Source organism: Anolis sagrei, chromosome 7 (genome assembly GCF_037176765.1).
Source record: "Anolis sagrei isolate rAnoSag1 chromosome 7, rAnoSag1.mat, whole genome shotgun sequence".
Lineage (NCBI taxonomy): Eukaryota > Metazoa > Chordata > Lepidosauria > Squamata > Dactyloidae > Anolis > Anolis sagrei.
The window spans coordinates 20,737,112-20,807,636 of record NC_090027.1 but is presented as its reverse complement, the minus strand read 5'-3'; the positions used below and the strand labels follow the sequence as shown (position 1 = coordinate 20,807,636).

At 44.4% G+C, this 70,525-nt stretch overlaps 5 protein-coding genes and 1 non-coding gene across 11 annotated transcripts in view; 2 read left to right on the top strand and 4 right to left on the bottom strand.

Annotated features, from left to right (window-relative positions):
• Nucleotides 1–3,486, bottom strand: part of TIA1 (TIA1 cytotoxic granule associated RNA binding protein) — a 22,541-nt gene extending 19,055 nt beyond the window's left edge. For 4 of the 6 annotated variants that reach the window (XM_060787163.2, XM_060787164.2, XM_060787165.2 and 1 more), the window contains exon 1: nucleotides 3,214–3,484. In XM_060787163.2, the coding sequence (XP_060643146.1) occupies nucleotides 3,214–3,239 (26 nt within the window). In that variant the 5' untranslated portion in view covers nucleotides 3,240–3,484. Of the gene's footprint in view, nucleotides 1–3,213 lie in introns of all 6 variants that reach the window. The other 2 variants (XM_060787169.2, XM_060787168.2) reach the window with 1 other exon arrangement.
• A 288-nt stretch (nucleotides 3,487–3,774) lies between these two features.
• On the bottom strand, nucleotides 3,775–3,845 carry TRNAG-CCC (transfer RNA glycine (anticodon CCC)). The gene has a single exon. It is a non-coding gene; the product is annotated as a tRNA-Gly (tRNA).
• A 7,297-nt stretch (nucleotides 3,846–11,142) lies between these two features.
• Nucleotides 11,143–27,835, top strand: LOC137094720 (prenylcysteine oxidase 1-like). The gene is made up of 6 exons (XM_067470715.1): nucleotides 11,143–11,315; nucleotides 15,834–16,040; nucleotides 18,508–18,682; nucleotides 20,257–20,468; nucleotides 24,104–24,259; nucleotides 26,737–27,835. Exons 1-6 carry the CDS (start codon nucleotides 11,204–11,206, stop codon nucleotides 27,387–27,389), a joined length of 1,515 nt encoding a protein of 504 aa, XP_067326816.1. The 5' UTR covers nucleotides 11,143–11,203; the 3' UTR covers nucleotides 27,390–27,835.
• Nucleotides 27,836–31,763: 3,928 nt separating this feature from the next.
• On the top strand, nucleotides 31,764–49,080 carry LOC132782690 (prenylcysteine oxidase 1). The gene is made up of 6 exons (XM_060787571.2): nucleotides 31,764–31,936; nucleotides 37,900–38,106; nucleotides 42,869–43,043; nucleotides 45,639–45,850; nucleotides 46,532–46,687; nucleotides 48,300–49,080. The coding sequence occupies exons 1-6, from the start codon at nucleotides 31,813–31,815 to the stop codon at nucleotides 48,947–48,949; spliced, it is 1,524 nt and encodes a 507-aa protein (XP_060643554.2). The 5' UTR covers nucleotides 31,764–31,812; the 3' UTR covers nucleotides 48,950–49,080.
• Nucleotides 49,081–49,586: 506 nt separating this feature from the next.
• SNRPG (small nuclear ribonucleoprotein polypeptide G) lies at nucleotides 49,587–55,385 on the bottom strand. The gene is made up of 4 exons (XM_060787573.2): nucleotides 55,256–55,385; nucleotides 51,549–51,571; nucleotides 50,856–50,980; nucleotides 49,587–49,774 (listed from the first exon to the last, which is right to left on the bottom strand). The coding sequence occupies exons 1-4, from the start codon at nucleotides 55,285–55,287 to the stop codon at nucleotides 49,724–49,726; spliced, it is 231 nt and encodes a 76-aa protein (XP_060643556.1). The 5' UTR covers nucleotides 55,288–55,385; the 3' UTR covers nucleotides 49,587–49,723.
• A 2,412-nt stretch (nucleotides 55,386–57,797) lies between these two features.
• Nucleotides 57,798–63,842, bottom strand: FAM136A (family with sequence similarity 136 member A). The gene is made up of 3 exons (XM_060787572.2): nucleotides 63,698–63,842; nucleotides 60,916–61,056; nucleotides 57,798–58,726 (listed from the first exon to the last, which is right to left on the bottom strand). The coding sequence occupies exons 1-3, from the start codon at nucleotides 63,797–63,799 to the stop codon at nucleotides 58,538–58,540; spliced, it is 432 nt and encodes a 143-aa protein (XP_060643555.2). The 5' UTR covers nucleotides 63,800–63,842; the 3' UTR covers nucleotides 57,798–58,537.
• Nucleotides 63,843–70,525: the final 6,683 nt, after the last annotated feature.

The following is a 70,525-nucleotide window of genomic DNA, read 5'->3' as shown; positions in this document are numbered from 1 at the left end:
ATGTGTTTTGGTGTACGTATTTTATATTGGTGTTTTGATATATGTATTTCATTGTAGGTATTTCATGTTGAGGTGTTCTGACTGTTGTATGCTGCCTCGAGCCATTATGACGGGCAGATAACAAATACAAATATTATTATGATAATAAATGTGAGAGGAAGTTGAAGTGGCTTTAAAAGCTTTCTACAACATAACAGGCAAAGGTGGTATCAGGGGGAAAAAGAGATAACACATTGCCAACAGCCTGCTTAGGTAATTCAGGCAGGCTTCACCCTTGACCTTGCCTGGTAGTTCCTATGAAAAGTGGCCGAAGGAGATGGGGATGTTTAGCTTGGAGAAAAGAAGACTAAGAGGGTATGAAAGTCATGTCCAAACAGAATTATATCCCATTGAGGACAAGCTTGTTTCCTACTGCTCCAGAGACTGAGACACAACAGAGCAGTGGATTCAAATTGCAGAAGAGATTCCACCTAAATGTTAGGAAGAACATCCTGAAAGTAAGAGCCATTCAACAGTGGAGTATGTGGCCTGGAAGTCCAACAGAGCCCCCTTCTCTGGACGTCTTTACACAGAAGCTGGATGGCCACCTGTCAGGAGGGTTTAATTTGTATTTCCTGCTTCTCAGAAGGGAGCTGGACTGTATGGCCTTTGGGGTCTCTCTATTCCAACTCGCTGATTCTATGACTTTTGAATCAAAGCAAGTCAAAGCATTTGGATCCCATTCAGTCTTTGGGGGAGGAAGCTTTCCCTGGTTGCCCAGCAACACTCCATTAAGGTCTTCTGAGGCAAAGACGTATTATTAAAAACATTTCTATACAGCTCCAGCAGAGAGAACCTCAGTTAAAAGCAATGGATACTGAAGAAAAAGAGAAAACACATTGGAATAAATATGTCCACATTCCTTCTGAAGGACTGACAGCGAAGATGAGGACAGATGGGATCCAAAAATGTGGGGCCACCACAGAAAAGAGCTGATGCATCACTGGTAAACCTGACTGGAGTGGGAATACAATGGGAATTTGAGGGGAAACAATGGGCTTTTTTGTGGAAATAGGAGGAGAAGGGGGTCATTATAAGAGTTTTAAGGAGAATATGACAGGGTTTTGAAAGGAATCTGAGAATATGAGGGGAACACAACAGAATTGGGGGCATAAAGGGATTATTGTGGGGGTCATGAGAGGAATATGAAGGGAATATGAGGTAAATATGAGGGGGTTTGAGAGGAATTTGTGGAACATGAAGGGGACCTCAGAAACTATGAGAGGATTTTGAGGGTCAATGAAGGGAATGCAAAAGAAATCAGGGAACAGGCAAGTTATTATGGCAGTTATGAGGGGAATATAATGGGGTTTGGAGGGGGAATATGAGGGGAAATGAGAATATGAGCATTTGAGAGAAGCAAGAAAGAATGTGAGGGGATTTTGAGGGAACAGGGAGGAATTTCGGGGGGGAAATGTAATTTTTGAGGGAATATGATGTTAGAGGGAAGTCTGCAAACTAGACAAAGAGAAAGGGGATCTTTATGAGGGGAATGTGGTGGGCTTTTGAGGGGAATCTGAGGGGATTGGGGGGATCTGATGGAATTTGAGGTGATATGGGGGTCTTGAGAGGTATCTAAGGCAAAAAGGGGGTTATGGTGAGGGGAATTTCAGAGGAACATAAAATAAAGGCTTTTGAGGTGAATGTGAAGGAATATGTCAGGTTGTTGCGGGGATATGGGGTCCTGAGAGGTATCAATAATAATAATAATAATAATAATAATAATAATAATAATAATAATAATATAATTATAATAATAATAATACTTTATTTATATACCGCTCCATCTCCCCAAGGGAACTCAGAGCAGTTCCCAGGTAACATCACAAAGCATACAAAGTAAAAAACATGACCATAAGATTAACAAAACAAAATATAAGCATAAAAATTGTCGCTATAATCTAGGGAGAAAGGGGGATATTTTGAAGGTAATTTCAGAGGAATGTGGCTGGATTTTTTTGGGGGGGGGGGGGGAATTTTGGAAGGATCTTACATATTGGTTTTTGAGGGGAATGTGAAGGGGTATGGTGGGCAATTTGGGGGGATTTTGAGGGAATATGGCAGTCTTTTGATGGGATATGAGGTTCCTGAGAGGTATCTGGGGAGAAAGGTTATTATGAGGGGAATTTCAGAGGAATATGGCTGGATTTTGGAGGGAAATTTGAAAGGATATTCCATATGGGCTTTTGAGGGGAATGTGATGGAATATGGTGGGCAATTGAGGAGAATATGAGGGAATCTGGGGGGATTGTGAGGGAATATGGTAGGCTTTTGAGGGGATATGAGGGCCCTGGGGAGAAAGGGGGTTATTATGAGGGGAATTTCAGAGGAATATGGCTGGATTTTGGGGGGAAATTTGGAAGAATATTCCATTTGGGCTTTTGAGGGGAATGTGATGGGATATGGTGGGCAATTGAGGAGGATGTGAGGGAGTTTGGGGGGATTCTGAGGGAATATGGTAGGCTTTTGGGGCGATATGAGGGTCCTGAGAGGTATCTGGGGAGAAAGGGGGTTATTATGAGGGAAATTTCAGAGGAATATGACTCGATTTTGGGGGGAAATTTGGAAGGATATTCCATATGGGCTTTTGAGGGGGATATGAGGGGACTTGTGGGAATTTTGAGGGAATATGGCAGACTTTTAAGGAGATATGAGGGTCCTGAGAGGTATCTGGGGAGAAAGGAGATTATTATGAGGTTAATTTCTGATGAATATGATTCGATTTGGGGGGGGGGGGATTTGGAAGGATATTCCATATGGGCTTTTGAGGGGAATGTGATGGAATATGGTGGGCAATTTAGGACAATATGAGGGAGATTGGGGGGATTTTGAGGGAATATGGCGGGCTTTTGTGGCGATATGAGGGCCCTGAGAGGTATCTGGGGAGAAAGGAGGTTATTATGAGGGGAATTTCAGAGGAATATGGCTGGATTTCGGGGGGAATTTTAGAAGAATATTCCATATGGGCTTTTGAGGGGGATGTGATGGGACTTGTGGGGATTTTGAGGGAATATGGCGGGCTTTTGATGGGATATGGGGGACCCGAGAGGTATCTAAGGAGAAAGGGGGCTGTTATGAGGGGCTTTGGGGGGGGAGTTTCAGAGGAAGATGAAAACAGGGGCTTTTGAGTGGAACCTGGGGGGGCCTGGCCTGGTTCTGAGGGGCGGGACTCACAGGGTTTTGGGCATTTCGTCCTCCATGGTGAGGCGAGGCGAGGGCAATGGCGGGCCGAGTCCTCCCTCCCTTCCTCCGTCCGCCCGATCCGGGAGGCCTTCCTCCCTCGGGCCTCCTTCCTTCCTGCCTTCCTTCGCTGCCTTCCTTCCCCCGGGCGCCTTCCTTTTCCTCCTCCTCTTCCTCTCCTCCTTCCCCGCTCGCTCTTCCCAAGATGGCGCTGGCGGCAGAAAGGCCCCGGGCCGGCCGACGGAGAGGAAGGCCAAGGCGCATGCGCGGCGGCGGCAGCGTCGCGCGGGCGCCCGCCGACCCGGTCTGCGCATGCGCCTCGCGCGCCGAACCCGCCAATCAGAAACCGCTCCATAAAAATATCAAGAGGAAAGCCTCTCCTCGCGGGACTTCCAACTCTGCGCATGCGCTCTTGGGTATTTTATTATTTTATTTCATTGTATTATTTCGAGAGATATATTTGGTGTGGAATAATAATAATATCACAAACGAGCGCCTCCCCCATAATAATAAATAATAAAATTAAATAAACAATAAGTAAAAATAAAAAGCTTGTGCGCCGCCCGGGAATCGAACCCGGGTCGCAAGAATGGGAATCTTGCATGATACCACTACACCAGCGGCGCAGGCGTGGAACTCAGCCCAAAAACAGCTCCAAGAAGGATACCCCAAACCAGCCTCTAGATCAGGCATGGGCAAATTACCACCTGCTGCAATGCAACCCGAGCCCTGCCACATGCACAATGGAGGATCTCCTTGCAGCAACACCAGAGGCACTCCAAGTGGCCAGATACTGGTCAAAGGACATTTAATCAACTACCAAGATTGCACACTTTGTGTTTTGTTTGTTATAAAAATGCAATGCAACTGTTTGGTCTACTCCTGACACAATAGATAGATAAATAAATATGGGCAAATTTCTGGTGGAATGTGGCTTGTTGTGGAGACATGGCTTGGGGATCAAACTCCATTGGAGACCCCTTTCCCCATTATTATGCTACTATCAACTTTAGAGGGAGAAAATGTGGAGGCCGTGACAGGCTTTGTATTTCTAGGCGCAAAGATTACTGCAGACGCAGACTGTGGCCAGGAAATCAGAAGACTCTTACTTCTTGGGAGGAGAGCAATGTCCAGTCTCGATAAAGTAGTGAAGAGCAGAGACATCAGACTGGCAACAAAGATCCGCCTAGTCAAAGCCATGGTATTCCCTGTAGTCACCTACGGATGTGAGAGCTGGACCTTAGGGAAGGCTGAGCGAAGGAAGATCGATGCTTTTGAGCTGTGGTGTTGGAGGAAAGTGCTGAGAGTGCCTTGGACTGCGAGAAGATCCAACCAGTCCATCCTCCAGGAAATAAAGCCCGGCTGCTCACTGGAGGGAAGGATACTAGAGACAAAGTTGAAGTACTTTGGCCACATCATGAGGAGACAGGAAAGCTTAGATGCTGGGAAAAATGGAAGGAAAAAGGAAGTGGGGCCGACCAAGGACATGATGGATGGGATCCTTGAAGTGACTGGGTTGGCCCTGAAGGAGCTGGGGGAGGTGACGGCTGACAGGGCACTTTGGCGTTGGATGGTCCATGAGATCACGAAGAGTCAGAAGAGACTGAACAAGTGAACAACAACAACAATCTTGTGCTTAATCATGGTATATTATTTTGGGCTTGGTCTTATGATAGCCACCCCGAGTTCTCTTTGGGGAGATGGTGGCGGTTATAAATAAATATTATTATTATTATTATTATTATTATTTGAAACACAACAAGATGAGTCCACAGCAAACACTCTGCTGGCTGTTGAATTGGATCACACGTCAGACACTTCCCAAGTGTCTACGACTGTGTGATGTATTGGCGAATAATGCGTGCAGATCCCAGTAAGGTGGCCTTTTGCAGCTGGCAGATGGTAATTTTGTCAGCGCCGATTGTGTTTAAGTGCAGGCCAAGGTCTTTAGACACTGCAACCCGTGTGCCGATCGCCACTGGGACCACCTTGACTGGCTTGTGCCAGAGTCTTTGCAGTTTGATCTTTAAATCCTCATATCATGTCAGCTTTTCCAGTTGCTTCTCTTCAATCCTGCTGTCACCTGAGATTGGGACATCGACAATCCATACTTTGTTTTTTAACATGATTGAGAGGTCAGGAGTATTGTGCTCCAGAATTCTGTGTCTGAATTTGGAAGTTCCAGAGTAGCTTGACGTGTTCATTCTCTGTAACTTTTTCCGGCTTGTGATCCCATCGCAGGTATTTGTGGCACAAGTTCCAATGGATCATCTGAGCAATGGTGTTATGCCTCTGCTTGTAGTCTGTCTGCCTGATCTTCTTGCAGCAGCTGAGGATGTGATCTATTGTTTCATCTGCTTCTTTGCAGAGTCTACATTTGGGATCTGTGGTTGACTTTTCAGTTCTGTCTTTGATGGCATTGGTTCGAACGGCTTGTTCTTGGGCTGCCAGAATCAGGCCCTCCTTTGTCTACTTTTTCAGAGTTCTATTTGTGAGCCACAGCCATGATGATGATGATTTATTTATTTGTCGTGTCAGGGCAACCAGTCAATTGTATTACATTTCTAACAGAACAAAACAAACAAACAAACAGACAAAACACAAAATTTGCAAGTTTGGTAGTTGATTAAATGTCCTTTGAATAATGATGATAATTATTATTATTGTATTGTCGAAGGCTTTCCCGAACAAGCCATGAGAATAAAGATGAAGATCCACCCAGAGGAAAAGTGTTCTTGCCATACATCAAGGGAACCACTGATAAGGAAACACAGCATACAAACTATCTACAGATCCACCAAGAAAATCCAACAAATGCTACATTCAGCAAAGGACAAGAGGGATCTTCTCACTTCTGCAGGAGTCTACCATGTATCATGCAGCTGTGGACAAGTCTACATAGGGACCACCAAACGCATCATTGCCCAGACACGAATCAAGGAACATGAAAGGCACTACAGAATACTTCAACCAGAGAAGTCAGCCATAGCAGAGCACCTGAGGAACCAGCCTGGATACAGCATATTATTTGAGGACACAGAAATGCTGGACCACTCTCACAACCACCATGTCAGACTACACAGAGAAGCCATTGAAATAAACAAGCATGTGGACAATTTCAACAGAAAGGAGGAAACCATGAAAATGAACAAAATCTGGCTACCAGTATTAAAAAACTCTAAAATTGCAACAGCACAACAACAGAGAGGAAGCAGGCAGGGACATCTAATTACCTCTCAACAAAAGTTTGCTCCAGGCACAGTCAGGCCATTGTATGCTAATCAAGGTGGTCAGTTGAAACATTCACACCTAGCTCCAGCAGACAAAGAGTCCTTTGTCTCACCCTGGTCATTCCACAGATATATAAACCCATTTTCCTAGTTCCAACAGACCTCACTACCTCACAACAGACCCCTGCTCTAGACCATGGCCATACAGCCAGGGGCGGCTCATCCATTACGCGAAGTAAGCGGTCGCAGAACACTTTTTTTTCCAGGGGCGCAGAGGTGCCTCTGTAAATGTCCCTCGTTCGCCACTTGAGGAGCACCCCCTCAGCTCACAACAGCCCTAGCAGTCCGGGGGGAGCCTCGGCTTTCTTGCCTCGCTGCCGGGCGATCCTCTTCCCAAAGGGGCCGGGCCCTTGAGCCTCGCCTAGCCCCTCTCGTTCCTGCTCCACCCGGCCCCCGGGTGTGCGAGCAGAGCCGGCGCTCAATCGTTCTCCACGTTCGATCCCTTCCCCATGACCAGCTCCCTTTCTAAATCCCCCAGCACTCCACCCGCCTCCTCTCCTCTCCCCAATCTGCGGGTGAGCCAAGGGGCGGAGCCACCACGCCTAGCCCGCTTTGGGTCCAGAGGCGTGTCTGAAGACCCCAGCGTGCACACCAAAAGTCGCCTCTTCTCCTGACTTTCTCTTCAGCCATTGGGACCAAGAGAGAGAGAGAGAGAGAGAGAGCCCCTCCGGCTGGAGGTATCTCCCACCTCTGCTCCCTCCTTTGTTTTTGTACCTATCTTCAGGAAAGGTGGGCATCTCAACCTCTCTCTCTCTCTTGGTCCCAATGGCTGAGGAGAAAGTCAGGAGAAGAGGTGACTTGGGTGCACATGCCGGGGTCTTCAGGCACGGCTCCGGACCCAAAGCGGGCCAGGCAAGGGAGCAAGTGCGGCAAGTGTAGTTACTGGGATGTATAGTTCACCTACAATCAAAGAGCATTCTGAACTCCACCAATGATGGAATTGAACCAAATATGGCACACAGAACTCCCACGATGAACAGAAAATATATAGCAATGATTGGTTGGGGGGGAGGGGGGCGCCAAAATACTGTTTGCTTACCTTTGAAAATTACCTAGGGCCACCTCTGCATACAGCCTGAAAAAATCCTTCAACAACCCAGTGATTCCGGCCATGAAAGCCTTCGATATATTATTATTATTATTATTATTATTATTATTATTATTATTATTATTATGTGTGGGTCACATTATTGCTTTGCTTGGCTATCGGAAGATCTGTGCACAATGAATTGTGGAAACAGAGTGTCGACTTCTTCCGTGACAGCTTCAGAAAACTTGTTCATCATTGGCAGAAATGTAGCCAATTGTCTGGTGATTCTGTGAAAAACTGAATAGTGGTAGGTTCTTGTGGGTTTTTTCGGGCTATAGGGCCATGTTCTAGAGGCATTTTTCCTGACGTTTCGCCTGCATCTATGGCAAGCATCCTCAGAATTAGTGAGGTCTGTTGGAAAGAGGACAATGGGTTTATATATCTGTGGAATGGCTGGGGTGGGGCAAAGAGCTCTCCTCTGCTGGAGCTAGGTGTGAATGTTTCAGCTGACCACCTTCATTAGCATTTGAAGGCCTGGCTGAGCCTGGGAAAATCATTTGTTGAGAGGTGTTAAGATGTGCCTGGTTGTTTCCTCTCTGTTGTTTTGCTGTTGTAATTTTAGAGTTTTTTAATACTGGTAGCCAGATTTTGTTCATTTTCATGGTCTCTTCCTTTCTGTTGAAATTGTCCACATGCTTGTGGATTTCAGTGGCTTCTCTGTGTAGTCTGACATGAAAGGCACTGCAGACTACTTCAACCAGAGAAGTCAGCCATAGCAGAGCACCTGATGAACCAGCCTGGACACAGCATATTATTTGAGAACACAGAAATGCTGGACCACACCAACAACCACCATGTCAGACTACACAGAGAAGCCATTGAAATCCACAAGCATGTGGACAACAACCAGGCACATCTGTGACGGTCTGGATGAGGGCGAACAAATTGAAATTGAATCCAGACAAGAAGAGGTACTCCTGGTTAGTCGCAAGGCCGAACAGGGCATAGGGTTACAGCCTGTGTTGGATGGGGCCGCACTCCCCCTGAAGACGTGGGTTCGCAGCTTGGGTGTGACCCTGGACTCATCGCTGAGCCTGGAATCCCAGGTTTCGGCGGTGACCAAGGGAGCATTTGCACAGCTAAAGCTTGTGCGCCAGCTGCGCCCGTACCTTGGGAAGTCTGACTTGGCCACTGTAGTCCACGCTCTGGTTACATCCTGTTTAGACTACTGCAACACTCTCTAAGTGGGGTTGCCTTTGAAGACAGCTCGGAAGCTCCAACTAGTCCAACGCTCGGCAGCCATGATTTTAACAGGAGCGGAGCGCAGGGAGCATACAACCCCCCTGTTGCGCCAACTCCACTGGCTACCGATCTGCTACCGGGCTGAATTCAAAGTGCTGCCGTTGGCCTTTAAAGCTCTAAACGGTTCCGGCCCAAGTTACCTATCCGACCGCATCTCTGCCTATGAACCCACCAGGACTTTGAGATCTTCCGGGGAGACCCTGCTCTCGATCCCGCCTGCTTCTCAAGCTCGGCTGGCGGGGACGAGATATAGGGCCTTCTCGGTGGTGGCTCCTCAGCTGTGGAACGCCCTTCCTACCGACATTAGACTAGCACCATCTCTAATGGTATTCCGCAAAAAGGTGAAGACCTGGCTGTTTGAGCAGGCGTTCGAATAATTAGTGCAATGATTAATGAACACTGGAATGGAACAATGGATGACGAATCTGGAACATGTTTTTGATGACGAGACGACAGTGAATGGGTCGTGTAATGTGTAATGTGTTAGGTTGTTAACTGTTTCTATACTGTAGCACTGAATTTTTGCTGTTCGTATTTTTTGTGAACCGCTGTGAGTCGCCTTCGGGCTGAGAACAGCGGTATATAAGTAAGGTAAATAAATAAATAAATAATGGTAGTTAAAGAGCACATTCTAAGTTTATTTCTGCGTTTAATTTATTAAAATATCATTCAACCCTCGTATAATACCAAGTTTTTTCAACTTTGTGGTTTTAAATGCTTCTGACACGATAAACTAACTAACTCGGGGTGTATTGTCGAAAGCTTTCATGGCTGGAATCACTAGGTTCTTGTGGGTTTTTTCGGGCTATAGAGCCATGTTCTAGAGGCATTTCTCCTGACGTTTCGCCTGCATCTATGGCAAACATCCTCAGAGGTTGTGAGGTCTGTTGGAAGTAGGAAAAATGGGTTTATATATCTGTGGAATGGCTGGGGTGGGGCAAGGAGCTCTTCCCTGCTGCAGTTAGGTGGGAATGTTTAGCTGATCACCTTCATTAGCATTTGAAGGCCTGCCTGAGCCTGGGAAAATGTGTTGCTGGGAGGTGTTAATCTGTGCCTGGTTTTTTCTCTCTGTTTAGCTGTTATAATTTTAGAGTTTTTTAATACTGGTAGCCAGAATTTGTTCATTTTCATGGTCTCTTCCTTTCTGTTGAAATTGTCCACATGCTTGTGGATTTCAAGCCTTGGCAGACCGTGCAAAAAGAATCTGCGAAGCCCACCTCCTCCAAGATGAACTGAACCACCTCAACTGGGCTCTCCAGGCCAATGGATACTCCACCTCAGACGTCAGAAGAGCTGCAAGACCAAGAACAACCCACGAGAGTCAAGATGAAGATCCACCCAGAGAAAAAGTGTTCCTGCCATACATCAAGGGAACCACTGATCGCATAGGGAAGCTGATGAGGAAACACAACATACAAACTATCTACAAACCCACCAAGAAAATCCAACAAATGCTACGTTCAGCAAAGGACATGAGGGATCCTCTCACCTCTGCAGGAGTCTACCGTATACCATGCAGCTGTGGACAAGTCTACATAGGGACCACCAAACGCAGCATTGCCCAGACACGCATCAAGGAACATGAAAGGCACTGCAAACTACTCCAACCAGAGAAGTCAGCCATAGCAGAGCACCTGATGAACCAACCTGGACACAGCATATTATTTGAGAACACAGAAATGCTGGACCACACCAACAACCACCATGTCAGACTACACAGAGAAGCCATTGAAATCCACAAGCATGTGGACAATTTCAACAGAAAGGAAGAGACCATGAAAATGAACAAATTCTGGCTACCAGTATTAAAAAACTCTAAAATTATAACAGCTAAACAGAGAGAAAAAACCAGGCACAGATTAACACCTCCCAGCAACACATTTTCCCAGGCTCAGGCAGGCCTTCAAATGCTAATGAAGGTGATCAGCTAAACATTCCCACCTAACTGCAGCAGGGAAGAGCTCCTTGCCCCACCCCAGCCATTCCACAGATATATAAACCCATTTTTCCTACTTCCAACAGACCTCACAACCTCTGAGGATGCTTGCCATAGATGCAGGCGAAACGTCAGGAGAAATGCCTCTAGAACATGGCTCTATAGCCCGAAAAAACCCACAAGAACCTAACTCGGGGTGGCTCTGTGTTGTGCCAAACCAAGCAGACAGGCGCTCCAGGTGCCCAAAGCTCTCCAAAGGCGTGTGCGTAAAGGCGCACAGGGAGGGCGCAGGGCTTGGCTCCTCTCCCGGGCCTTTTCTCCGCCCTTTCCCGGGACTTGGACGCCGGGAGGAGCCAGGCCAGGCCCCTCCTCGCTCCCCAGCCCCTTCTCCCCTCCCTTCTTTCCCCTTTTCCCCGAGCCTTCGCCATGGTTTTGCAAGCGAGCGCTTCCCTCCTGGCCGCCTTCCTCCTCCTCTTCTCTTCCCTTCTGCTCCAAACTTCAGCCACGCAAGACCTGCGCCGCCCACCTTCCAGGATAGGTAACTTCTTTAGGGGAGAGAAAAAAAAAATGCTAATGGGGGGGCAGTTAAAGAGGCAATTGCTTCCCCCCCCCCCCACCACCACCACCACCTTCCTGTGTCCCTCTCTGCAAGGTTGTTGTTTGCTCCAAAAGTCTTTGGAGAGGGAGGTCTTTGCATCTTCTCCCCTTCCCTTCCTTTTGAAGGCTCATCTATACTGTAAGGCAGGCCTGGGCCAATTTTGGTCATCCCTCCAGTATTTTGGACGTCCACTCCCACAATTCCTAACAACCATATGCTGTTAATAGAATATAGGTAGGTAGTCACCTGACATTAAGTCTAGTCATGTCTGACTCTGGGGTGTGGTGCTCATCTTCATTTCTAAGCCGAAGAGCCAGCGTTGTCCATAGACACCTCCAAGGTCATGTGACCGGCATGACTGCATGGAGCGCCCTTACCTTCCCTATTGATCTACTCACATTTGCATGTTTTCAAACTGCTAGGTTGGCAGAAGCTAGGGCTGACAGCGGAAGCTCACACTGCTCCCCGGAATCGAACCTGCAACCTTTCGATCAACAAGCTCAGCAGCTCAGTGCTTTAACCCACTGTGCCACCGGGGGCTCTTAATAGAATATAATCTTATATATATACTAGCCGTCCCCTGCCAGGCATTGCTGTGGCCCAGTCTGGTGATCTGGAAAATAAAGTAATGAGAAAGGGTGGGCAGAGGCGGCCCTAGGTAATTTTCAACGGTAAGCAAACAGTATTTTGGCACCCCCCCCCCCCAACCAATCATTGATATATATTTTCTGTTCGTCATGGGAGTTCTGTGTGCCATATTTGGTTCAATTCCATCATTGGTGGAGTTCAGAATGCTCTTTGATTGTAGGTGAACATACATCCCAGTAACTACACTTGCCACACTTGCTCCCTTGCCTGGCCTGCTTTGGGTCCGGAGCCGTGCCTGAAGACCCCGGCGTGTGCACCAAAAGTCACCTCTTCTCCTGACTTTCTCCTCAGCCATTGGGACCAAGAGAGAGAGAGAGAGGTGGAGATGCTCACCTTTCTTGAAGGTAGGCGCAAAAACAAAGGAGGGAGCGGAGGTGGGAGATACCTCCAGCCAGAGGGGCTCTCTCTCTCTCTCTCTCTCTTGGTCCCAATGGCTGAAGAGAAAGTCAGGACAAGAGGCGACTTTTGGTGCGCACGCTGGGGTTTTCAAACACGCCTCCAGACCTGAAGCGGGCCAGGTGCGGCGGCTCCACCCCTTGGCCCACCTGCGGATTGGGAAGAGGAGAGGAGGCGGGTGGAGCACCGGGGGATCGGGAAAGGGAGCCGGTCATGGGGAAGGGAGTTGGCTCATGTTGGCTCATGTATCTGCCTTGATATTCTGGGTTATATGGCTGTGTGGAAGGACCCTTACATGAGGCAGGCCATAGTGGATGAGCATACAGATACGGAGTTGGCTGTACATGAGGCAGGGCATAGTGGACAAGCATACAGATGCAGAGTTGTCTGTACATGAGGCAGAGCATAGTGGACACGGAGTTGTCTGTACATGAGGCAGGGCATAGTGGACAAGCATATAGATTTCGGAGTTGTCTGTACATGAGGCACGGCATAGTGGATGAGCATACAGATACGGAGTTGTCTGTACATGAGGCAGGGCATAGTGGACAAGCATACAGATGCGGAGTTGTCTGTACATGAGGCAAGGCATAGTGGACACAGAGTTGTCTGTACATGAGGCAGGGCATAGTGGACAAGCATACAGATACGGAGTTGTCTGTACATGAGGCAGGACATAGTGGATGAGCATACAGATACGGAGTTGGCTGTACATGAGGCAGGGCATAGTGGACGAGCATACAGATGCGGAGTTGTCTGTTCTGCTCCACAGTCACACAAGGTGTGGGATTCTTTTAGGTCGTGCCATTTGGCCAGGTTGTCTTTTGATCTGCCCACTCCGCTTCTGAGTCTGTTCAGGGACTTCCAAGTTGCCCATTCTTGGTTTGCCCTTGGAGGAAGACCCTCGTGGGGGGGGGGGTGCATCCAGTTGGGATTTCCTGGTCTAGCTGCCCAGAGGGATAACTTTCTTGTTGCTGGGGGGGGGGGGATGCCAAGAGGAGTGGTAGTTCTCATAAAGCTTTTCCTTGATTTGAGTCTACTGGGAGGAGGCTGGGAGCCATGTAGTGGGTGGCTTTCCCAGTGTTCAACCTTATTTCTCCCACATTTAGCAGCAACTTCCTGTCACACATTAGGGGGGGCTAGCTTATAGAGTTTATCAACAGGTGTAGGTTTAAGACATCCTGTGATTATTCTGCATGTTTCATTCAATGCTATGTTCACCTGCTTTGCATGGGCAGACTTATGCCAAACAGGCCAGGCACACTTGGCAGTTGAGTAAGACAATTCCCAATATTCCATGGCATTGAGCCATGGCAATTTAAGTGGGGCCAAGCTGCAGCCATTATCTATACAGTAGATTAGGAATCATGGATTATCTATACAGTAAATTAGGAATCATGTTTAGTTCCAAGGGGCATGTGTGTCTATTACATTGTGACATAACGTTTACTCTTTCAAAGTCCACCTGAAACAATTACCTGCAGTCCCCAAGTTATGAACAAGAATGTTTATATAAGCCTGAATAGAGGCATTCTTTAATTGTAACTCCAGCCAAATATATATGTGTGTGTATGCGTGTGTGTGTTTTAGCTTTGGATCGCATAGGGAAAGGTTAACGTCCTGTTGGCCTTGCCTTTGCTGTCTGTGTCCCTGTTAAGAAGATTCCATTTCACTTTCTGTCTTGGTGAGAATGTGATTTTGGAAAATTTGGCTTGTTGTGGAAACAAGAATTTGGCGATACAGCTTCATTGGAGACACATAGATGTGGGCAAAATGTCAGGAGAGAATGCTTCTGGAACTTGGCCAGCCAGCCCAGAAAACTAACAGCAACCCAGTGATTGCAGCCATGGAAGCTTTCGACAACATCTTTATTTTTAACCCATCCTCCCTCCTCAAAGAGACTCAGGGAGGCTTCCAAAGGCCAAAAATGGCAAATATTCAATGCCATGTTCATATTCAATGCCATGTTCAGTCTATATAAATAAAAATGTAATGTTAGTTTGTGGGATTAACTTAACTCAAAAACCATTGGACAAAATGACACCAAATTTGGACACAAGACACCTAACAACCCAATGTATGTCCTTCACTCAAAAAATTGATTTTGTCATTTGGGAGTTGTAGTTACTGGGATTTATAGTTCACCTACAATCAAAGAGCATTTTGAACTCCACCAATGATGGAATTGAACCAAGCTTGGCAGATAGGAACCCCATGACCAACAGAAAACACAAGAAGGGTTTGCTGAGCATTGTTCTTGAGTTTGGGTGTTGTAGTTCACCTACATCCAGAGAGCACTGTGGACTCAAACAATGATGGATCTGAACCAAACTCTACACGAATATTCCATATGCCCAAATATGAACACAGATGGAATTTGAGGGAAATAGACCTTGACATTTGGGAGTTGTAGTTACTAGGAGTTACAGTTCACCTCCAATCAAAGAGCATTCTGAACTCCACCAATGATGGAATTGAACCAAATGTGGCACACCGGACTCCCATGACCAACAGAAAACATTAGAGGGATTTGGTGGGTGTTGACTTTGAGTTTGGAAGTTGTAATTCACCTACATCCAGAGAGCACTGTGGACTCAAACAATGATGGATCTTGACCAAACTTGCCAGGAATACTCAATATGCCCAAATATGAACACAGATGGAGTTTAGGAGAAATAGACCTTGACATTTGGGAGATGTAGTTACTAGGATTTATAATTCACCTACAATCAAAGAACATTCTGAACCCCACCAACGATAGAATTGGGCCAAACTTCCCATACAGAACCCCCATGACCAACAGAAAATACTCAAGGCCATCCAGTCCAATTCTCTTCACCAGGGCAAGAAAATGTAATCAGAGCTCTCCTGATGAAGAGCCATCCAATCATAAATATAGATAGATATGATTCACACACACACACAGATATAGTATCATAGATTTGAAAGGGACCCCTAAAGAAGGACTATGATATGTTGCATATTCCAGAGTAGGCAAACCAGACAATCTCTGCATTAACACTGACAAAGAAATAACAAGAAATACTGTTTACCCACAAGCAGAAAGAAATTACATATATTAGAAACCAACACTTTCTCATTACTTTATTTTCCAGATCATCAGACTGGGCCACAGTAACGCGTGGCAGGGGATGCCTAGTGTTCAGTATTAAAAGGAATTTCAGTAGAGCTTTGAGCATTGTTAGAGAATGTCTGTTGGAGTCTTTTTGTGTGCAGAGGCTAACCTACATAACCTAAAGGACTGGAAGGAACTTGGGTTGGGATTAGAGTAGGATGAAATGCGCCATCCTTCCTAGCCAAGGCCGGCTGTGAAAGGGAATTAATACAAGGCAGCTGTATTCCAGGTAACGTTTCTCCGTGAAAGGGGATTAATGAAGGATGACTTGTTTTCAGGGGTGATTGGAGCAGGAATCGGGGGCACTTCTGCTGCCTATTTCCTGCGCCAGAAGTTCGGCAAAGATGTCCCCATCGACGTCTTTGAGCGAGGCGAGGTGGGCGGCCGCTTGGCAACCATCGACTTGGAAGGAAAAGGCTACGAAGCTGGAGGAACCGTCATCCACCCGCTCAACCTGCACATGAAGCATTTTGTTAAGGAACTAGGTAAGGCCTTTTTGTATCCTAAAGCAGGGCCGGGCTATAGCACAGCTGGTAAATCACTACCAGCAAAGCAGTAAGATCTCCCTATGAACCATCTAGGTCTCTAAGATAGTTTGGGGAGGCCCTGCTCTTGGTCCCACCTCCTTCGGAGATGCGACTGTTGAGAATGAGAGACAGGGCCTTCTCAGCGGTGGCCCCTCGGTTATGGAACGCCCTCTCTAGGGACATTCGATCGGCCCCCTCCCTCCTAACATTTTGAGAGTCAGAACAGATGCAGTGTAATAGGCTATTTTAGATCCATGGAATGATTAGACGATGCGACTGGAAAATGATTTTAGTAATGAGACGTTGAGGACTTATGTTTTATTGTTTTTATATGGTTTATATTCTATGTTAATATTTTAATTACATTTTATGTTATTGGGGGCATAGAATTTTGCCGTTTGTAAACCGCCCTGAGTTGCCTCCGGGCTGAGAAAGTTGGTATATAAATATGGTAAACAAATACGTATATAAATAAAGGTTTCCAGTTCGAAGTCCGGGTCGGGTTGAGCACCCGACTATCAGCCCAGCTCACTGTTTAGCTAAGCAGTTCGAAAACAGCTTAGAGCTGTAAGTAGAGAAATTCGGTACCTCTAAAAAGCAGGGGACGTATTTTACGACACCATAAAAGAAATAAAACAGAAAATGCCAGAGACCAAACGGAAGGAGGAAGTCCTGATGGCTCTTTGTCATAGTGCAAAATTAGCTCCACAAGCACTGCAGGGTCTTGTGCTCCTCCGCAAACCTTCTGCTATAGCCTTTCTCATACTGCTTTAAGGTCTTTCATACTCGCCTTGGCTTGAGTCTCATGCGCCATTGGATCCCATGCGCATTAACAAAACCCTGAAACCAACAAAAAGTATTTGCTACCAAATGTGATGCATAAAAAGTGCCCATTTGGCCCAGAAAAGTGTGCCTTGCATTTGCTGCCTGCTTAGGATTCCTTTAAAAACAAAACGTTAGGACACCAAAGCTTCCAGCAACTGAAAAGAAAACCTTTGGATGCATCTGTGTTGCAGAATGAAGGCACTTTAATTGCCTTGGTTCAATGCTATGGAGTCAGCGAGCCGTTGTTTTACTATGGTGTGGTGTTGGAAGTCTTGGGTGGTGGTTACACAAGTGGGAACAGGAGGTTGGTGAGGTTGGGAAAATAATATTTGTACTTTTCTGAATTTCGTTGATTTGATGCTTTTTTCTACATAACACAATTGTTGTACACCAGAGCAAGAACACATCTGACCTTAAACAATACACGAGCTTGGTAAAATCAGAAAGCAGTTTATTGAAAAATATATGTAGCTAAAGCAGTATTACATAGCAAAACAGTAAAAATCCAAAATAGTCCATAAGCTTTAAACGGAAACAAGATCCAGGAGTTCATAGAAATCCATGAAACAAGGCACTTGAAAAACCATGAACCAAAACAGCATGAAAATCCCATTGGCAAAACTTCAGCTTGGCAAAAACTTAGTACATGAAACTCAGAGCACTTGAAAACAAGACCGTGATAAAATAACAGTGTTGCCTCAACTGATGCAACCCACTCCCATGATTCATTATAAACCTTTTCCAGAACCCAAAACTGGAAGGAAAGCATTTTTCTTGACTTTCCCACAAGATAACGGTTTGTTATCTTTCTTTTGCTGTAGACGAAGTGATAGCCTCAATCTCTGAAAGCTCTGCCTCTGTTTGCTGAAACTTTGCTTTCTGTCCAAGGTTTCACTGTCCTCTCCCTCATTAACTCCTGCACCTTGCAAATCAATCTCAGCATCATTTTCAGGCAGTTGCCCTGAGAAAAGCAGTGAAAGGTCGCTCCCAGGAATGTGGCCTTGTGACTCTTCCTGAAACAGCTCAGGCCTCTCATCGAATCATAGAATCAAAGAGTTGGAAGAGACCTCATGGGCCATCCAGTCCAACCCCCTGCCAAGAAGCAGGAATATTGCATTCAAATCACCCCTGACAGATGGCCATCCAGCCTCTGTTGAAAAGCTTCCAAAGAAGGAGCCTCCATCACACTCCGGGGCAGAGAGTTCCAGTGCTGAACGGCTCTCACAGTCAGGAAGTTCTTCCTCATGTTCAGATGGAATCTCTTTCTTGTAGTTTGAAGCCATTGTTTTGCGTCCTAGTCTCCAGGGAATCTGAACTTAACTAAGATCTCTTCTGAACTTAACTAAGACCCAAGTAATCCGTCATCCCCAGGCCCATCATCAGGAACACCATCCCCATCATGAACATCACCATGAACATCATTCCCATCATGCACATCAACATGAACATCAGACACAATCACAGGCTGAACAGGCTGACATGCAACAACAATTGGAGCGCTTCCTCTTAGATGCCAGGGAGATGCATCTCAAAAGATGATCCTGCCTCTTTTTTTGGCCATCCTTTCTAAATCAGCCATGTTTTCTTCTCATCTTGCCAGGACTTTCTGTTGTCCAGGGTCATGGTGGGCTTTTAGGCATCTACAACGGAGATGAGTTAGTCTTTGAGGAGAGCGGTTGGACCATCTGGAACTTCCTGAAACTGCTCTGGCATTACGGGCTGAATGCTATACGGAAGTCCATGTGGGTGGAGGAGACCCTGGACAAATTTATGAGGTAATTGGTCCCTAAATTGGGAATTATGAGTGGGAGGGAAATCAGTGTAAGAGTCAGGATCTCCTGAAGCTGTCTAGCTCTGCCCCCTCCTGCTCTAGGAATCCACAACTCAAACTCCTTACTTTGTACCTATACTGTTTATATTTAATTCTGTTTTAATGTTTACCTTTTTGTATATTCTAAATGATATGTTATTGCTTTTATGTTAAGCTGCTTTGAGTCTTCTTCGGGAGAGATAAAGCAGGGTATAAATAATAATAATAATAATAACAACAACAACAACAACAACGTTGTTGTTATTATTGTTGTTGTTGTTGTTGTTGTTATTATTATTATTATTATTATTATTATTTAAACTAGCTGTCCCCTGCCACATGTTGCTGTGGCCCAGCCTGATAATCTGGAAAATAATGAGAAAGTCTTTGTTTCTAATAAATGTAACTTCTTTCTGCTTGTGCTGTTTCTTTGACAGTGTTGATGTCTGGTTTGCCTACTCTGGAACATGCAACATAGAATTATCCTTCTTTAGGGGTCCCTTTCAAATCTATGATACTATATCTCTCTGTGTGTGAATCATATATATCTAATCGTGAATCATATATATCTAATCTATATCTGTGGTTGGATGTCTCTTTGTCAGGAGAGCTTTGATTATGTTTTCTTGCCTTGGTGAAGGAAGTTAGACTGGGTGGCCTTAAGTGTTTTCTGTTTGTCATGGAAGTTCTGTGTGGGAAGTTTGCCCCAGTTCTGTCGTTGGTGGGGGCGTTCAGAATGCTTTTGTTCAGAATGCTTTTTGATTGCAGGTGAACTATAAAACCCAGTAACTACAACTCCCAAATGTCAAGGTCTATTTACTCCAAACTCCATCTGTGTACATATTTGGGCGTATGGAATATTTGTGCCAAGTTTGATCCAGATCCATCATTGTTTGAGTCTACAGTGCCCTCTAGATGTAGGTGAACTATAACTCCCAAACTCAAGACCAATGCCTACCAAGCCCTTTCAGCATTTTCTGTTGGGCATGCCAGTCCTATGTGCCACATTTAGTTCAATTCCATCATTGGTGGAGTTCAGAATGCTCTTTGATTGTAGGTGAACTATACATCCCAGCAACTACAACTCCCAAATGAAAAAATCAATTTTTTTAGTGATGGTCACTCCTTGGGTTAGTAGGTGTCTTGTGTCCAAATTTGGCAGCAATTCGTTCAGTGGTTTTAGAGTTATGTTAATCCCACAAACGAACATTACATTTTTATTTATATAGATTGTGTGCTATTGCTTATGTCAAGCCACTTTGAGTCTCCTTCAGGAGAGAGAAAGTAGGGCATTTATAATAATAATAATAATAATAATAATAATAATAATAATAATAATAGTGGCTTGACGTAAAAGCAACAGCACACAATTTAAATAATAATAATAATAATAATAATAATAATAATAATAATAATAATAATTTAAATTGTGTGCTATTGCTTTTACGTCAAGCCACTTTGAGTCTCCTTCGGGAGAGAGAAAGCAGGGTATCAATATAACATCATCATCATATCCCCTCTTTCCTTTCTTGGCCCAAGGATCTACCGCTACCAGGCGCACGACTACGCCTTTAGCTCCAACGAGGTCTTGCTCCATGCCCTTGGAGGGGCTGAGCTCATCCAGATGTGGAACCAAACCATCGAGGAGTCTATGCAGAAGGCCGGATTCTCCCAGAAGTTCATCCACGAAATGGCAACACCCATCATGCGGTACAACTACGGGCAGGGAGTCGGCATCAATGGATTTGTGGGTAAGTGGGTTTGGTACAGCAATAATGGTTCTGGAACGTGTGGTGGTGTAGGGACTATGGTTCTCCAGCACTCCAGAACTCTGCACAAAGTCAGGAGCCCCCTTGGACTTGTGAGGGTGGTGTAAAGAGAGGTAAAGCACAAGTTGAATTCCAACTGCAGATGTTTTGTTTACTGCGGGCCAAGCAATAGGCGACAGTAGGGTGCCCACAACATAAAAGGTCTGTCACGCCTTAAAATGGGGCTTGTTCCGTCTTCCAGGAGCATGGTTTACGTTGCCTTTTAGCTGCATGGGATAGCATTCCTTTGCATTTCCCCAGGCTTGCTACAGACCCAGGAGCACCCTGGAAGTTAAACAGTATCTGGAAAGCCAGCCTGCAGGCCCTCTGCAGTTATTGGTTTAGAAAATATCTCTGGGTTTGGAGTCCGCCCTTTTTCCTGGGGTTGAGATCTCCATTTTGGAATCTTCCCCTGCCTCCTTCAGTAGAGAAAAGAGCCTCAGGTGTGCTGTTGGTCAGGCAGGGAGCTCTGAAAAACCCATTGTGAGTACTATTGAGTTATTAAGAAAGGCAATTGAGATAGAGAAGCTTATTGAGTTATAGAGAGAGAGATATTAAGATATTGAGATAGTAATTGAGTAATTGAGTTTTTGAGAAATAGAGAGGACTAGTTATTGAGTATTATTGAGCATTACTTAATCTCCAAAACTGACCTTGTGCTTAGATAGGGGAAGACCTGTTCTTTCTAACCATAGCAGCTCAGGGTTAGGGTGAAAGATCCCAGGATTTTTTCTACCATTTGGAGAAAGGTTACCTCAGTAATTGGAGAAAAAGGGAAAGAAAGAACATCTCTATGGTTTCTCAAATTGACTGTTTGTGTTGTAACTTTATCAAGCTGTGCCAAGTCTGCCAAGGACTTGTTGATGTTCATATCTTGACTGGCATCAGTTGCTTCAGTTGCATTGAGTTATTGCTTCAAAGAAAGACCCCCAGCGGTTCACCCAGATAAAGAGAGAAGCACATCTTAGTTTTAATGTTATAGGGCTGCAAGGCTTTTTATCACTTTTTCAGAAATTTAAAAGCATAGTCTCATTGGTGTACAAAGATAAATTATTTAATTGCTCTAAGCTAGCCAATACAGATTTTTTTAAAAAATATTTTTTATTGAAATTGTAAGATTACATGGAAAGTGGGGGAAGAATATATTTGAAATAAAGAAAGAGCGAGAAAGGAAGGGAAGAGAGAATAAGAAATCAAGAGAAAAAGAAAAAAATGAATAATAAAGAAAATAAAATAAGATTAAAAATATTGATAAGCACAGTAATAATATTAATATTAAATAAAATCAACAAAACAAAACAAATAATAATAATAATATTTTTAAAACGTGACTTCCATCTATTATTCATAGTCTTTACCTGTTTATATTACTTTAGAATTCCCAGACTGTTGTTCAGGTATCTAAAAAAAAAACCCCAAAAAACCCCTCTCTTCTAATGTCTACTTCTTCTCTATTGTATTCTTACTTCTAATTTTAATTGTTTGAAATAATCTTTTACTAGTTCCCAGTTTGTCTGTTTCTTTGGCATCCCGTGATTGGGTGTTATCCAGTATTTTAGCCGCTCCGAGTCCCCGTTGGGGGAGATGGTAGTAGGGTATAAATAAAGTTATTTATGGGTTGTTGTAGGTTTTTTCGGGCTATATGGCCATGTTCTAGAGGCATTTCTCCTGACGTTTCGCCTGCATCTATGGCAAGCATCCTCAGAGGTAGTGAGGTCTGTTGGAACTAGGGAAAAGGGTTTATATATCTGTGGAATGACCAGGGTGAGACAAAGGACTCTTGTCTGCTGGAGCTAGGTGTGAATGTTTCAACTGACCACCTTGATTAGCATTTGATAGCCTGGCAGTGCCTGGAGCAATCTTTTGTTGAGAAGTGATTAGATGTCCTTGTTTGTTTCCTCTCTGTTGTGCTGTTCTAATTTAAGTTGATTATTATTATTATTATTATTATTATTATTATTCTGTCCATATTCATTATTTCTAGTATCTTATTTTGCTAGCTAGCTAATACAGATTTTCATTAGTTTTTTATGATTCTAACAAGCAGGAAGGCAAACAGGTGGTAGTTAACAATGGCACTTTTCATGTTTCTGACCATGAGGATTTAACGAGGAAGTGTTTATGAGTCAGTCTTATCTCCATTCTTGTTTCAAGCACAAACTTCAAGCGGCTGGGAAAATTAGGGAGTATTATTGCGCCAGTTCTACTCTGAAGAATTCATCCTTGAGAGTAGTCACCTTACTGTTGCAGCTCTTTCTCCAAACATCAGCATTTTTGCAGACAAAGGCCTCTGCAAATCAGGACCCATGGGACTTACAATCATTGGAAGCATCCATGAAAATTCCATTTAAAATTATATCTCCCACATTGGCTTTGCAGCTCCAGAGTTTCCTGGATAAAAAGGATGATCTGGACCCATTGCAGTCTGGTTTCAGGCCTGGCTACAGGATCAAAACAGCATTGGTCGCCTTGGTGGATGATCGATGTAGAGACATAGACAGGGGGAGTGTGTCCCTCCTGGTTCTCTTGAACCTCTCAGCGACTTTCAATACCATCAATCATGGTATCCTCCTAGACCGCCTTGCAGGAATGGGACTTGGAGGCACTGTGTTGCATTGGTTGTGGTCCTTCCTGGAGGGCCATTCCCAGAAGGTGGTGTTGGGGGACACCTGCTTGGCCCCAAACAATTGTCCTATGGGGTCCCGCATGGTTCAGCATTGTCCCCCATGTTGTTTAACAGCTACATGAAGCCGTTGGGTGAGATGATCCAAAGTTTTGGAGTTCAATGCCATTAGTATGCAGATGACGCCCAGCTCTATTACTCATTTCCAGTACCCGTCAGGTGTGATGGCCTGGGTGAGGAGGAACAAATTGAAATTGAATCCTGTCTCTTTGCAGGGGACTGAAGGGCCTTTGCACTATCCATTTCCTATTGGCATCTGAGCAGGGTTCCTCAACCTTCTATATGCACCGGGACTGTGGCACAGCTTGCTGGGAGTCAGCTGCATTAAGATCACTACTGACAGAAAGGTCATGAGTTCGAAGCCAGCCTGGGTCAGAATGAGCTTCTGACCAATTTGTGTAGCTTGCTGTCAACCTTTGCAGCCCAAAAGACAGTTACATCTGTCGAGTAGGAAATTTAGGTACCGCTTTTGCGGGGAGGTTAATTTAACTAATTTACGAGGCCATAAAAATCTCCAGCGAGCGTGCAAAGAATGAGGAAGTACTTCAGCAGTGTCACAAATGGACGGTGAAGCAACAGCTCCCCTGGTGGCCAGAATACCCTCATGAAAAAAGCTGGAATGTTAAATAGCCTCTGAGTGTCTGTCTATATATATTGTGTGTCTATGGCATAGACACATGTTGTGTGTCTATGGCATTGAATCCCCTGCGGATGAGAAGGGCAGAATATAAATACAGTAAATAATAATAATAATAATAATAATAATAATAATAATAATAAATGTTTTACAGCTTGTGAGAGATTTAGTCTTTGTGGTTCAGAAGTGCAGTGCCATGAAAGTCAACCCAGGGACTCAGTTCTGTGGTTTCACCCTTTCCTTCTTTTTCCCCGACAGGTGTGGTGGCCTTCACAGGAGTCGACAAGGGACTCTGGTCTGTGGAAGGAGGCAACAAGAGAGTATGCGCCGGTCTGATCCAGGCCTCAAAAGCCCAGCTGATTCAAGGCACTGTGACCTCCGTGGAGGAAACAACGCGGCCCAAAGGACGCTCAGGTGAGAGTGATGGGCATTTCTTCTTCAGAGTCACCAGAAAGACCTCTAGCGAATTAAAAAAATGCTTGTATGGCATGGATAAGCAGGGGAATTCGTGAGAACAGGGATCTGGAAGACAATGAGGACTAGAAACGTAAACAATTTGTGATGAAATGAAAATCATGCGTAGTTCATGTTTGGTCAGACCACACACTCCCTTGCCAGAGAAAGAAAAATATGCCATGCAGATGAACAGTAGAAAACAAGTACTGTAGTTTACCCTTTGTCATTGAGAACAACATATTTACAGTCATGTGCATTAACTCACATAATGTCCTTTTATGAGATTTAAAATTGTCTTTCTTTATCCATATGGATAATCTCCTCCAGCAGTTCATGAAGCAAGAGCACTCTCCAAACTCTGTCTCTGTCTCCTTATTTTATTTGCAGCATTTATATTCCGCCCTTCTCACCCCGCAGGGGACTCAGGGCGGATTACAGTGTACACATATATGGCAAACATTCAATGCCAATTTTGACATACAATGTATACAGACATACACAGAGGCTATTTAACTTTTTCTGGCCGCCAGGGGAGCTGTCGCTTTCATCGTCCATCTGTGATGCTGATGAAGCACTTCCGCATTCCCCGCGTGCTTCCCCGCTGGAGTGCTTTGCTGGAGTCTTCTTTATGGCCTCATAAATCAGTTAATTTAGCCTCCCCACACAAGGTGGTACCTAATTTTCCTACTTGACAGATGTAACTGTCTTTCGGGTTGCAAAGGTCAACAACAGGCTACACACAATTGGTTGGAAACCCACTCCAACCTGGGCTGGCTTTGAACTCATGACCTTTTGGTCAGAGTGATCTTAATGCAGCTGACACTCAGCCAGCTGCGCCACAATCCCGGTCCTTCTCACTGCTTCTCTGCAAGCACGTGCATAGCTGAAGTCTGAAAAATGTAACAGTAACCAAAAGTCCCAGGCTCAGCCATCTCCCCGGGCCTTGCCCAGCCAATCATCTTCATGTGTCTTATTTTACAGTTGACACACATTAAGTGATTTTTTTTTACATACTCCAACACCGTTTACAGATTGACTTCAAGGCCCATGGGAAGAAATGCCTATGTCTGTTGTTTCTTCCAATGGCCCTGCTGTTAAATGTCTCAGGGCCCTTCCACACAGCCATAGAACCCCTTCCACACAGCTGACTAAAATCCCACTTTCTCGGCTATGTACTGGGATATCTGGCAGTGTGGACTCAGATAATCCAGTTCAAAGCAGATACTGTGGGATTTTCTGCCTTGATAATTCTGGGTTATATGGCTGTGTGAAAGGGCTCTAAGCCTACACTGCCAGGTAATCCAGGTTATCACAGCAGAACATTGATACTATCTGACTTGAACTAGGTTATCTTAGGGCCCTTCCACACAACCATATAATCCACTGTCACAACTTAAACTGTCGAATGCTTTTTTGGCGTCCAGAGCTATCAAGGCTAATTCCTTTTGGTTGTAAGTTTCATAATATTCAATAATGTCGAATACATTTCTAACATTGTCTTTTAAATGTCTATCTGGAAGGACACCCATTTGGTCTTCATGGACCCACTCATTCAGGAAAGTTTTTAATGTTTCTGCAGTTATGTTTGTGAAAAGTATAGTCATTATTTAGAAGTGAGATTGGCCTACAGTGTCTTACATCGGTTGGGTCTGTGTGCCCTTTATGTATCATGGTGATATTTGCCAAATTCCATGATTCAGGTGCTTTTTGTTGGTTTAAGATTTGGCTCATAATTTTCTTAAAAGATTGTGATTTCTAACAAGGTCATGCTTTTCCAAAAGGTCACACCAAATAGTGGGAATGCCAATTCACCTCCGAAAGCCTGTGGAGATTCCTGGCTTTCCCAAAAGGTTATGAATGCCATTTTCCAAATTTATTTATTTATTTGTGTCATTTTTATCCCGCCCATATCAGTCCAAAGGCGACTCAGGGTGGCGTACAAGTCGGCAACAATTGGATGCCATATATAAAAATACATACATTGGTAAAAAGCAAAATACATCACAATACAATTTAAAACCATAAAAATAATGAACAATAAAAGTTATAAAAACTATGTCTTCTTGTTCAAATCGTCAACCATTCCATCGTCTTAGCCGTTCCTAGTTCATTTTCCAATTTGAGTTTTTCTGGTCATGCTGAGGTTCCAAACTCTTGCTCAAAGAGCCTCTTTTTCAAAAGGTCAGGAGGGAGGGGACCAGTCTAATATCCCTGAGCAGGGAGTTCCACAGCTGAGGGGCCACCACAGAGAAGGCCCTGTCTCTTGTCCCTGTCAGACATGCTTGTGAAGCAGGCGGAATTGAGAGCAGGGCCTCTCCAGATGATCTCAAGTGCCTGGAAGGTTCATAGGAGAGATGTGTTTGGATAGATAAGCAGGTTAGGGAGATTCATATTTTCCAAAGGCTTTATCATTTGATTTATTTTTTTCCTTTAAGGTGAGACCGTCAAGCTGTACGAAGTCACCTACGAGTCTGCCTCAGGAGTGACATCCTCTCTCTACGATATCGTCCTGATCGCGACACCGTTGCACCGTAAAATGACCAACATCTCCTTCCGCAACTTCAAGCCGCCCATTCCCGAATTCTCCAAGCCTTATGAACATGTAGTCTCAACGTTTGTCCACGGGAACATCAACTCTTCTTTGTTTGGCTATTCGGACCCCTCCCAGTTGCAATTAAACGACATTTTCACCATGGAAAACCCCAAGACGTTCTTCTACAGCATTAGCATAGTCCCTGCTGTTAAAGACGCAGAAGCGGGTGCAGCACCATCCCCACCGGTTTGGAAAATATTTTCTGCCCAGCCGTTGACCAAGGAGCAGCTGAACATGCTCTTCTCCTCCTACGATTCGGTGGAATCAAAGGCATGGCTGGCCTACCCTCATTACAGCCCCCCTGAGCAGTGCCCGCCCCTCGTTCTCCACAACCGTATGTACTACGTCAACAGTATGGAGTGGGTGGCAAGCGCCATGGAAATGGGCGCCATCTCAGCCAAGAATGCTGCCCTCCTGGCTCACCACCGCTGGTACGAGCGGACAGAGAAGATCGATCAAGAGGATTTGCACGAGAAACTCAAGACGGAGCTTTAAAGCTTAATGGGAACTTGGACAGAAAAGACAGAAAAGTCCTAGAACAGCATTAATATTTTGAGCCAATTTTCCTGCTGCAGCAACACATTCAATTTCTAATTGGAATATGTCGTAACAAACAACTTCTTCGAAAGCACTCTAATCTTTTTCTAATACAATGCAATGCAGCCTTTTCTGCAAATAATGTTTCTTCCGGATGCAGAGACGAAACTAAAATGTTTGTGCTCAAGTGCCTCTTTAGACAAAACAGTTCTTAATCCCATTAACCAACGGAAAGTATAAAGGAGCTGCTGAAAGAATTGTGAATGTGATTCACTTGAAGCTGAAGACAGCCCTCCCTGAGCCTGGTTTTTAGAGTCTACTAAACCAGGAGGGTTTTGAAATGGAATGAAACAAACTGTGTATGCCATACTACTGATTTTAAAATTAAATATATATTTTGCGGATCTGTTTTTTGCATTCAGTATTGGGTATTGTAATTATAAATACACTAGGATTCATCCTCAATGAATCCCAGTGCAAACCGTGGTTAAAAGAGCAATGAGGTTTCAAGACTAACAGGAGGGAAAAGTGAATTTAACCAGAATAGCTGCAGTGCATTGGGCTCTGGACTTCCGAATGCTGTTTATGGTGGCCACTATCTGGCAAAAAAGCCAGGAAACGCTGAATGAACAACTTTCTGATATTAAAGTGGAGTAAGAAAAAGTCAGCATCATAAAAAACCCAACCTTGGTCAGTATGTAAAAGCCTGGAGGCCAGGGGTGGCTCAACCCATTACGCAAAATAAGCATTTGCAGTATAGTTGATTTTGCCCAGGGGCGCTCTTGAGGCGCTCTTGGGGGAAAATAGACCTTGACATTTGCGAGTTGTAGTTACTGGGATGTATAGTTCACCTACAATCAAAGAGCATTCTGAACTCCACCAATGATGGAATTGAACTAAATATGGCACACAGAACTCCCACGATGAACAGAAAATATATATCAGTGATTGGTTGGGGGGGGATACTGTTTGCTTACCGTTGAAAATTACCTAGGGCTGCCTCTGCTGGAGGCAAAGAAATCTGTTGAACTGTTGCCATAAGGATAGCAAGAAAGCCTCTTCCGAAGACTGGGGCAGCTACATGACAATTACAATAATAAAATCACAATTGGACACAACATAGTTAAAACAATACATAAGCAATCATTAAAACAGTAAAACGGTCTCGTCGGCCATATCGTCATTCCAGTCATGTCCCTCTAAAGTGCTGCTACATCTATTGTCTGAAAGCCTGGTCCCAAAATCATGCCTTTAATTTCTTTCGGAAAGCCAGGAGGGAAGGAGCCGATCTTACCGCCGTTGGAAGTGTGTTCCATAGGCAGGGAGCCACCGCCGAAAAGGCCCTGTCTCTCGTCCCCACCAGACGCATTTGTGCTGTTGACAGGAGCAAGAGCAGGGCCTCCCTGGATGATCTTAGATTACGAGGTGAGACATAGGGGTGGATGTGTTTGGACAGGTAAGCTGGGCCAGAACTGTGTAGAGCTTTATAGGTCAAAACCAGCACTTTGAATTGGGCTCGGAGATGGACCGGCAGCCAGTGGAGCTGGCATAACGGGGCATAACTTTACCATTTCACCATTCTTTCTCCATGAAGAACATCTCCTAGGCCAGACCCTGCTTTCCTTGCAGCCTGACAACACACAATTCCAAAACTTCAATAATGCCAAAATGCCAAAACCTCTTTCCCAAAGAACAATGCCAAGGACCAGATCTCTGTTTTCCATGTCATTGTGAATAGAGCAGAACCTGATTCCCTGCACAAAATCTAAGACTCCAAAATGCACTCCTTCCTCTTCCCTTGACCAAAAAGCCCAAATTGTACAGAATCCTGCTTTTCCCATAGCAGATTTGACACTCTCCATAAGTACACTATCTCTCTCCTTCCCATGGAGCAGAGCATAATGGGTGAACAGTGTCACCGTCTGTCATAATTTGAGAATTATTAGATTGAGTCTTTTATAGGAATATTCTGCTGATGTCATCCCAAAGTTGTAAATTAATGATAAGACATCTTCCATCCTGAACAGATGTTGATTCTTCTTGATTGGTGTTAGCAAACATGCCTTGAGTTGACATCCTTCTTAACAGTGTAAACATTTCTCTTGTCACTGTCACAATTCTTATCACAGTTTACTTTTTAGTTCTCATTGACAACTTTTTAATTACAGTTCCAGCAAGCAGGCAGTTCGTCATTGCAGGAATTAATCTTCTAGAATGGTGTCTCCAAAATTATTAACTCCATCCATACTCCTTCCATTCAGTTCCATTCCTACCCACACATAACAAATCTGCACATTATATTTCTCGTGACACTCTGTGTCAGCATGTGTCCGTCCCGGAGAGCTCATTGTTGCATGGTATGAGTGATCATGACACATACGTAGCGCCATAGCATAGGGCTGGCAGCATGTTTGAGTTGAACAACTCAGCTTGGAGAGATGTTCTTCCAGTTGAGTCCGCAGTAGCTTTCATAGAATTGTAAGAGCCGTCGCAAACTAGCCTCCTGTGGGAGCAAACTGTGCGAGCACGTCCTTGATGTCATGAGACTGCGCCTCTCTCTCTGCCCCTTTCTCCGCCTCTTTCTCCGTGCCAGAGTGGTTCTTCCTTTGCTAGGGCAGCATTGCCAGCGTACTCTCAGCTGGCAGAAGTCAACTGAGAGAATACGCTGGCAATGCATGATTCCCCCTTTTCCAATATACTCTGTGTATGCTCTCTTGCCCAATTCCTCATTCCCTATATGTATGTATGTCTATATAAGAAAATATGAAGGAAAGCAACCTTTTCATGAACCAGTAACCCATGGCTCTTGGAGTTTCCAAACTTCCTGTGCCAATAATCCCCTAACAAAGGATTTCACCAAGTCCATTTGCATGGACAATAAGTAAATGGCTCTGTCTGACCGGACCTTGGATGGCTAATAGCCAGGCCATCCAAAATGATGGGGGTCTATGGACACTTTGGATCACCCAACACAAAGGCCATCTCTCAATCTGCGAGGAATTGGGGATTTGTCATTTGCCTCTCTGCTGTGCCACATCCTGATCTCCCGAAACTAGCATCTACTTCATCAATGAATTCCCTATCGCAGGACAGTGTGACAAAGGACCTGGCCTCTCGGGGCTACATAAGAATGTTAATTCAGGGAATCAAACAATAACCTAAACCAGGCTTGGGAGCCTAAAGCTATTGCCAGGGGCGGCTCGTCCATTACGTGAAGTAAGGGATCGCAGAACACTTTTTTTTGCCAGGGGCGCAGAGGCGCCTCTGTAAATGCCCCTCGACTGCCACTTGAGGAGCGCCCCCTCAGCGCACAACAGCCCTAGCAGTCCGGGGGGAACCTCGGCTTTCTTGCCTCGCTGCCGGGTGATCCTCTTCCCAAAGGGGCTGGGCCCTTGAGCCTCGCCTAGCCCCTCTCGTTCCTGCTCCACCCGGCCACTGGGTGTGCGAGCAGAGCTGGCGCTCAATCGTTCTCCGCGTTCAACCCCTCCGCCATGACTGGCTCCCTTTCCTGATCCCCTGGCGCTCCACCCGCCTCCTCTCCTCTCCCCAATCCGCGGGTGGGCCAAGGGGTGGAACCGCTGCGCCTGGCCTGCTTTGGGTCCGGAGGCGTGACTGAAGACCCCAGTGTGCGCACCAAAAGTCACCTTTTATCTTGACTTTCTCTTCAGCCATTGGGACCAAGAGAGAGAGAGAGAGAGAGAGAGAGAGAGAGAGCCCCTCCAGCTGGAGGTATCTCCCACCTCCGCTCCCTCCTTTGTTTTTGCGCCTACCTTCAGGAAAGGTGGCATCTCCACCTCTCTCTCTCTCTCTTGGTCCCAATGGCTGAGGAGAAAGTCAGGAGAAGAGGTGACTTTTGGTCTTCAGGCACGCCTCTGGACCCAAAGCGGGCCAGGCAGGGGAGCAAATGCGGCAAGTGTAGTTACTGGGATGTATAGTTCACCTACAATCAAAGAGCTTTCTGAATTCCATCAATGATGGAATTGAACCAAATATGGAACACAGAACTCCAACGACAAACAGAAAATATATATCAGTGATTGGTTGGGGGGGGGCGCCAAAATACTGTTTGCTTACTGTTGAAAATTACCTAGGGCCGCCTCTGATCTGAAGGCTATATATTTTGTATTTCTCTGCCCAGTGAGTTATGTCGGTTTTGTTGGCAGACTACTGCAATCGCCATCCTTTCCAATTGCAGCGCCTTGGTGCACCAGGGCCCCAAACAAATCTCTCCAAAGGCACTCTAGGCGTAAAAGGCCCTTCCTTCCGCCGCCCATTGGTGGGGTTTCTATTCAGGGGGAGGAGCCCTGGCTTGCCCCGCCCCTCCTGCCCTTTTCTGCCCCCTCCCCTCCTTCCCCGCCTCCCTCCTGCCCCGGCTGTGGCCATGGCTCCTTCTCCGGCCAGCCTCCCCCTCCCTGGCTCCTGCCTTCTCCTCCTCCTCCTCTTCTCGGCTCTTCTGCTCCAAAGCTCCGCCTCCCAAGAGCTCCGGCACCCTCCCGCCAGGATAGGTACCTTTTATTGGGGGGGGGGGGGGGGGGGAAGATACATATAGAATTATAAGAGGGGGCAGGTGGTTTCTTCCACTCTTCCTGAGCTCCTCTCTGCAAGGCAGTCTTTGGCTTGCACGGGATTTGGAGAGGGAGGTCATGCAGCTGCATTCCTTCCTTCCTTCCTTCCTTCCTTCCTTCCTTCCTTCCTTCCTTCCTCCACTCGCTCCCTTCCGTGTGTTGTGTGTGCCATGTTACCTCCTCCACCTCCTCTCCTTCCTTCCTTCCTTCCTTCCTTCTTTTCTCTCTCTCCTTCCCTTCATCCCTCCTTCCAACCATCCTTCCTTCCTTCTCTCCCTCTCTCCTTCCCTTCGTCCTAACTTCCATCTATCCTTCCTTCTCCCCTTCCCTTCTTCCTTCCTTCCTTCCTTCCTTCCTTCCTTCTTTTCTCTCTCTATCTCCTTCCCTTCATCCCTCCTTCCATCCATCCAACCATCCTTCCTTCCTTTTCTCCCTCTCTCTTTCCCTTCGTCCTAACTTCCATCTATCCTTCCTTCTCCCCTTCCCTTCATCCCTCCTTCCTTCCTGCCTGACTTCCCTCCTTTCTTTCCTTCCTTCCCTCCCTACCTCCTTCCCTCTCTCCCTACTTTCCTTCTCTCTTCTTTCCTTCCTTCCCTTCATCTTTCCTTCCTTCTTTCCATCCATCCCTCTCCCTCCCTCCTTCCTTTCCTTCTTTCTTTTTTTCCTTCCCTCCTTCCTTCTCTGCTTCTCTTCATCCCTCCTTCCTGCCTGCCTGACTTCCCTCCCTCCCTCCTTTCCTTTCTTTTCTTCCATCCCTCCTTCTTTCCTTCCTTCTCTCCCTCTCTCCTTCCCTTCGTCCTAACTTCCATCTGTCCTTCTCCCCATCCCTTCATCCCTCCTTCCTTCCTGCCTGACTTCCCTCCCTCCTTGCTTTCTTTCCTTCCTTCCTTCCTTCCTTCCTTCCTTTCCTCCCTCCTTCCTTTCTTCCCTCTCTCCCTACATTCCTTCTCTCCCTCTCTCCTTCCCTTCATCTTTCCTTCCTTCCCTCTCTCCCTCCTTCCTTCCTTTCCTTCTTTTTTCCTTCCCTCCTTCCTTCTCTGCTTCCCTTCATCCCTCCTTCCTGCCTGCCTGACTTCCCTCCCTCCTTTCCTTCTTCCTCTCTTCCCTCCCTTCCCTCCCTCCCTCCCTTTCTTCCTTCTATCCTTCCTTCCCTCCCTTCTTCCTTTCTTCCCTATCTCACTCCTTTCCTTCTCTCCCTATCTCATTCCCTTCATCTTTCCTTCCATTAACCCTCCCTCCCTTCCCTCCTTCCTTTCCTTTCTCTCCTTCTCTTCATCCCTCCTTCCTTCCTGCCTGCCTTCCCTCACTCCTTTACTTCTTTCTCTCCATCCCTCCCTCCCTCCTTCTATCCATTCTTCCCTCCCTTCTTCCTTCTCTCCCTCCTTTCCTTCTCTCCCTCTCTCCTTCCCTTCCCAGAGATTTCTGCTTAAACAAAAATGTTAACTCATCCTTTTCACATATTCACTGTACACTCTTGCGTGCATGGTATTTCTTTCTTTTTCCGTTGCTGAGCATATAAGGATCCTTAACACTATTAGGAGTTCCTAAAAAAGGGAGAGAAGATTGGGTGGGACACGGAAGGGACTATTGGCTATCCCTTCCAAATTGGGAGGGATAGCCAATAGTCCAGAGGACAGGAGCAGAATTCAAAACGATCCTGACAGATTAGAGAGATGGGCCAAAACTAACAAAATGAAGTTCAACAGTGACAAATGCAAGATACTCCACTTTGGCAGGAAAAACGAAATGCAAAGATACAGAATGGGGGACAATGCCTGGCTCGAGAGCAGTACGTGTGAAAAAGATCTTGGAGTCCTCGTGGACAACAAGTTAAACATGAGCCAACAATGTGATGTGGCAGCAAAAAAAGCCAATGGGATTTTGGCCTGCATCAATAGGAGCATAGAGTCTAGATCTAAGGAAGTAATGCTACCCCTCTATTCTGCTTTGGTTAGACCACACCTGGAATATTGTGTCCAATTCTGGGCACCACAATTCAAGAGAGATATTGACAAGCTGGAATGTGTCCAGAGGAGAGTGACTAAAATGATCAAGGGTCTGGAGAACAAGCCCTATGAGGAGCAGCTTAGGGAACTGGGCATGTTTAGCCTGAAGAAGAGAAGGCTGAGAGGAGATATGATAGCCATGTATAAATATGTGAGAGGAAGCCACAGGGAGGAGGGAGCAAGCTTGTTTTCTGCTTCCTTGGAGACTAGGACGCGGAACAATGGCTTCAAACTACAAGAGAGGAGATTCCATCTGAACATGAGGAAGAACTTCCTGACTGTGAGAGCCGTTCAGCAGTGGAACTCTCTGCCCCGGAGTGTGGTGGAGGCTCCTTCTTTGGAAGCTTTTAAGCAGAGGCTGGATGGCCATTTGTCAGGGGTGATTTGAATGCAATATTCCTTCTTCTTGGCAGGGGGTTGGACTGGATGGCCCATGAGGTCTCTTCCAACTCTTTGATTCTATGATTCTAACTTCTTTTCATAGAATCATAGAATCAAAGAGTTGGAAGAGACCTCATGGGCCATCCAGTCCAACTCCCTGCCAAGAAGCAGGAATATTGCATTCAAAGCACCCCTGACAGATGGCCATCCAGCCATCACTCCGGGGCAGAGAGTTCCACTGCTGAATGGCTCTCACAGTCAGGAAGTTCTTCCACATGTTCAGGTGGAATCTCCTCTCTTGTAGTTTGAAGCCATTGTTCCGCGTCCTAATCTGCAAGGAAGCAGAAAACAAGCTTGCTCCCTCCTCCCTGTGGCTTCCTCTCACATATTTATACATGGCTATCATATCTCCTCTCAGTTTTCTCTTCTTCAGACTAAACATGTTCAGCTCCTTAAGCCGCTCCTCATAGGGCTTGTTCTCCAGACCCTTGATCATTTTAATCGCCCTCCTCTGGACGCAATCCAGATGGAATCTCCTTTCTTGTAGTTTGAAGCCTTTGTTTTGACAGGCTTCCTGCACTCACTCAAGAGCCCTTTGTACCCTGTTTTAAAAACAGTGATAAGCTGAGGTATTTTGATGCTAGTGAGCATGCCTATCTTAGTTATGGTATTTGAGACAGCAAAATTGCACATAGTTTCCATAAACTGGCAAAATCCAGTTCATCGTGCTTGCTAGTCAGGTCCCTCCATTATGTGTCTTTTGCAAACAAAGGTCACGAAAGAAAGAAGATCTAAAGTCCGATGCTTCTAGTGCTGGCGCTTATAGACCTCAAGCTGCCATTACCATAATTGCAATCACAGCATGAATAATTTTGTTATTCTTAACGAATATGCACACACCATTTCGGAAGGAGTCAAATCTGGACAAAACAGCGGGACTGAAGTTTTTGTGCACCCACTCCAGAGCCCTAGTTATAAAAGACAACCATGTTTTGCTGTAGATAAGCTTTTGAAGACGGTTGAAAGTGAGAAAATATCCTTTTGCCTGGAATGAGGCCCAGCGAGTTTTGTGGAAGGGAAATAACACAGGGCGAACATTGCATTTTACAGTGTGGTTGGAGTCAGTCGGAAGTGCCAGAGCCCATTGTGAAAGGGAATTAATGCAGAATAACCGTACCAGTTCCGAACAAGAACTGGTACGTTTGTTCTTAAGCTGAATTTATATGCGAGTTGGAACGAGGAGATTTTGAACTGTTCACTCCAGCCAAAAACATAAATGTTTTAGCTTTGGATCACATAGGGAAGGCTTGAAACCCCTACCATGTTTGTTTTACTGTCTGTGCCCCTTTTCAGAAGATTTCGTCTCACTTTATTTCTTTACTAGCCGTCCCCTGCCACGTGTTGCTGTGGCTCACCCTGGTGGTCATGGGGGTTCTGTGTGGGAGATTTGGCCCAGTTCTAACATTGGTGGGGTTCAGAATGCTCTGTGATTGTAGGTGAACTACAAATCCCAGCAACTACAACTCCCAAATGTCAAGATTCTATTTTTCCCAAACTTCACCAGTGTTCACATTTGGGCATTTTGAGCATCCGTGCCAAGTTTGGTCCAGATCCATCATTGTTTGAGTCCACAGTGCTCTCTGGATGTAGGTGAACTACAACTCCAAAACAAAAGGACACTACCCATCAAACCCTTCCAGTATTTTCTGTTGGTCATGAGAAAACTGTGTGCCAAGTTTGGTTCAATTCCATCGTTGGTGGGGTTCAGAATGCTCTTTGATTGTAGGTGAACTATAAATCCCAGCAACTACAACTCCCAAATTACAAAATCAATTTTTTTGAGTAGAAGGACATACATTGAGTTGTTAGGTGCCTTGTGTCCAAATTTGGTGTCAATTCATCCAGTGGTTTTTGAGTTCTGTTAATCCCACAAACAAACATTACATTTTTATTTATATAGATTTATGTATGTATGTATTTATTTATTTATTTATTTATTTATAGTATTTAGATTCTGCCCTTCTCACCCTGCAGGGCACTAAGGGCAGATTACAATGTACATATACATGGCAAACATTCGATACCATAGACACAAAACATATATAGACAGACACACAGAGGCTACTTAACATTCCAGCTTTTTGATGAGGGCATTCTGGCCACCAGGGGAGCTGTCGCTTCACCGTCCATTTGTGACACTGATGAAGTACTTCCACATTCTTTGCATGCTTGCTGGATATTTTTATGGCATCGTAAATTAGTTAAATTGGCCTCCCCGCATAAGCGGTACCTAAATTTCCTACTTGACAGATGCAACTGTCTTTCGGGCTGCAAAGGTCAACAGCAAACTACACAAATTGGTCAGAAGCTCACTCTGACCTTGGCTGGCTTTATGCCTTTTGGACAGTAGTGATCTTAATGCAGCTGACTGTGCCAGCCAGCTGCGCCACAGTCCCAGTGCCAACTTTCTCTCCCTTGATAATTGAATTTTGCAAAAAGTGGTTTGTTGTGGAAATGGATTGGGGATAAAGCTTCAGTGGAGACCCCTTTTCCCCAGGATAATACAAGGTTTATCCAGAAAGTAAGGTTACAAGATTTTTGTAACAATACGAAGAATGAATATATTTTAATGAAATTTACATGGATTGCAGCATCGGTATGACATTATTTTTCCACATAATTACAGTTTAGTTCAATACATTTTGTCATCCGTGGGACACGTTTTTGATGCCTGTGTCATAGAAGTCTCCCTCTGCCTTTTTCAGCCAGTTTGTCACTTCAATTCTCACCCCGTCGTCATCAGAAAAGTGTTTTCCACCCATGTGTTCCTTCAATTGCGTGAACAGGTGATAGTCCCTGGGTGCAAGATTGGGGCTGTGAGGCGGGTGGCTTCAAACATCCCAACCAAAGGATGTCAACCACTCTTATGTTGCATGTCCGGTGTGTGGATGGACGCGCATTGTCAGGAAAGAGATAGACTCTCACCGTCAGCTTCCCATGATGTTTGTTTAGGATGGCTCTGCAAAGTTTCCTTGTGGTTTCGCAATATATTCCGTGCCCATTTTGTCACATGCTATCTTGACATAATGTCCTCCTCATAAACTGAAACGATTTCGCAACGAAACGCAGCAGCGTTCATGCCCCTAGCATTTAGGTAGTGTATTACAGTGCTAAGAACTTAGCACTTGGAGGGAAATAGAATAAGGACACTCATCTCCAACCTTCACCACAACACCAGTCGATGAGCTCCTAACAACTGGCACTTCTCGTTTGCTTCCACTAGTTTCCCGCTGCAAGGCACTGATACCAACTTCCCCTGAGAAAATTCCCTGCAAGAGCTATGTGCCTTGTAACCTTATTTTCTGGATAACCCTTGTAACTCCCCCAGGAGTGGATTTCCCTTCTTTCCGAGGTTTAGATTCCTTTCTCTTCCTGTTGTCTCTGTCCTGTTCTTAACTGTGAATCATTTGTAAGTCGGATGTTTGTAACTCCGGGATGGCCTATATTTGTTTTCAGGGGTGATTGGAGCAGGGATCGGAGGTACCTCTGCCGCTTATTTCCTGCGCCAGAAGTTCGGCAAGGATGTCTCCATCGATGTCTTTGAGCGAGGCGATGTTGGCGGCCGCCTGGCGACCATCGACTTGGAGGGGAGACTCTATGAAGCCGGAGGAGCTGTCATCCACCCACTCAACCTGCACATGAAGCACTTTGTCCAAGAGCTGGGTAAGGACTAGAATATATGAAAGGATGCAGAGCTATCTCTATAGGAAACACAGAACCCTGTCCTCTTGTCAGAAATGACAGCCTTCTTCAGGCCTTCTCTAGTAATCTGTTCACCTCTGATCCTGTTGCTTACTGTTTCCTGTATGTATGTTCTGGTATCAGCTTCCTTTACTCCAGCAGTTCTCAACCTGGGGGTCGTGACCCCCAGAGGGGTCGTTTGGCAATTTCAGAGGGGTCATGGAGTCACTTCATTAGGCCCCGCCTGTTCCGTCTCCCAGAAGACTGGTTTGCATTGCTTTTTTAGTTGCTTGGAGTGGCTGCCCCTTGCCTTTCTTTCAGGAGCTGCTGCAGCTTTGCAAAGCCTGGAGTTTACAGCCAAAGGCGGGAAAAGCCAGCCTGCAAACTCTTTGCAATGATTGGCCTAGGGAGCAACTCTTTGAGCCCGCCCCTGCTCCCGGGGAAAGACTTCCATTTTGGAGTCCTCCCTGCCTGTTCAGTTCTGAAGAAGGAATCTGATGTGCTGGAGGCTGGACAGGTAGCTCCGACAAACCACTGTAAAAACAGTTGAGAATAGAGAATTGAGAACAATTGAGAAATTAAGATAGACAGAGAAGTTTATTGAGAAGAATTGAGCTATAGTTAGATTATAAGAGAGTTATAGAGTATAAAGAAAAATAGATATTTATTATTTATTTATTTATTTATTTAGTACACTTGTATACCGCTAATATCTCAGCCTGTGCGGCGACTCATTGCGGTTTACAACATATTTAAAAATACAATATTCACTTTAAAAATATAAAATAAAATATAAAAATACATACATATACATACATAGTATTGGGCCACCAATACAGACCGGAACATCTCATAGTTGAAGTCGTAATCCAATTCGTTATCCTTGATTGCTAGTCCATGATCAAAACATCATCACATCGGAATTAGTTGAAAACTTGCTCGAACATCCAAGTTTTCAGTTTTTTCCGAAATGCCATTAGCGAGGTGGCTGATCTTATTTCAGTAGGGAGGGCATTCCAAAGCCGGGGGGCCACCACAGAAAAGGCCCTATCTCTCGTTCCCGCAAGCCGCACTTGTGAAGCAGGCGGGGTGGAGAGAAGGGCTTCTCCTGAAGATCTTAGGGTCCTGGTGGGCTGATAGGCCGAGATACGTTCGGATAGGTAGGTTGGGCCAGAACCGTTTAGGGCTTTAAAGGTCAAAGCCAGCACTTTGAATTGGGCTCGGTAGCTAATCGGTAGCCAGTGGAGCTGGTACAGCAGAGGAGTTGTATGCTCCCTGCGCCCTGCTCCTGTTAATACCATGGCTGCCGCCCGTTGGACTAATTGGAGCTTCCGGGCCGTCTTCAAAGGCAACCCCACGTAGAGAGCGTTGCAGTAGTCAAGGCGGGATGTAACCAGAGCGTGGACTACCGTGGCCAAGTCAGACTTCCCAAGGTACGGTCGCAGTTGGCGCACGAGTCTTAACTGTGCGAATGCTCCCCTGGTCACCGCCGAAACCTGGGGATCCAGGCTCAGCGATGAGTCCAGGATCACACCCAAACTGCGAACCTGTGTCTTCAGGGGGAGTGCGACCCCGTCTAACACAGGCTGTAACCCTATACCCTGTTCGGCCCTGCGACTGACCAGGAGTACCTCTGTCTTGTCTGGATTCAATTTCAATTTGTTCGCCCCCATCCAGACCGTCACAGCGGCCAAGCACCGGTTCAGGACCTCGACAGCCTCCTTAGTAGCGGGTGGGAAGGAGTGACAGAGCTGGACATCATCTGCGTACAGATGACACCGCACCCCGAAACTCCGGATGATCTCGCCCAGCGGCTTCATGTAGATGTTAAACAACATGGGGGACAGTATTGAACCCTGAGGAACCCCACAAAACAAAGGTTGTGGGGTAGAACAGGAGTCCCCCAGTGACACCTTCTGAGACCGACCCTCGAGGAATGACCGGAGCCACTGCAGAGCAGTACCTCCGAGACCCATTCCCGCGAGGCGTCCCAGAAGGATACCATGGTCGACGGTATCGAAGGCCGCTGAGAGGTCGAGTAGCACCAACAGGGACACACTCCCCCTGTCGAGCTCCCGACGGAGATCATCCACTAAGGCGACCAAGGCTGAGCTTTGAGAATTGAGTTTTATACAGTTATAAAGAGGGAGACTGCATTGCCTTATCTCCAAGGCTAATCTGGAGCTTAGATAGATAGGGAAAGATTTGTTCTTTCTAAAAGGCAACAGCTCTGGATTAGGGTGAAGGATCCCTGGATCCCTTTGTCACTTGGGGAAAGGCTGACTCAGTAACTGGTGGAGAAGAGAAAGAAGGAATATCTATTCGGTTTCATCTATTGACTGTTTGCAACTGTGATGAATTGTGCCAAGTCTTCAAGGACTTTGAATAAATAAATATCCTTTTTTTGACATTCAGAACTTGTAATAGACTCAGTTGCTGAGAATCTCAATCTTCTCAAGAAAAGCACCGGCTGTTCACCCAGACATAGGGAACAGCACATCATAGTTTTGTCTTTAAAAGCGCCTGGGTCTAACGGCACACCGTCCCCTCCTGCACACTCCATGCACCATCCAAAGCGTGCCAAAAAGGCCCCAAGAAGCCTAGATCTTCTCCCGACGTTGGCAAGAGTGTGGTAGATGAGGGCTGGTGGAGGGAGCGTGCGCCCAGGGGACAGTAGAGGGAGCGCGCTCTTCCCCCACCTGCTTACGAACACAGGGAGAGGGACACTCCCCGGTGTTGGAAAGTGTGTGGAGGAAGAGAGCTGGTTCACAGTGCACGTTCCCTCCACCAACCGGGAGAGGGACGCTCTCTGGCATTGGCAAGCACGCGGGCAAATATGGTTGGGTCCCCACAACATGAGGAACTTTATTTAGGGGTCAAGGCATTAGAAAGGTCGAGAACCACTGCTGTACTCTTTGGTTCCTGAGAAGTTATAAAAGAGGCTGCAGTCCACATGCTCACTCTCTCTCTCCTTTTGACTATGTGACCTGTTCATAGCTGTTTTGTTATAAGAGAGATGCCCTGGCCGGATGGCACAAAGAATTATCTCAGACATATCTGAAACTGGACTGATAAGTTGCATATCTGTGTATGCTGAACACATGAAGCTTATGAGTAAACGGTTCGGCGAGTTGGCTTAATAACAAAAGACCCTCCCCATAAATGTACAACAAGGTAACTTATTAACAACAGCGGGACACAGCACCAATAGCCCAAAATGACAAATAGAACAAAAACACACAGACCAATGTTATCTCTTCCTTAGGAGGCTTTTCTTTGTAATAAAATGAAATAATTGCACTGTTTGCAACAAGAGGGTTTCCATAACACAGATAAACAAAAACACAATAGTTTTAAACACAGCAGCCTTCACAATCGAGCCATCTCACACAAGGCTTCTCTCATACAGAGGTTTACCTCACACTCCTCAGGATGACACTAGCTTTGGCCCACTGACTCTAACAGACTTCGGCCTACTCAATCGCCTCAGGACGACACTAGCTTTGGCACTGACTCTAACAGACTTCGGCCTACTCACTCTCCTCAGAACGACACTAGCTTTGGCCCACTGACTCTAACAGGCTTCGGCCTACTCACTCTCCTCAGAATGACACTAGCTTTGGCCCACTGACTCTAACAGGCTTCGGCCTACTCACTCTTCTCAGAACGACACTAGCTTTGGCCCACTGACTTTAACAGGCTTCGGCCTACTCACTCTCCTCAGAATGACACTAGCTTTGGGCCACTGACTCTAACAGACTTCGGCCTACTCAATCTCCTCAGGACGACACTAGCTTTGGCCCACTGACTCTAACAGGCTTCGGCCTACTCACTCTCCTCAGAATGACACTAGCTCTGGCCCACTGACTCTAACCGGCTTTGGCCTACTCACTCTCCTCAGGACCAGACTAGCTTTGGCCCACTGACTCTAACAGGCTTCGGCCTACTCACTCTCCTCAGAATGACACTAGCTTTGGCCCACTGACTAACAGGCTTTGGCCTACTCACTCTCCTCAGGACCAGACTAGCTTTGGCCCACTGACTCTAACAGGTTTCGGCCTACTCACTCTTCTCAGAATGACACTAGCTTTGGCCCACTGACTCTAACCGGCTTTGGCCTACTCACTCTCCTCAGGACCAGACTAGCTTTGGCCCACTGACTCTTAACAGGCTTCGGCCTACTCACTCTCCTCAGAATGACACTAGCTTTGGCCCACTGACTAACAGGCTTTGGCCTACTCACTCTCCTCAGGACCAGACTAGCTTTGGCCCACTGACTCTTAATAGGTTTCGGCCTACTCACTCTCCTCAGAATGACACTAGCTTTGGCCCACTGACTAACAGGCTTTGGCCTACTCACTCTCCTCAGGACCAGACTAGCTTTGGCCCACTGACTCTTAACAGGTTTCGGCCTACTCACTCTCCTCAGAACGACACTAGCTTTGGCCCACTGACTCTAACAGGCTTTGGCCTACTCACTCTCCTCAGGACCAGACTAGCTTTGGCCCACTGACTCTAACAGCTTTGTCCCCTTCCACCCGCCCATTTCTTCTTTATCTCATACTAGTGTGTATGTATACCCGTGTTGGCTATTTTATGATGCTTTTCCAGGTTTTTAAGGTCAGGTTTTGATATTTCATGATGGACTTTATCTTTTGCAGACCAAGGGGATGCATCCAGAATGCTGCCCCTACTTCTTTTGGAAACCTCCTTTCCAAATCTCTCTTTCTTTTCCTCTTGCCAGGGCTTTCTGTTCCCAAGGGTCGGGATGGGCTTATGGGCATCTACAATGGAGAGGAGTTTGTCTTTGAGGAGAGCAGTTGGACCATCTGGAACTACGTGAAGATGCTCTGGAATTACGGTCTGAATGCTCTGCGGATGTCCATGTGGGTGGAGGAGGTCTTGGACAAGTTTATAAGGTAATTGGCTCCAAATTGGGATTATCTTGCTGTTTCTTCGATGAGATGAGCTGATGTTTCCAAAAGGCATCGGTGTCATAGTCTGCAACCTTCCTTCTAAAGTTGAGTCAGAGGCAGTCTAGTATTTAAAGCCATTGTCAATCCAATTAACAGGAGGAAGCAAACCAATTCCAATGTCCGTCCCATGAGGTCTAATACACAGAGTTTAAGCAACAAGTCCAAGTCTGATATCCAAAAGCATAGCCTGAGGTTCAAGGCACAAAGTCATCAAAGATTACCAGCTGTAGCACCAACTACAATTTCCAGAATAGGAAATCCCCAATACCAAGTCCCAGAAGCACTTTCTTAGAACTAAGATTGCCGCACACTGCACACTGCACTTACCCTATAATCCTTACATATCACCTGTCACATCAGCACTTTCAATTCTGTACCCTTTACTCTGGCCGGCCAGTTTTATTGTGTTTTGGTGTATTGTTTATTGCTGGTTGTTTTGTTGTTTAATATTGCTTTAATTGTTTTTAATTTGCTTTAGGTTTGTATTGTTATGTTATGTATTAAGGCCTTGGCCTTTGTAAGCCGCATCGAGTCCTTCGGGAGATGCTAGCGGGGTACAAATAAAGATAATAATAATAATAATAATAATAATAATAATAATAACTCAACAATTGCTTCCAGCAGTCAACTGTTCCAAGCACCAGCCCTTAGGCTGCTCCTGAAAAGTCTTTATAGCTGTGAGATTCTCTTTGAACCAGCTGATTGGACCTTTGCAATGGATGACTGGGCTGTAGCATAGCTGTTTAATCATCAGCAGCAAAAGATCTTACCAATTGAAAGGTTGACAGTTCAAAGCCTGGGTCAGAGTCATCACCCAACCTTCAGCCTAGCTCACTGTCTACCTAAGCAGTTTGAAAACAGTGGTGAGTAGAGAAATTAGGCACCACTTAAGCGGGGAGGTATTTTAAGGAACCTTAAAAAGGAAATACCAGAAAATGCCAGTGATCAAAGAAAGGAGGAAGTCTGTAATCAAGGATTTGTCGTCATAGGGGATGGAGCGAAAGCATCCCCTTGTGCCTGGAATTGAGCACAACCTCCAGGACGCCTAAGTTTACCTCTATCTGTTGTCTGTCCTGTCTGTTTAACGGCATTGAATGTTTGCCATGTATGTGTTCTGTGATCTACTCTGAGTCCCCTTTGGGCTGAGAAGGGTGGATTATGTAAATAAATAAATACATAAATGGCACTGACCCGGAGCTGGGCAGGGGTGAACCAACACTAACGCTTTCTCCTCCTCCTCTGGCTCAGGTGCTTTTATACCTGAAAGGTCCTGCTCCTGCTCAGCCTTAGTAGTATCAGGCTGTTTCTCTTCCTGGGGCTCAGATTCTGCTGCTGCTGGGAAGAAACCCTCTTCCCCATCATCCTCATCTTGCCCCATGGACCTGACAATTGGGCTCAACGCTGCTATAGGAATCCTCAACTCAAGCTGAGAAACTGTCCCTTTATTTTCAATACAAGGAAATCTCATATAATGATGCAATACTGAGTATAAATTCTCGTCGTGCCTGTTTGGTGGTGGTAATATGGCACATGTGTAATCTGAGAGTGGTTTACTGCTAAATGTTTTTGGGAATAACTGGAAGAACCAGTCCATGGCTGAGCGGGGGTTCAACCCTGGCCTCCTAGCATCCTGGTCCAACACCCAAAACCAACATATTGACTTCCTGACCCTAAGGCAACTTTTCCCCATGCTTCTTCCTGAACCCTTGGTGCAAAGTTCTCCTTATTTATTATTTATTTTATTTACACTATACCATCCTTCTCACCCCACAGAGGACTCAGGGTGGATTACAATATACATATACATGGCAAACATCCAATGCCATAGACACACAATATATATACAGATACACAGAAGCTATTTAATATTCCAGCTTTTTCATGAGGGTATTCTGGCCACCAGGGGAACTGTTGCTTCACTGTCCATTTGTGACACTGATGAAGTACTTCCTCATTCTTTGCATGCTTGCTGGATATTTTTATGGTGTCGTAAATTAGCCTCCCCGCATTAGTGGTACCTAAATTTCCTACTTGACAGATGCACAGGGGCGGCTAAACCCATTACGCAAAGTAAGCATTTGCAGTATAGTTGATTTTGCCCAGGGGTGCTCTTGGGGGGAAAATAGACCTTGACATATGCGAGTTGTAGTTATTGGGATGTATAGTTCACCTACAATCAAAGAGCATTCTGAACTCCACCAATGATGCAATTGAACCAAATATGGCACACAGAACTCCCACGATGAATAGAAAATATATATCAGTGATTGGTTGGGGGGCGGGGGAGCAAAATACTGTTTGCTTACCGTTGAAAATTACCTAGGGCCGCCTCTGCAGATGCAATTGTCTTTCAGGCTGCAAAGGTCGACAGCAATCTACACAAATTGTTCGTAAGCTCACTCTGACCCGGGCTGGCTTCGAACTCATGACCTTTTGGTTAGTAGTGATCTTAATGCAGCTGACTCCCAGCCAGCTATGCCACAGTCCCGGTGCAGAAGCCTTACTTAAAGCTTCTCTTTCTCCTCTTTCTGACTCCAGTATCTACCGCTACCAGGCGCACGACTACGCCTTCAGCAGCAGCGAGGCCTTGCTACATGCCCTCGGAGGGACCCCGTTCATTCAGATGCTGAACCAGACCATAGATGAATCCATGCAGAAGGCCGGCTTCTCCCAGAAGTTCATCCGCGAGATAGTCACCCCTGTCATGAGGGTCAACTACGGACAGGGAGTCGGCATCAATGGATTTGTGGGTGAGTGGGGTTTGCAGAACCAGAAAAGTTTCTCCAGGCAAAACAATGTCCTTCTTACAACCCAACTAACTGTGCAGCCATTGCAACTCCTCCACCACCACTGCCACCACCAAGGCCAGTCTGTGTCTAATGGACAATGGAGGCAGCTGGAGAAACTCATTACACTTCTACATCCAGATGCAGAGTGATGACTTCACTTGCTGAGGTCTACTAGAAGTCTCAGCAGATTGATGTCATAGAATTCAAGAGGCCATCTATTCCGACCCCCTTCTGCCAGACAGGAAGGCACCATCCAAGCTCTTCCAACAGATGGCCATCCAGCCTCTACTTAAAAGCATCCAAAGAAGGAGACTCACCATGGTCCATATCAATGGGTTTGTAGGAATCATAACCCAGTGCCAGTTCTGGGCACCACAATTCAAGGATAGTGACAAGATGGAAGGTATCCAGAGAAGCACAAAACACAAGCCATATGTAATTCTTGGCAAACCTTAATACATTTGTTAACAAACATTTGTGGTAAACCTTAACACATTTATAACCGGCTGTTAGGAATCTAAAACAACTGGAAGGGCCCAAGCTTGTTCATGCCTGGTTTAAGTGGGAGACCTGACTGCTTTTGTATCAAGATGGCCCTTCCTGTACTTGGGGCTTCATTTTTCTCTTCTCCTTCCCTGGCAGGCGCAGTCTCTTTGGCAGGAGCTGAGAGTGGGCTTTGGTCAGTAGAAGGGGGCAACAAGCTAGTATGCGTAGGCCTCCTCTATGCTTCGAAAGCCCAGCCAATTCCCGGCACTGTGATTTCTGTGGAGGAAACAACGCGGCCCAGAGGACGCTCAGGTGAGGCGGCATAGATCTCCATTTAGTTAAAATATGGTTGCATTGCATGGAGGAATAGGGACATAGGTGAATATAAAGACGTAGAAAACAAGGAAAAGAGGAGTTTCCTACTTCTATACGTTACACCATGTCACACGATTTATAAATATCATTTCCTAATTGGTTCTATCACAGTGGTTCTCAACCCTCCTAATGCCGTGACCCCTTAATCCGGTTCCTCCTGTTGTGGTGACCCCATCCATAAAATTATTTTCGTTGCTACTTCATAACTGTAATTTTGCTCCTGTTCTGAATCGCCATGTAAATATGATATGCAGGATGTATTCTCATTCACTGGACCAAATTTGGCACAAATACCCGATATGATCAAATTTGAATATTGGTGAGGTTGGAAAGGGAAGATCAGTTTTGTCATTTGGAAGTTGTAGTTGCTGGGATTTATAGTTCACCTACAATCAAAGAGCATTCTGAACTCCACCAACGATGGAATTGAACCAAACTTGGCACACAGAACTCCCATGACCATCAGAAAATACTGGAAGGATTTGGTGGGCATTGACCATGAGTTTTGGAGTTGTAAATCCAGAGAGCACTGTGGACTCAAACAATGATAGATCTGGACAAAACCTGGCACAAATTCTCAATATGCCCAAATGTGAAGACTGGTGGAGTTTGGGGAAAATAGACTTTGACATTTGGGAGTTGTAGTTTTTGGGATTTATAGTTCACCTACAATCAAAGAGCATTCTTAACCTCTCCAACGATAGAACCCACATGCCTTGAAGCAATTACTGTAGCTGGTGTGAGCCTCCCTCCAGCCTTGCCCACTCTCCCTTGCCCACACATGCACACCACCCTGCGATGCACTGAGCACGTCTGCTCTCTCCTCCCACTTGGGAGTCTCAGAAAAAGCCCTTCCTTTGGCTGAGAGGCCAGCCAATCACAGCAGAGGAGGGCTTTTTGGTAGGAGGATTCAGCGTATTTTCAAAAAGGAAGAGGACAGATGGAGAGATCTTCAGCTTTCTCTGCCAAAGGAGTTCCTAAGACCCTCAGAAATATATGTTTTCTAATGGTCTTTGATGACCCCTCTGAAAACCCCTCACAAACCCCTCCAGGGGTCCAGATCCCCAGGTTGAGAAAAACTGTGCTATAGCACATTTTGCTCTTGTTTTTATTTTTATACCCCGCCTCCATCTTCCTGAATGGACTCAGAGCGGCTTACAATGAGCCAAGCCCAATTACACACAGTTAAAACATAGAATATAAAATATAACTAACATAAACAGCATAAAACAACATAACAATAATAAAATAAACATCATAAGCAACAACTGAGGACATACTTCAATGAATATCTCATCAAGTTCAATCAATTCAACCTAATTTGTGGAAGCCACAACTATTTTCAAAGGAAGGACCGCACAATGAAATGGGAAACAACACTTTTGGCCCAGAAACAGATAATTCTTCAAATGTTGTTATAAAGTGCTAGAAACAAACTCTAGGCATTCCTCAGGGATTGCCTTTGAACCGGTTTCAACAATAGTCCACATGCTTGTTGTTTCTTTTAATGTTCCTGCTGTTAAGTCTACTGATGTTTTTGTCCTTTTAGGAGAAACCATGAAGCTCTATGAAGTCACCTACAACTCCACCTCAGGAGTGACATCTGATCTTTATGATATTATTCTGATCGCTACTCCTTTGCATCGCAAAATCGCCAACATCACCTTCCGCAACTTCAAGCCACCCATTCCCGAATTCTCCAAACCCTACCAACAGATAATCGCTACTTTTGTCCATGGGAACATCAACACTTCCTTCTTCGGCTACCCAGACCCTTCCAAGTTCCAGTTAAGTGGCATTTTCACTATGGAAAACCCCAAGCTGTTTGTCAACAGCATTGGCATCGTCTCTCCTGTTGAAAACAATACTAAAGCAGCAGAAGGCTCTCCGGTCTGGAAAGTGTTTTCTCCCCAGCCCCTGACTAAGGAGCAGCTGAACCTGCTCTTCTCGTCCTACGATTTGGTGGAATCAAAGAAATGGCTGGCCTACCCTCATTACAGCCCCCCTGAGCAGTGCCCGCCCCTCGTTATCCATGACCGCATGTACTATGTCAACAGCATAGAGTGCCTTGCGAGTGCCATGGAAATGAGCGCCATCTCAGCCAAAAATGCCGCCCTCCTGGCTTACAATCGCTGGTACGAGCGGATGGACAAGATTGATCAAGAGGATTTGCACGAGAAACTCAAAACTGAGCTCTGACGGTGAATGGGTGTTTTCTGAAAAAACAGAAAACGCCTAAAAACAGTCTGCTTATTTTGAGCCAGTTTCTTTTCTGTGACATGTTCATTTCCGTAATGTGGTGTGTGATAAAAGACTACTACTTCAAAGTACTTTTATCCAGGTGGTTTCTTTTCCTAACAAAGTTCTCTGCAGCCTTTTCTGAAAAAAGCAGAATGTTATTATTTTTTCTCAATCCCACTAGCTAATGGAAAACATAAATGGGCTGCAGGGGTCAAGAATGTTTGTAATCAACCTGTACATCAAGTTTGAAAAGGTTCATCCCAGTATCCCTAACCATTAGTGTTTTGGAAGAAGCACACAGTGGCACAATGCTTTAAACCCTTGTGCCGGCAGGACTAATGACCGATGGGTCAGAGGTTCAAATTCAGAGAGAGTGGGTTGAGCTCCCTCTGTCAGCTCCAGCTCCCTATGCGGGGACATGAGAGAAGCCTCCCACAAGGAAGGTAAAACATCAAAAACATCTGGGCATCCCCTGGGCAATGTCCTTGTAGATGGCCAATTCTCTCACACCAGGAACGACTTGCAGTTTCTCAAGTACATTGGGAGGTGATTTGGCAACATTCATAACAACTGAGTGAAGCTTTCACAAAACAAGAAGTGTTAACCCAGTTTTAACAATTTATTTTTTAAAAAATCACACAAGGAATGGGGAATTTCCCATATCTCGTACAATACAAAATAATGGTATATAAAAAAAAGAGAATCACATTGTGGTAGAATCCAATGGTTCCTTCACACCCTTTCCAAAGCTTCTAGCATAATAATACTGTTTCCTCGTATTACCTAGGAAGCAAAACAGTGGTGTTAAATGGCATAAGAGACATAAGATAGAAATTTTTAAGTTGAGAAAGGCATAACCTCAAAAAGAGATACAGACAGTCCCTGACTTTCAAATAACTCCTAGTTAAGAAAGAGGATGAGACAACAGGAAGTGAGAGAAATCTATCCCTCAAAGGCAAATCCATTCCTGGAAGAGTTATTATCATGGGGAAAAAGGGTCTCCACTGAAGCTTTAGTACCAATCCTTGTAAATTTTCCAAAATCCAATTATCATAGGGAGGTGAAATCTTCTGAACACACAGGCGGCAAAGGAAACACCAAAGGAGTGTTCACCCTGCCCTATACGATCCAAAGCATGCATGCATGCATATCTATCTAATCTATCTATCTATCTATCTATCTATCTATCTATCTATCTATGAAATTACAATTAAGAAATGTCTCTGTTCCAACTTCCATAGAAATTAAGAGCAAACCTATAGAACCTCTCTCTCTGTAACTTGGGGACTGCCTGTATACAGAATGATAGGATGGTGTGATATATCTAATATATACATGTCATTCCCACAAACGAGAGATTTGGTTGTGTATAAATATATGAGGGGAAGTCATAGGGAGGGGGCTTCCTCTCCTGAACGGGGTTCCGAATGGCCCACCAAGTCTCTTCAAACTCTAGGATTCTATGACTCTATGGTAGGCTTATTATTAAATTGAATTTGTATAGAAGTTGGAACGGAGACATTTTTAAAGCGTAACTCCAGCCAATATATATATGTGTGTGTGAGAGAGATTTTGAGCATAGGGCACACATAAAATACACATAAAGAGACAGGCATATCAACAATATTATTATTACAGGCCACCCTTGAGTAATGAACATCCAACTTGCAAATGACTATGTTTTTGGATAGAGTTACACTTTCAATTATCCCTGATCCAACTTACATGCAAATTCTACTTAAGAACAAACCTACAGAGCCGATCTTGTTTGTAAATTGGGAGCTGCCTGTATTTCCTATCATTCCTTTCGGAAGGTACAGCACAGCTCAAACCATTATTGCAATTTCAATTTGTCTGTGCTTACCACCATCCCGATGTTATTCTGTTGTCCGCCTTGGGCCATTTCCACGCACTCGTCTATCACGAGATTCATAAAGGGATCGAATCCTCGTAAAATCCCCTGGACATGCCGGCCGCCATTTAATTTCACTGTAAGGAATAGTCAACCTGTTAGTATGCCTGTTCTCCATTTTCATATAAAGTTCAGTGTTCTCCAATTCCATATAAGGTTCAGGGAGGCAGGTGTTACAATGCTAATATCATTCACTACATCATGGTTCACATAAGGAGATAAAATTGCATTCAGTGGATAAGTATCACCGTATGATTTCTGTCTCCCTCTGTCCTTTATTTGGAGAATTCAATGGCCCTGCAAACAGGAAACAACTTGCTACTATTGCAAATAGCATCAGAGAAAAATATAATAACAACAATACATTTTATTAGTTACTCCCTCTCCTTGGGGCTTGAGGTGGAGAGAAATACAATTAAAGCCCAAGAACATTCAAGCAAATATATTTTAAAAACCCAGAAAAGAAATGACAACATGTCAGAATCATGCATAGCAATAAATTTATATTTTTATGGAGCAAGATGGGGCTGGAAATCGTATTCCTATGAAGCAACTACTGTTTATATAGTCCATGGAAGGAAACAGTAGATGGCAATGTGTATTTTCCTTGCAAACCTCAACAAACAGAAAATATATTTTACTCACATGACAGCTTCTTATCCATAAATCTGAAATTTAAAAGGGAAATGTATAAGAAGATTGACGTCAGTATAAAAGTCTTATAGGACTAACATCTACTGGCAATGGTTATCCCTATAAACTTTATTAATAAAGATGTTTCCCAATATCAATGTGTCTCCCAAAGCAGTTACTCTACTCCCAACTTGAGAAAAGTGTCAAGAAGTGCAGGAAACCAAGAACAGTTGATTAAAAATTTATTAAAAATAAATGTGTATTTTGTATTGGGTACCTACGTTATATCTAAGAGACCTCGAATAATTCACAGGTTAGTAACACTCAACAAAACTGGAATGAATTATACAAAAATTTGGATTGGTGATATAGACCCCGTACTCGATGGGACAAACCAATGGTTAAGCTTTTTAGCCAGAAATTGAAAAGAAAAGCAGAGGATCATATATTTTGGCAAATGGTAGATTTGTGTGAAGCCCAAAAGGAGTGGATCGATGACAAATAGGATAGGGTAGGATAAGAAGGAATCTAATATCTCCAAAAGATTTTGGATGTGAAGATGTAGTTGGAACAATGGGTTAAACCCTTGTGCCGGCAGGACAGAAGACCAACAGGTCGGAGGTTCGAATCCGGGGAGAGTGTGGATGAGCTCCCTCTGTCAGCTCCAGCTCTCCATGCAGGGACATGAGAGAAGCCTCCCATAAAGATTGTAAAAATATCAAAACATCTGGCTCACACCAGAAGCGACTTGCACCACACACCAAAAGTGACTTGCAGTTTCACAAATTGCTCGACATGGAAAAAAACCCATTTTGTATAGGACTCCCACACCCATCCCAACAAACCCCACATCATTTTCTCCTTGTTCTCCCTTTGTGACATATTAGAAGCCTTGCAAGTTTGAATAAATATGATAAATGCTCTGGAGCCACAGTGAAAAGGGGAAGCCAGAAAGACAGAGTTCCACCATGTCTCCTGGGTCATCAGTTGGGAGCCCCTCCCCCCCCCAGCAACAATATAGTAATACATAATACTAATATTGTGCTGTGCTAATATTATATATTGTATACACATATAGTATTGATAATGTTATAATGTAATGCAATATAATATTAGTAATGCAATATAATATTAGTAATACATTATAACAATTATATATTTCATATTGCATGTAATATTACTAGTAATATTACAGTATAGTGGTATAGTACAACATAGTAAGATACAATACTAATATTTATTTATTTATTTATTTATTTATTTGCTGCATTTATTAACCGCCGTTCTCAGCCCTTTAGTGCGACTCACGGCGGTGTACAATATATAAAAGACAGTTTACAATCAAGCCATAACAACAAAAATCAATATATCACTAATACACAGTTATCTAATTACACTAAAAATCCGCTCCGTCTTATAGTAGAATCATAACCAATCTCGTAATCCATATTCCGTTCCAGTTGTCATTTCCAGTTACTGTAGCACTCAGTTAAATGCCTTCTCAAATAGCCATGTCTTGAGGCTCTTACGGAAGGACATAATATTGTGCTGTGCTAATAATATACTATTATTATTTATATTACAGAGTCCCCTTCGGGGTGGGATAATATAAATAAAAATGTAATGTTAATTTGTGAGATTAACACAACTCAAAAACCACTGGACGAATTGACACCAAATTTGGACACAATACACATCAGGCCAAAGAGTGACCATCACTCATAAAAACACTGAAAAAACACAGTGGAAGTGACTTAAAAAGCAAAAAAAAAACCAAAAAAAAAACATTACAATGCATGCACATAACCACGCAAACACACACATATATATACAAAAATACAAATATATGCACACACAAAGCACAAATACACAGACTGGGCCACAGCAATGTGTGGCAGGGGGCAGTTAGTATTTCATATTTATTGTGACCTCTTAATAATAATAATAATAATAATAATAATGTATTGTTGAAGGCCATGAAAGGCCGGAATCACTGGGTTGTCGTAGGTTTTTTGGGCTGTACGGCCATATTCCAGAAGCATTCTCTCCTGACGTTTCGCCTGCATCTATGGCAGGCATCATCAGAGGTTGTGAGGTCTGTTGGAAACTAGGTAAATGGGATTTATATATCTGTGGAATGACCAGGGTGGGACAAAGAACCTTTGTCTGTTGGAGCTAGGTGTGAATGTTTCAACTGACCACCTTGATTAGCATTTGATGTCCTGGCAGTGCCTGGGGCAATCTTTTGTTGAGAGGTGATTAGATGCCTCTGATTGTTTTTCCTCTGTTGTTTTGCTGTTGTAATTTTAGTTTTTTTAAATATTGGTAGCCAGATTTTGTTCATTTTCATGGTTTCCTCCTTTCTGTTGAATTTGTCCACGTGCTTGTGGATTTCAATTTATTTATTTGGGGTTCTTTTACCCTGCCCTTCTCACCCCGAAGGGGACTCAGGGCAGCTTACAGAGGCAAGGCACAATTTGATGCCTGCATCATAAAAACAATCATACACAAAATTACATCAATTCACAGTTGACAACAATTCATGCATTATAACCATAAAATCAATAAAACCAATACAAACCCAATTTCTCCTCTTACATGGTCAACGTTCGCTAACTGATAGATCTAGTTTTACGTTCCACTTCATCAATCCTGTTGATCTTACTCGCCTGATTGTCTGATTTAATTGCCAAAGTGCCCAAAGGCCTGGTCCCATAACCACGTCTTCACCCTCCTCCTGAAGGCGAGGAGGGATGATGATGCCCTGATTTCCCCTGGGAGAGAGTTCCACAGGTGAGGGGCCACCACTGAGAAAGCCCTGCTCCTCGTCCCCACCAGCCTCGCTTGAGACAGTGGTGGGGTCGAGAGCAGGGCCTCCCCAGATGATCTCAAACTCCGGGGTGGGGCGTAGAGGGAGATACGTTCGGACAGATACACTGGACCGGAACCGTACAGGGTTTTGTAGGTCAAAACCAGCACCTTGAATTGTGCTCGGAACTGAATCGGCAGCCAGTGGAGCTGACACAGCAGGGGGGTGGTATGCTCCCTGTATGTCGCTCCAGTGAGCAGTCTGGCTGCCGCTCGCTGGACTAGTTGAAGTTTCCGAACAGTCTTCAAGGGCAACCCCATGTAGAGAGCGTTGCAGTAGTCTATTCGGGATATAACAAGAGCGTGGACCACCGTGGCCAGATCAGACTTCCCAACTTGTGCACAACTGGTGCACAAGTTTTAATTGTGCAAAAGCTCTCCAGGCCACTGCTGAGACCTGGGATTCCAGGCTCAGCGATGAGTCCAGCATCACTCCCAAGCTGCGAACCTGAGTCTTCAGGAGGAGTGTAACCCCATCTAACACAGGCTGTAACCCTATACCCTGTTCCGCCTTACGACTGACCAGTAGGACCTCTGTCTTGTCTGGATTCAATTTCAATTTGTTAGCTTCTGTGTTGGAAATTAGGTAAATGGGGTTTATATATCTGTGGGATAATGCCCAGGGTGGAAGAAAGAACTCTCGTAAATCAATAAATAGAAGCTTTGCAAGTTTGAATGGCTCTAAGTTTTTCGTAACTCTATGGGCGAACCCGGTTGGAGCAATGCATGCTGGGAAGCGAGTAGGCCCCAACCGGCCTAGCGGTCTTCCTCAGCCCGCTTCGTTCCCGACTCTTTCGCGTTCAATTCCCGGCCGCCCCACTGCCCCGCCGGCTTCCCGGGCCTTGACTCACTTCTTCAGCTCGGGCGGGTGCGCTTTGCTCATGGTTCCTCTTCACACGCCGCTTCCCTCACGCTCTCCGAATGTTCTCCTTCGCCTCAGCCAGCGTATGACGTCACGACGCTTCGCCCTACCAATCAGGAAGAGGCCGTCGCGCAAGCGCAAAAACTTGACTAGAGGAGGAAGACATAAACCCGCCTCACACTAACAATCAACCAATCGCTGCAGGGAGGAGAGCTAAGCTCCACCTTCACAGTCCTGTCTTCCAATCAGAGGTCTAGCAGATGAAATCCCCGCCCACTCGTTTTTAGAGGAACCTCCTTTTTTCCCAGAGATCCGGGCGGTCCTAATGCGCGCCCTTTCCTTTGTAGCAGCACGTGGGAAAGCTCAGATCTTTTCAGTGGATGAAAATTCATAGAATCAAAGAGTTGGAAGAGACCTCATGGGCCATCCAGTCCAACCCCCTGCCAAGAAGCAGGAATATTGCATTCAAAGCACCCCTGACAGATGGCCATCCAGCCTCTGTTTAAAAGCTTCCAAAGAAGGAACCTCCACCACACTGGGGGGCAGAGAGTTCCACTGCTGAACGGCTCTCACAGTCAGGAATTCTGGGATCCAAGAAAGGATCTTTTCCGAAAACTGGAATATGGTTGCATAACCATATAGGGACACCTGAAAGAATTCTAGATAAAAATAGGATCATCTTTAATGTGGCATATACATGCACACAATATATAATTATCTACATATATAAAAATGCTCTGTGCATAACGAGTATCTTTAAAACAAAAGAACCAATGAACAAAATCACACCAAATTTGGCAAGAAAATGTCTCACAACACAAGGAGTGAGCATCACTCAAAAATTATGATTTTGTCATTTGGGAGATGTAGTTGCTGGGATTTATAGTTAACCTATAATCAAAGAGCATTCTGAACTAAATCAATGATGGAATTTAACCAAACTTGGCACACAGAATTGCCATGACCAACAGAAAATACTGGAAGGGTTTGGTGGGCACTGACCTTGAGTTTGGGAGTTGAAGTTCACCTATATCCAGAGAGCTGTGAACTCAAACAATGATGGATCTGGACCAAACTTGGCACGAATACTCAATATGCCCAAATGTGAACACAAATGAAGTTTGGGGAAATAGACCTTGACATTTGGGATTAATAGTTGCTGGGATTTATAGTTCACCTACAATCAAAGAGCATTCTGAACTCCACCAGCTACTGCATTGGGGCAAAACTTCCCACACAGAACTCGCAAAACCAACAGAAAATACTTAAGGCTATCCAGTCCAACCAGGGAAAGAAAACGTAATCAAAGCCCTCCTGACAAAGAGCCATCCAGCCATAGATAGATATAGATATGATTCACACACACACAGAGATATAGTATCATAGATTTGAAAGGGACCCCTAAAGACGGACAATTCTATGTTGCATGTTCCAGAGTAGGCAAACCAGACACTCTCCACATCAACACTGACAAAGAAACAATTAGAAATACTGTTTACCCACAAGCATAAAGAGATTACATATATTAGAAACCAATACTTTCTCATTACTTTATTTTCCAGATCAACAGACTGGGCCACAGCAATGTGTGGCAGGGGACAGCTATGCGCAAAATCAGGTTATATATATTATATATTATATGTAATACACACACACACACACGTGTGTGTGTATATATATATATGTATATGCACATATATATTTATATATAAAGTAAAAAGGATAATATATATATAAAATATACATATACAAACATATTTGTGTGTGTATCCATATATGTGTGTGTGTGTGTGTGTGTATATATATATATATATATATATATATATCAATGTGAGTGAGTGTGTGTATATATATATATGTATATGCACATATATATTTATATCTAAAGTAAAAATGAAAAATAAGTAATAGTGTATGGTACACATACACACACGTGTGTGCATGTGTGTATATACATGCATCCAGATATAAAAGTGCAAATACATATATATTTCAGTTGAATATATATTTATTTGCACTTTTTATTTATCATATATATATATATATATATATATATGATAAATAAAAAGTGCAAATACATATATATTGAACTGAAAGTGCAAAAAGTAGGCAATATCAAATTTTATATGTATGTATAATATTAATATATATTATATTATAAATTAGTATTTCATTTATTATATTATGTATAATTAAATATATCAAATTATATATGTCTGTAGATATTGAATATAATATTTAAAATAAAAGTGCAAAATCAGGCAATTACAATAAAAATATCAAGTAGAAGCCAAGGTGGCTAAACCTGACCATATCATTTCAAAAAAAGAATAATGCTTGGAAAGGCCAAAGGAAAAGAGGAAGATCTGTGGATGATGGGATTATTTGAGGGACTGCCATAAATTCATGTCAATTTGACAGCAATTAAATAACAACTTCAATCCCTTAAATGCAAGGCTTGTTTCAGGTGAATATGAAGAATATCCAAAAAAATAAATTCGGAACACAACACGCCTGAAATCCCAGCAATGTAGAGTTTTCATGTTTTTTTTATTATTATTTAAATTCTTTAGAAAATATTTCAGTTTAAAGGGAAGGAGGAAAATATAGGAAATCGGAACAGCATTGGTGATTGTCAGTCCCAGGAGTCGTTCCCATTGGAACAAAATGCAACCGAATGCGTAAGAATGGCCTCTGAGCAGCTATACATTTCACAGCTTTCATTCATATTCTCCATCTTGAATGGCTGTCTGCACAATCTAAGGGCGTCCTCATTCTCATTGCACTTGTGCAGCATTTAAGTCTACACTGTTGAATTAATCCAGTTTGATACCACTTTAAATTCCAGTGGCTTGATGCAAAGGCATCTGGGGAGTTTGCAGTTTTGAAAGGCCTCCAGCCAGGCAAATTGGGGATTCACTGAAAAACAACTCCCAGGATTCCATCACATTGAGCCATGGCAGTAAAATTGCTGTTAAACTGCATTAACTCTACAGTGTGGATGCACCTTTGCTTTGTTTTTTTGCGGGGGAGATGTGGATATATCCATACCTATTTTTAATTTTGCGTACCATGGGTTAGGTACGGGATTTCAGACAGCACCAAAAGAAAAGGGCCATTTCTTTCCTCCCCTCCTCTCCATCACAGGAGAGTTTCTGCACTGTAAGGAAATCCGCCACCAACTCTTTTGCATTGTTGCCTGCTTCTGCATTTGCGGCCAGCTCCATTGGGATCTCCGCTGCAATCCCTTCTGCCTTTCCCTTTTTTTTTTCTATTGCGCAATCCCAGCCAGGTTCTCCTTCATCTTCTTGGTCATGCTGGGGATGAGGCTGAGGTGGTCCTCCACGCAGCGGGAGACGCAGTTCTCCAGCTGGGACTTGACCTGCGGCTCCTTGCTGCCCGAGTCGAAGGCGTCCTTGGCTTTGTCGTTGCAGTGCATGGTGCAGCGAGCCAGGCGGTCCTGGGGAAAACAGGGAGGGAGAAGTATTATTATTGGGTTACTAGCTGTCCCCTGCCATGCGTTGCTGTGGCCCAGTCTGTGTATATGTGTTATGTGTATATGTGTGTGTATATATATGTGTGTGTGTGTATATATGTGGTTTTGCATATGCGTTATAATACATTTTTTGTTTTTTGGCTTTTTAAGTCCCTTCCGCTGTGTTTTTCAGTTTTTTTTATGAGTGATGGTCACTCGTTGGCCTGATAGGTTTATTGTGTCTAAATTTGGTGTCAATATGTCCAGTGGTTTTTGAGTTATGTTAATCCCACAAATGAACATTACATTTTTATTTGTACAGATTACTAGCCATGAGGCAAGTGGAGTGTTTTTAATATCTATCTATCTACCTGTGGAACTATATCCAGGGTGGGAGGAAGAACCTTTGTCTGTTTGAAGTGTGGATGTTGCAATCAGCAAGCTTGAATAGCATTGAGTGGCCTTGCAGCTGCAAAGTCAATCAGTGAGGGTATATGCACAGAGGGAACCTGGCCTGTATTGCCTGTAGGCACCCTCTGTCTGGGAGATGTTCAGTGGTCTTTGTTTATACACTGTGGAATAATGTCCAGGGTGGGAGAAACCCCATATCTTTTTGGAAAAAGTGTGAATGTGAGCAAGCTTGAATAACACTGAGTGGCCATGAAGCTGCAAGGTCAATAAGTGAAGGCATTTGCATAGAGGTAGCTTGGCCTCTGTTGACTAGAGGCACCCTCTGTTTGGGAGGTGTCGACTGGACACAAAATATTATTTGAGAACACAGAAACCACTCCGACAACCATCAGGTTAGACTATACAGAGAAGCCATTGAAATCTATATTTCTGTTGATATTATTATTCTTTCTGCAGATATTTTAATGAGTAGTTTAGATATTTTTAAGAATAATTTAATGTATATTTTGTAGATATTTCTGCAGATATTTAAAGAATTATTTCTGCAGATATTTTTTTATGAATATTTAAATGAATATTTTAGATTAAAGAATATTTTAATGTGTATTTTATTATTATTTCTGCAGATATGTTATGAATATTTCTGAAGATGGGTTGCTGTGAGTTTTCCAGGCTGTATAGCCATGTTCCGGCAGCATTCGCTCCTGACGTTTGGCTTGCATCTATGGCTAATGGCATCTTCAGAGGCTCTGCTGGCAATAAATCAAGTGTAGTGTATATATACACAGATACAGACACAGACACATATGTGTATCTGTGGAATGATGTCCAGAGTGAGAGAAAGAACCTATGTCTGTTTAAAGCGCGTGTGAATTTTGTTGTTAGCAAGATTGAATAACATTGAGTAGCCATGAAGTTGAAGACTCAATCAACAGGGGTCTCTGCATAGAGGAAGCCTGGCTGTTGTTGCCTGGAGGCGCCGTTTGTTTGGTAGGATTACATAGCCGTTGATTGTGAACACTGGTGGAGTTTGGGGAAAATAGACCTTGAGATTTGGAGTTGTAGTTGCTGGGATTTATAGTTCACCTACAATCAAAGAGCATTCGGAACCCCATCAACAATAGAATTGGACCAAACTTCCCACACAGAACCCCCATACACAACAGAAAATACTGTGTTTTCTGATGGTCTTTCGAGACTCCTATGACGCTCCCTCGCGACCCACCCAGGAGGCCCGACCCCCAGGTTGAGAAACACTGGTCTAGAGGGAGGTTTGGAAAATCAGTGCAAAGGAAATTGCTGGGATTGGAAACACCAATTGGAGGTGATTACATTAATAACAATAACAACAATAATATAAAATAATGTTCAAAATATAAAGTTTTCGAAAAAGCCAGCAACACACACATCACAGGGGTATTAACTCTTCCCTATGCTAGCCCAGTATATGTATATATGTGTGTGTGTGTGTATATATATATATATATATATATATATATATATATATGTATGGAGTTACACTTTTAAAAAGTCGCTCTTCTGACTTACATACAAATTCAGCTTAAGAACAAACTTACAGAACCTCTCTTGTTCATAACCTGGGGCTGGTCTGTACTGGACCCCAAGGGCATCAATCCATGGGTAAAGTTAATACACTTTTTAGTACTAGACAAAGACTCTGAGAGACCCGAGTTCAAAGTGGTATCACACTGTATTAACTGTACTGTGCAGATGGAGCCCAGCCTCTTTCTTCCCTTCCTCACCTGAAACCTCTCCAGCTCTTGGGTGACCACTGCTTGCGCCTGGGCCAACGGAGCATGGCAGCGCTCAATGCACTGGTGCACTTGCTGCATGGAGGCCTTGTCGTTCTCGCAGCAGTTTGCGCTGCACCGGAACATGATGCCCTGCAAAGAGAGAAGAATTGGGTAGAGATTATTTTAATTACTATTATTTATTTACTATATATATATATATATACACACACACACACACATACACACTAGAGCCCTCAGTGGCGCAGTGTGTTAAACCCCTTTATCGGCAGAACTGAAGACCAACAGCTCGCAGGTTCGAATCTGGAAGGAGCTCCCTCTGTCAGCTCCAGCTCCTCATTTTTTGAGAAACTGCAAGTCGCTTCTGGTGTGAGAGAATTGGCCATCTGCAAGGACGTTGCCCAGGCAACACCTGGATGATTTGATGTTCTTATCATCCTTGCTGGAGGCTTCTCTCATGTCCCCTTATGAGGAGCTCGAGCTGATAGAGGGAGCTCATCCGCCTCTTCCCGGATTCGAACCTGTGACCTGTCGGTCTTCAGTCCTGCCGGCACAGGGGCATGCTCCTCATGCGGGGACATGAGAGAAGTCTCCCACAAGGATGGTAAAACATCAAAACATCCGGGCGTCCCCTGGGCAACGTCCTTGCAGATGGCCAATTCTCCCACACCAGAAGCAACTTGCAGTTTCTCAAGCCACTCCTGACACAACAAAAAAAATTACTATACTTACTATACTTGTATATCGCCTTTCTCAGCCTATCAGCGACTCAAGTCGGTTTACAACAAGTCAATACACATAATAGCAAAATACAGGTAAAGTATTAAAACAATATAAAACCACAATAGATAACAACAACAACAACAACAACAATGCTTTATTTATATTCCAAACATTGACCCCTGTATTAGTTTGCATTCAGTGCCATTATCAGATCTATGCTCCAGCTGGTAAGGGATTCTGGGACCTGCAAGCTAAATAGTGCAACTCTCACAAAGTTTGTAAGGAGTGTAGTCCAGCAAAGGAACTTTGGCTGAGGGCAAGGAGTAAGAAATACATTAAAATTTTTCAATCTTGGCTGCAATGGGGAACTATTTGCAAGCTCTGCTGTTGGTTGGATGGGGATGTTGGGAACTGTAGTCAAGCAAAGGAACTTTAGCCAACTCTTAGGAGTAAAAATTGGGGGAGAGGAGGCAGAGGAGGAATATTATTGATTTTTGCTTCATTGGGAAATGATTGCAAGCTCTGTGACCAGTCAGAAGGGAATGCTGGGGAGTGTAGTCCAACAAAGGAACTTTAGCCAATGCTGAAGAAGTTTTTAAAAATGCAATTATATTTTGAAATATTTTTGGATTTTTCCTTCCTTGGGGAACTTTTGCAAACTCTGCTGCCAGTCAGAGGGAATGCTGGGAAGTGTAGTCTGAGGGGGGAAATTGCACGACTCTACTTTGCAAGGGCAGAAAATTAAGGAGCCTGGGATCTGTAGTCCAAAAGCTCCTCGGCATCAAGTATATTCTCTCGTATTGAGGGATTCTGGAGTTTATAGTCCATTAAAGGAAATTTGCCCAACTCTAACTGCAGTTAGAAAATACAATTAACTAAGTAGACTTTGGGGATTTTTGCTCCAATAGTGAACTTTTGCAAACTCTTAAGCAGGTGGGAAGCGGATGCTGGGAAGTGCAGTCCCGTAGGGGAACGTTCTAGATTTTGAGGAGTAAAAAATTCAAATACAAAAGGAATATTATTATGATGGATCTCTGCTTCACTGAGGATGCTGGGAAGTGTAGTTCCACAAAGGAACTTCCTAGAATTGGCTGTAAAAATGCAATCACAAAAGGAACATTATTATTATTATTACTATTATTATTATTATTATTATTCAGGATCTCTGCTTTACTGGGGATGCTGGGAAGTGTAGTTCCACAAACGAACTTCCTAGAATTGGCTGTAAAAATGCAATCACAAAAGGAACATTATTATTATTATTACTAATATTACTACTATTATTATTATTACTATTATTCAGGATCTCTGCTTCACTGAGGATGCTGAGAAGTGTAGTTCCACAAAGGAACTTCCTAGAATTGGCTGTAAAAATGCAATCACAAAAGGAACATTATTATTATTATTACTAATATTACTATTATTATTATTATTATTCAGGATCTCTGCTTCACTGAGGATGCTGGGAAGTGTAGTTCCACAAAGGAACTTCCTAGAATTGGCTGTAAAAATGCAATTGCAAAAGGAACATTATTATTATTATTACTAATATTACTATTATTATTATTCAGGATCTCTTCTTCACTGAGGATGCTGGGAAGTGTAGTTCCACAAAGGAACTTCCTAGAATTGGCTGTAAAAATGCAATCACAAAAGGAACATTATTATTATTATTATTCTGACACAAAAACACAGTATTCCACAGCAAACAAGATCTATATGCTGGATTATTATTATTATTGTTATTATTATTATTATGGATTTCTGCTCCATTGGAGATGATGGGCAATGTAGTCCCACAAATGAACTTTGCCCAGCTGGAAATGCAAATTTTAAAAGGGAACTTTTTGGGGGATTTCTGTTCCAAAGGAGGGTATTTGGAGAGGAGCAATGCACTCTGGGGAGAGATTGCAAGCCCTGGCTGGGGGCAGGAGTGTGGGCTTTGTAGTCCCACCCTAGAAATGCCCTTTGCAGGAATGCCCTTGGAAGGAGCCCTCCCTCTTTGCAAACCCTCCCTGCCTCCGTTTACACGTGCAAAGGAGGGCCTGACCTGCATCTTCCGGATGCTGCCCCTCTCCAGCCCTTGCACCATGCCGTCGACAGCCTCTTGCACCCGGAGTTGCTCTGCCTCTGCTCCCCTTGAAGCAGCCATGCTGCCTTCCAGGAACCGGTGTACTTCCCCTTTAAATCCGGGGCCGGGCATAAAGAGAGAGGGCGCGCAGCAGCTCCCTCGCGCGGCCGGAGACGGCGCTGCAGGCAGGCAGACTCACTCACCAGACTCTGGAGAGGAGGAGAAGGATGATAATGATGATGATGACGTCGACACAATGGACTAGATGACCCTTGGGGGTCCTTTCCAACTCAACTAAAGACCAGATCCAAAGGGACCAGACTGAATCCAAATAACAACAACAATAACAACAGCAATAATAGCAACAACACCTCAAGAGGCTAGATGACCCTTGGGGTCCCTTTCAACTTAACTAAAGACCAGATTTAAAGGCACCAAACTGAACCCAAATAATCATAACAACAACAGCCACAATAATAACAATGATACAAGGGGCTAGATGACCCTTGGGAGTACCTTACAATATAATGATCCTTGGGGGTCCATTCTAACTCAACTAAAGACCAACTACAGGTACCAGACTGAATCCAAATAATAATAATAATAGTGAATAATAATAATAATAATAATAATAATAATAATAATAATAATAATAATAATTTAAAACAACAGACCCTGGGAAGCCCTCATCCTTGAGCGCTCCAGCTGGAGGTCAGCTGTGACCAGCAGTGCTGTAGAATATGAAGGGGCATGAATGGAGGGTGAAAGAGAAACATGCCAAGAGGAAGGTGCGTCAGGCCGACGGACTGCCTAGAAACCTAGAAACCAATGCCCTCACTGCGGGAGAACATGCAGGCCAAGAATAGGGCTCCACAGTCACCTACGGACCCACCGCTAGTACACCAATTTTGAAAGACAATCCTACTCACCAACAAGTAAGTAATTAGTGATGATGATGATGACGACGACGACGATGACAACACAATGGACTAGATGACCCTTGGGGGTCTTTTCCAATTCAACTAAAGACCAGATCCAAAGGGACCAAACCGAATCCAAACAATAACAACAACAATAATAACAACAACTCAAGAGACTAGTTGACCCTTGGGGCTCCTTTCCAACTCAACTAAAGACCAGATCCAAAGGGACCAGACTGAATCCAAACAACAACAACAACAACTCAAGAGACTAAATGACCTTTGGGGTCCCTTCCAACTTAACTAAAGACCAGATTTAAAGGCACCAAACTGAACCCAAATAATCATAACAACAACAACCACAATAATAATAATAATGACACAAGGGGCTAGATGACCCTTGGGGGTCCCTTCCAATATAATGACTCTTGGGGTCCCTTCTAACTCAACTAAAGACCAGCTAAAGGTACTAGACTGAATCCAAATAATAATAATAATAATAATAATAATAGTTATTATTATTATTATTATTATTATAAAAGACCAGACCCTGGGAAGCCTTGGCCCTTGAGCGCTCCAGCTGGAGGTCAGCTGTGACCAGCAGTGCTGTAGAATTCTAAGAGGCACAAATGGAGGGCGAAAGAGAGAAACATGCCAAGAGGAAGGTGGACTGCCTTCCACCTGGAAACCAATGCCCTCACTGCGGGAGAACATGCAGGTCAAGAATAGGGCTCCACAGTCACCTACGGACCCCCCGCTAGTACACCGATCTTGGAAGACAATCCTACTCGGACAACAAGGGATCGCCTAAGTAAGTAATTAGTGGTGATGATGACGATGACGATAACGACAACACAATGGACTAGATGACCCTTGGGGGTCTTTTCCAACTCAACTAAAGACCAGATCCAAAGGGACCAAACCGAATCCAAACAACAACAACAACAATAATAACAACAACTCAGACTAGTTGACCCTTGGGGGTCCTTTCCAACTCAACTAAAGATCAGATCCAAAGGGACCAGACTGAATCCAAATAACAACAACAAAAATATAACAACAGTAATAACAACAACAACTCAAGAGACTAGATGACCCTTGGGGTCCCTTCCAACTTAACTAAAGACCAGATTTAAAGGCACCAAACTGAATCCAAATAATCATAACAACAACCACAATAATAACAATTTTACAAGGGGCTAGATCAGGGGTCCTCAAACTTTTTAAACAGAGGGCCAGGTCACAGTACCTCAAACTGTTGGAGGGCCGGATTATAATTTGAAAAAAAACCATGAATTAATATTCATGAATGAATATGCACACTGCACATATCTTATTTGTAGCACAAAAGGCATTTTAAAACAATACAATAATTAAAATGAAGAGCAATTTTAACAAATATAAACTTATTTGTATTTCAATGACAAGTGTGGGCCTGCTTTTGGTTGATGAGATAGAATTGTTGTTGTTGTTGTTGTTGTTGTTGTTGTTGTTGTTGTTGTGTGCTTTCAAGTCATTTCAGACTTAGGTTGATCCTGAGCAAGGGCCGGGTAAATGACCTTGGAGGGCCGCATCCGGCCCCTGGGCCTTAGTTTGAGGACCCCTGGGCTAGATGACCCTTGTGGGTCCCTTCCAATATAATGACCCTTGGAGGTCCCTTCTAACTTAACTAAAGACCAGCTAAAGGTACCAGACTGAATCCAAATAATAATAATAGGTATTATTATTATTATTATTATTATTATTATTTTAAAACACAAGACCTGGTGTAATGGTGAGGAGTTAGATTAGATGACCCTTGGGAGTCCCTTCCAATATAATGGAAGGCAGGTGGAATTATTCTAAAAGCATCAGACCAGAGTCATTATTGTATTATTATTTTCCTGACACAAAAACACAGTATGTCACAGCAAATGGGATCTATATGCTGGATTTCATATCACAAAATCACAAGTCGAACACTTCCCAAGCATCTAGGACTGTGTGATGTATTTTCGAATGTGCGTGCATATCCAAGTCAGGGGGCTTTTTGCAGTTGACAGATCGTGATTTTGTCAATATTTATTGTTTCCAAATGCCGGATGAGGTCTTTTGGCACGGCACCCACTGTGCCAATGACCACTGGGACCACCTGTACTGGTTTATGCCGCCAGAGCCTTTACAGTTCGATTTTGAGGTCCTGATCATGACTGAGTTTTTACTGTTGTTTTTTGTCAATTTGACTGTCACCTGGTATGGCGACATCAATAATCTAAACTTTTTTCTTGCCTTTTCTTTGTTGTTGTTATTATTATTATCATCAGATCTGGTATTGGATGCAAAGCAGGGTTTTATTAAGCCGCTCCTCAAGGGTCTGGAAAACAAGCCCTATGAGGAGCGGCTTAAGGAGCTGGGCATGTTTAGCCTGAAAAAGAGAAGGCTGAGAGGAGACATGAAAGCCATGTACAAATATGTGAGAGGAAGTCATAGGGAGGAGGGAGCAAGCTTGATTTCTGCTTCCCTGGAGACTAGGACGCGAAACAATGGCTTCAAACTACAGGAAAGGAGATTCAAAGCACCCCTGACAGATGGCCATCCAGCCTCTGTTTAAAAGCTTCCAAAGAAGGAAGCTTTTAAACATCACACTCTGGGGCAGAGAGTTCCACTGCTGAACGGAATCCGTTCTTTGGAATGCGTTCAGCAGTGGGACTCTCCGCCCCGGAGTGTGGTGGAGGCTCCTTCTTTGGAAGCTTTTAAACAGAGGCTCAATGGCCATCTGTCAGGGGTGCTTTGAATGCGATTTTCCTGCTTCTTGGCAGGGGGTTGGACCGAATGGCCCACCAGGTCTCTTTCAACTCTATGATTCTATATGGCAGTGTAGAAAGGGCTAGGTGAACTTTTCTACTGCAGCTCAAGTGGCATCAAACCACATGTGCTTCTACAGTGTGAACACACCCCTTCTCTGTGCTTCGAACTGCATAATCCCAAATTCTCAGTATGGGGAGATGTCATCCCAGCATCTGCTGCAATAACGGGTGGCATCACTGCCTTGTGATTCTGACCATATTTCCTTCCAAACAAATGCAGAAGGAAGTGGCCTCGGCTTCCACACTCTTTGTCGTCATTCTGGGCAATTGGGCTGCATGATCCATTGCGACAGAACATGGAGAAGATTTTTTTAAACAGGAACATCATTATTATTATTATCATTATCATTATCATTATGTAACACTATCATTTTTGTTCCTAGGTGTCAATGCCATTTCCGAATTGGTTCTATCATAAAAAGATGGAAAATGTTTATTAAACTGCACAATCTTTGTTTCTGTGGGAAGGACATCATCCTGCTATAGGATGTTTGGCTCTAATTTTTCAATGAATCATGATCAAGTGTCAACCAATTCAATATAGTATGTGCCACAAAAACTAAGTTTCTGATGTAGAACAATCACTTTCAAAGTAAGAACTGCACAATTAAACAGGAAATAACACTTTCAAAGCAGGAACAGGGCAGTATTCAAAATTTGCTATCTAGTGTTTTATTTATTTATTTACTATATTTGTATACCGCCCTTCTCAGCCCGTAGGTGACTCAAGGCGGTTTACAGATGGCAACAATTCAGTGCCCACAATACCATAAAATACAATTAAAATATTAACATAGAATGTAAAACCATAGCAAGATCAATTATCTATATATATAAATCTGTTAGGTTGGTTCAACCGGACAGCAAAACTCACAAAACCCCCAACGAAACTTAACCAAAATTCCCATGCCCATAACACAACCCACAAGGTACAAACATATCTACTCAAAATGAAAAACAACACAAAAACACACTCACAAAACGGCAAAACAACAAAACTCAAAAAACCCCAACGAAACTTAACCAAAATTCCCATGCCCATAACACAACCCACAAGGTACAAACATATCTACTCAAAATGAAACACAAAACAACAACACACTCACAAAACAGCAAAACAACAAAACTAAAAAAAACCCCAACAAAACTTAACCAAAATTCCCATGCCCATAACACAACCCACAAGGTACAAACATATCTACTCAAAATGAAAAACAACACAACAACACACTCATAAAACGGCAAAACAACTGAGCATGCGCATTGGTGCCCAGCCGCAAGTTCCCTGGCGCGCGCACACAGTCTTCCGGCCAACGTTCCCTCTGCGGAAGCCATGCCCACTCCAAGCCCCGCCACGCTGCTTCCCGCACACACACACCCTGCCGCACGCACACACACAACCCCACGCTCCATCACTCCCCCCGCCGCCGCACACACACATACAACCCCACGCTCCATCACTCCCCCGCTGCCGCACACACACACGCAACCCCACTCCCCCCGCCGCCGCACACACACACACAACCCCATGCTCCATCACTTCCCCCGCCGCCGCACACACACGCAACCCCACTCCCCCCGCCGCTGCACACACACACGCAACCCCACGCTCCATCACTCCCCCCCGCCGCCGCACACACACACGCAACCCCACGCTCCATCACTCCCCCCGCCACCGCACACACACGCAACCCCGCTCCCCCCGCCGCCGCACACACACACGCAACCCCATGCTCCATCATTCCCCCGCCGCCGCACACACATGCAACCCCACTCCCCCCGCCGCCGCACACACACACGCAACCCCATGCTCCATCACTCCCCCGCCGCCGCACACACACGCAACCCCACTCCCCCCGCCGCCGCACACACACACGCAACCCCACGCTCCATCACTCCCCCCCGCCGCCGCGCACACACACGCAACCCCACGCTCCATCACTCCCCCCGCCGCCGCACACACACACGCAACCCCACTCCCCCTGCCGCCGCACACACATACACAACCCCACGCTCCATCACTCCCCTGCCCCAATCTTACCTCCTTTTACTTCACGCCACCTCCAAACCCCACCCCGCCCCTTCCCACCCTGTCAAAATCCAGGAAAGACAGGAAGGAAGGAAAGAAGGAAGAAAGAGAAAGGGAGGTAAAGAAAAAGGGGGAAGGAAGGAAAGTTAGAGAAAGAAGGAAGAAGAAAAGGAAAGAAAAGAAAAGATGGAAGGAAAGAAAGAAAGAAAAGAGAGACAGCAGAAGAGAAAGAAAAAGGGGGAAGGAAGGAAAAAGGTAGAGGAAGAAATGAGAGACAGAGGGATGGAAAGAAAAAGGGGGAAGGAAGGAAGGAGAGAAGGAAAGGAAAAAGGGAATGGAGGAAGGAAAGAGGGAGTGAAGGAAGGGCGAAGATGTAGAGAAAGAGGGAGGGAAGGAAAGAAGGAAAGAGAGAAGGAAGAAAAGAGACCAGAAGAGAAAGAAAAAGGGGGAAGGAAGGAAAGAGATAGAGAAGGAAGAGGAGAAGGAAAGATGGGAGGGAAGGAAGGAAGGAAGGAGGGAAAGAAGGAGAGAATGTGGGAAGGTTGGCCACAGCAACACGTGGCGGGTAAAGGTTGTTATTTCTATTATTATGATGCTATTGTTCCTATGAGACCCTTTTAGGGGGAATGGGAGAGGTGTCAGGTCCCGGAGGCAATGCATTGCATTATTGTTATTGTTATGATGGTGGTGAAATAAAAGGAAATAAAAAGTGAAAGAAGGAAGCAAACAGGGAGGGAAGAAAGGCAAAGGAAGAAAGGGGGAGGGAATGAAGGAAAGAGAGAAGGATGAAACCAAGTAGTGAAAGAAGGAAAGAAAGAAAGAAAGAGGTAGAGAAGGAAGAAAGGAGAGAAAGGGGGAGGAAAAGGGGGAAGGAAGAGGTAGGTACCTCTCTTTCATAATAGTCCAGATATCCACCTCAACTTTGATAAGTTTTACTATAGGCCACAGCAACGCGTGGCAGGGAACAGCTAGTATATATATAATTAGCATCTCCTTGTTAAAACATTGTCCA

Bases quoted from the DNA above. Each gene is read 5' to 3' on its own strand.
- LOC137094720 (XM_067470715.1), top strand. From the start codon at position 11,204: ATGGTTTTGCAAGCGAGCGCTTCCCTCCTGGCCGCCTTCCTCCTCCTC. The intron at 11,316-15,833 runs GTAACTTCTTTA...ACTTGTTTTCAG, and splicing joins CCGCCCACCTTCCAGGATAG to GGGTGATTGGAGCAGGAATC. The intron at 18,683-20,256 runs GTAATTGGTCCC...TCTTGGCCCAAG, and splicing joins ACCCTGGACAAATTTATGAG to GATCTACCGCTACCAGGCGC.
- LOC132782690 (XM_060787571.2), top strand. From the start codon at position 31,813: ATGGCTCCTTCTCCGGCCAGCCTCCCCCTCCCTGGCTCCTGCCTTCTC. The intron at 38,107-42,868 runs GTAAGGACTAGA...TCCTCTTGCCAG, and splicing joins GCACTTTGTCCAAGAGCTGG to GGCTTTCTGTTCCCAAGGGT. The intron at 43,044-45,638 runs GTAATTGGCTCC...TTCTGACTCCAG, and splicing joins GTCTTGGACAAGTTTATAAG to TATCTACCGCTACCAGGCGC.
- SNRPG (XM_060787573.2), bottom strand. From the start codon at position 55,287: ATGAGCAAAGCGCACCCGCCCGAGCTGAAGAA. The intron at 51,572-55,255 runs GTGAGTCAAGGC...TTTAAATTTCAG, and splicing joins CACCCGCCCGAGCTGAAGAA to ATTTATGGATAAGAAGCTGT. The intron at 49,775-50,855 runs GTAAGCACAGAC...TTTGCTTCCTAG, and splicing joins AGAATAACATCGGGATGGTG to GTAATACGAGGAAACAGTAT.
- FAM136A (XM_060787572.2), bottom strand. From the start codon at position 63,799: ATGGCTGCTTCAAGGGGAGCAGAGGCAGAGCAACTCCGGGTGCAAGAG. The intron at 61,057-63,697 runs GTCAGGCCCTCC...CTCTCTTTGCAG, and splicing joins GCAGCATCCGGAAGATGCAG to GGCATCATGTTCCGGTGCAG. The intron at 58,727-60,915 runs GTGAGGAAGGGA...TGTTTTCCCCAG, and splicing joins AAGAGCTGGAGAGGTTTCAG to GACCGCCTGGCTCGCTGCAC.